Source organism: Zea mays, chromosome 2 (assembly GCF_902167145.1).
Source record: "Zea mays cultivar B73 chromosome 2, Zm-B73-REFERENCE-NAM-5.0, whole genome shotgun sequence".
Lineage (NCBI taxonomy): Eukaryota > Viridiplantae > Streptophyta > Magnoliopsida > Poales > Poaceae > Zea > Zea mays.
This window is the reverse complement of record NC_050097.1, coordinates 203,029,769-203,099,614: the sequence shown is the minus strand read 5'-3', so window position 1 is coordinate 203,099,614 and position 69,846 is coordinate 203,029,769. Positions and strand designations below refer to the sequence as shown.

The 69,846-nt window shown below is 51.9% G+C and overlaps 4 protein-coding genes across 6 annotated transcripts; 2 read left to right on the top strand and 2 right to left on the bottom strand.

Moving 5' to 3' along the window:
• Positions 1 to 31,694: 31,694 nt before the first annotated feature.
• On the bottom strand, positions 31,695 to 38,801 carry LOC103647629 (phospholipase D delta). Of its 2 annotated transcripts, none has more exons than XR_562937.4 (10): positions 37,472 to 38,801; positions 36,967 to 37,083; positions 35,270 to 35,464; positions 34,822 to 35,094; positions 34,674 to 34,742; positions 34,442 to 34,589; positions 33,890 to 34,038; positions 33,250 to 33,412; positions 32,460 to 32,657; positions 31,695 to 32,316 (listed from the first exon to the last, which is right to left on the bottom strand). XR_562937.4 is itself a non-coding variant. In XM_008672138.4 (10 exons), exons 1-10 carry the CDS (start codon positions 38,426 to 38,428, stop codon positions 32,023 to 32,025), a joined length of 2,571 nt encoding a protein of 856 aa, XP_008670360.1. In that variant the 5' UTR covers positions 38,429 to 38,795; the 3' UTR covers positions 31,695 to 32,022. The 2 variants fall into 2 exon arrangements, 1 of the variants encoding a protein (XP_008670360.1); XM_008672138.4 differs by having other exon boundaries at positions 33,242 to 33,412; positions 37,472 to 38,795.
• A 5,255-nt stretch (positions 38,802 to 44,056) lies between these two features.
• Positions 44,057 to 45,020, bottom strand: LOC100278020 (uncharacterized). The gene has a single exon (NM_001151436.1). It carries the CDS (start codon positions 44,963 to 44,965, stop codon positions 44,168 to 44,170), a length of 798 nt encoding a protein of 265 aa, NP_001144908.1. The 5' UTR covers positions 44,966 to 45,020; the 3' UTR covers positions 44,057 to 44,167.
• A 1,087-nt stretch (positions 45,021 to 46,107) lies between these two features.
• On the top strand, positions 46,108 to 48,552 carry LOC100304366 (Pentatricopeptide repeat-containing protein mitochondrial). Of its 2 annotated transcripts, XM_008670009.4 has the most exons (2): positions 46,108 to 47,897; positions 47,989 to 48,552. In XM_008670009.4, exon 1 carries the CDS (start codon positions 46,245 to 46,247, stop codon positions 47,850 to 47,852), a length of 1,608 nt encoding a protein of 535 aa, XP_008668231.1. In that variant the 5' UTR covers positions 46,108 to 46,244; the 3' UTR covers positions 47,853 to 47,897; positions 47,989 to 48,552. The 2 variants fall into 2 exon arrangements, with proteins under 2 accessions (XP_008668231.1, NP_001159276.1); NM_001165804.1 differs by lacking the exon at positions 47,989 to 48,552 and having other exon boundaries at positions 46,147 to 47,970.
• Positions 48,553 to 50,279: 1,727 nt separating this feature from the next.
• Positions 50,280 to 52,888, top strand: LOC103647628 (serine/threonine protein phosphatase 2A 57 kDa regulatory subunit B'). Its single transcript, NM_001347106.1, has 2 exons — positions 50,280 to 51,708; positions 52,397 to 52,888. The coding sequence occupies exons 1-2, from the start codon at positions 50,632 to 50,634 to the stop codon at positions 52,709 to 52,711; spliced, it is 1,392 nt and encodes a 463-aa protein (NP_001334035.1). The 5' UTR covers positions 50,280 to 50,631; the 3' UTR covers positions 52,712 to 52,888.
• The last annotated feature ends 16,958 nt before the right edge of the window (positions 52,889 to 69,846 follow it).

Here is a 69,846-nt window from a genome sequence, read left to right as displayed (position 1 = left end):
AGAGGTTTGAGCCCAAAGATGATGAAGAGCATGGGAATCTCAGCTCGTACCTCCTTCAATGAGTTCATCAGTGATTGTCTGACTCAAGAGAACAACAATAACCTCTACACCATGTCAAAGGGACGTAAGAGAGCATTGGAGTCTGGACCATCACAACCTAGAACCCCAGTGATGGCTCGCCCGAATTTCAGGCCAGTGTTACCTGGTGCAAGATTCCGTCCTCCACAGAGGAAGACCCAGCAACAGGGATTCAAGGGTCAGAAAGCTTTCAAAGTGGCTCTACCACAAGCTAAAGCTGGACAAGGGCACTCAGCCGGGAATTCTAATCAAGTAAAAGGGCCATGCTTCAACTGTGATCAGATGGGGCATTTCGCCAAGTATTGCCCTCGCCCAAAAAGGAAGACAAATGTGTATCCCGCTCGTGCTCATCATACGACAGCTAGTGAGGTCATCGAGGGAGGACCTATCATGGCGGGTACGTTTTCTGTGAACGATCACCCCGCTGTTGTCTTATTCGATTCCGGATCGTCGCATTCTTTTATGAGTGATGCATTTGCTCATCGGTATAACCAACCATCAGTAGAGTGTGGACACAAGTATCGAATAAGTTCAGCTGGGGCTGACGTGTTAACAAATCGTGCAGTCCGAGGGGCAACCCTTAGGATTGAGGGAAGAAACTTTCGAGCACATTTGGTAGTTATGCCAGGATTATCCTTGGATGTAATTCTGGGTATGAATTGGATGAAGGAGTGGGATGTTATCTTGAACACCACAACCCGAATCCTTTCACTTAGGGAACCGCGGGGTACCGGGATGTTCCAAGTAACCTTACCTCGCCGCCTTGAGTTAACCAGTGTATCTTTTGCAACCCAAGTAACTTCTTTAGAGGAAATACCAGTGGTTTGCGAGTTTCCAGATGTTTTTCCTGAAGATTTACCCGGACTTCCACCTACGAGAGATGTGGAGTTTGCCATAGAGCTGGTACCAGGCACAGCACCAATCTCCCGAAGACCATATCGGATGCCACCCAATGAACTATCCGAGCTGAAGGTTCAATTAAAGGACTTGTTGGACAAAGGCTTGATCAGACCTAGCACATCAGAATGGGGTTGTCCGGCACTGTTCGTCAAGAAAAAGGATCAATCCTTAAGATTGTGCGTGGATTATCGCCCACTCAATGCAGTGACAATCAAGAACAAGTACCCTTTGCCTCGTATTGATATTCTGTTTGACCAATTGGCCAAGGCTAAAATATTTTCCAAGATCGATCTTAGATCGGGATACCACCAAATCAGGATCAGACCTCAGGACATTCCTAAGACCGCATTTTCCACCAGATACGGGTTGTATGAGTATCTCGTTATGTCTTTTGGCTTAACGAATGCTCCTGCATACTTTATGTATTTGATGAATTCGGTCTTCATGCCTGAATTGGACCGATTCGTCGTGGTCTTCATAGATGATATTCTTGTTTACTCTAAAAACCAAAGGGAACATGAGGAACACTTGAGGATTGTACTGACCAGACTTAGGGAACACAAGTTGTATGCCAAATTCAGCAAGTGTGAGTTTTGGCTAAAAGAAGTACAATTTCTGGGGCACATTTTGTCAGAAAAGGGAATCTCCGTGGACCCAAGTAAAGTTCAGCAAGTAATGGAGTGGAAAGCACCCACCTCTGTCACAGGAGTCAGAAGTTTCTTAGGATTGGCTGGCTACTATCGTCGCTTCATACCGGATTTCTCAAAAATTGCCAAACCCATGACCCGATTATTACAGAAGGATTATAAGTTTGCTTGGACTGAAGAGTGTGAAACAGCTTTCCGTACTCTACGGACGTTGTTAACCACTGCGCCTGTCTTAGCTCAACCGGATATTGAGAAACCCTTTGATGTGTTCTGCGACGCATCAGGGATTGGACTTGGTTGTGTTCTCATGCAAGAAGGCCGAGTAATTGCTTATGCTTCGCGCCAATTAAGGAAACATGAGGCAAACTACCCAACACACGATTTGGAACTAGCTGCAGTCGTTCATGCATTGAAAATTTGGAGGCATTATCTGCTAGGAAATGTGTGTAATATCTACACCGATCACAAAAGCCTAAAGTACATCTTCACCCAACCAGAGCTGAATATGAGGCAACGCAGATGGTTAGAATTAATCAAGGACTACAATCTGCAAGTGCATTATCATCCGGGCAAGGCCAACGTTGTGGCTGACGCCTTGAGCCGGAAGTCGCATTGTCATATCCTCCAACCATTACTGGAAGACGGATTTAATCTATTGCATCCGGCAGTCTTATTCAACATTCAAGTTCGTTGCTCACTCGAAGATCAGATTATCCAGGGACAAGAATCCGATATAGGTATATCTCACATCAAGGAAAAGATGAAGAGCAATCCCAACAGCCACTTCAAACAGGATGAACAAGGTGTACTGTGGTTCGAAGACCGTCTTGTTGTACCCAAGGATCAATACCTTAGAACCAAGATTCTAGATGAAGCTCATCTTTCTAAGTTATCGATTCACCCAGGCAGCAGCAAAATGTACCGTGACTTGAAGTCAAAGTTTTGGTGGACCAAGATGAAGAAAGAGATCGCAGCATATGTTGCAAGATGTGATAATTGTTGCAGAGTCAAGGCCATCCATATGAGACCCGCAGGATTATTGCAACCTTTATCTATTCCCGAATGGAAATGGGAAGAGATAAGCATGGATTTCATTACAGGACTTCCTGTTACTCCTAAGGGCAATGATTCTATTTGGGTGATAATTGATCGACTTACCAAGTCTGCTCATTTCCTACCCGTCAAGACCACCTATCGACCACCAAAGTATGCTGATCTATACATTGCAGAGATTGTTCGTTTGCACGGAATACCCAAAACTATTGTGTCAGATCGAGGATCACAATTCACAGCTCATTTCTGGGAACAATTACAAAAAGGCTTAGGGACTAAGCTAGTGCATAGCTCAGCGTATCATCCTCAGACTTCGGGACAGACCGAAAGGCTCAACCAAATTCTTGAAGACATGTTGCCAGCTTGTGTGCTATCATCAAAAGGTTCGTGGGAATCCTGGCTGCCATTAGCCGAGTTTTCCTACAACAACAGCTATCAAGAGAGCATTAAGATGGCTCCATTCGAAGCTCTGTATGGCCGAAGATGCAGAACACCGTTGAATTGGGTAGAAGCTGGAGAACGAAGATATTATGGAAATGACCTAGTGGCTGAAGCGGAAGAAAAAGTTCGAATAATTCGACAAAATATGGAGACTGCACAACATCGTCAGAAAAGCTATGCGGATCAAAGGCGAAGACCCCTTACTTTTCAAGTTGGTGACTTTGTGTATCTAAAGGTATCACCAATGAAAGGTGTGCGAAGATTTGGGATAAAAAGAAAGCTTGCGCCGAGATATGTAGGTCCTTACCTGATAATTGAGAGAAAAGGTGAAGTTGCTTATAAACTCCAGTTACCAGAGGACATGAGAACTATTTTTCCAGTATTCCACGTCTCTCAACTGAAGAAATGTCTAAGAGTACCCGAAGAAGGAGTCACAGCTAAAGATTTGAAGGTTGGATCGGACTTAGTATATCAAGAGAAACCTGTCAAGATCTTGGACACTAAGGACCGAGTTACAAGAAGCAGTGTAATCAAGACGTATAAGGTGTTGTGGAGTCACCACGATGAGCGAGACGCAACGTGGGAGACTGATGCCTATTTGCGAGAAGTTTACCCTGACTTTTACAAAAAATGGTTAGTAACCCTAAATCTCGGGACGAGATTCCTTTAAGGGGGGAGGATTGTAACACCTCTAGTGTTAAGCATGCTTATACATCCTCATATGCATCATTAAAGCATCATCATGAGCATCATTAATCACTCATAACTTGAATTTAATTCATGAGTTGCTTATCGTTTGATGTGGTTTGTGAATGTGCTTGACACGCTAGAAGCTTACGTTATTAAATTCTATCCTACTAGGGAGTGGTGTATGTATGCTAAATTAGCTTAGAATGAACTAGACTTGCTTGATCGAGGTTTGTGAACCATTATCACATGTAGTGTTTGTCTATTAAACTTGTGGTATGTTTGCCTAAGTGATGGATCTGCTTGTTTCACTGTGCACCATAGAAAATCTTGTTAAGAAAAAGATTAGTAGATCCTAAAATGTATTAAGATCATTAGGGAGGTTATTTTATGTGGTGCTTGTTTGGATCAAATTGGTTGATCGAGTTTCTCCTTTTATATCGGCTTAGTCGAGTTAAAGAGTTATGAATTTTGCCTATTGAAAACCTGGTAGAGATTGCTAATTTGGTAAGATATCTAAATAAAAGGTGTAGATAATCTTATAAACAACTAATAGGTTGTGGACCCAAGTCAAGAAAAGAGGGTTAAGTGCTTGGGAGTGATAAAGAAATAGGCAAGGAAAATTAGAGAAAAATCTGAAATTTTTCTAAGTCCATTTGCTCACCTAGCTTCAAACTTTGCCATGTTCATTAAGAATTTGGCATCAAATCAAATGGCTCCAAATACAAAAAATTGTAGATAATTACTTAGGGCACACCATGTAAAATTTTGGCAAGCATTTGAATTGATTTGATGAGGTTTGACATCAGTTTCCACGCAAAACAGTCCCTCTGACAAACCCAAGTTAGGAGGTCATTAACTTTTAAACCGAGCACTTAAATAACCCAAGTCCTATATCAAAGTTGTAGCCGGGAACATGGAGAACAACTTTGCTACAGTGCACAAGACCCAGTTCGCACGATCTCATGGTTGTTTGCCCGTTTGAAATCGTCCATTTTGTCGCCCGCCACGTGCTCGACATGAGGACACGTGGAAACTGAGTCCTGGGCGCGCTCACGCCATTAAAGCCAGCAGCAGCCCAGCCGTGTGAGCTTTGCTCCATTCATCCGTGAGCTCGCGCCTTCCTCAGCCATAGCCCGCAGCTGCCGGCCGAGCCTAACCCCGACGCCGCGTCGAGGCTCCCTTGGCAGTAGCTCGCCGGAGATTTGCCATGACCTGCGACGCCGGACTTTCTTCTTCACTGTGACTGGCGCCTCCCTGCTCCAGTGTTCTGCGCCGCCGCTTGCCGCCTGCTGGGGTGGGTTGCCTTGGTTCTCCTCCGCGCCCTCCATTTCCATTCTTGCCGAGCTCCTCTTCCTCTATCGCTCACCACTGGTGCTCGCTTGCAGTGGTTGTGCGTGTATATGAGAGAGAAGAGAGAAGGGCCTCACGGGTGAGAAGAAAGCCCCGTCCTGGGAGTTACGTAAAAAGGTGATGGGATTTTTCCTTTTCTATTTTCGTTTTTCTCTTTTGAAAAAGCTGATAGGAAACTTTAAAAAAAATCGTAACTTGAGTTCTAGGGCTCCAAAATTAGTGAAACAAATTTTGTGATGCTTCTATGGAATAGATCTACAGTTTAAAAATAGTGCATGTTGAGTTTCTGGTACTTTTATATAGGGTTTTGATTTAAGCAAAGAAATGAGGTTTTCCTACCAAAAGTCATAGTAAATAGAATAGTGGTCAGAAAAATGTGATTCCAATTTTGTTAGGTTTCTCATAGGAACACCTCTCTGTGATAAAATTTTTATTGGTATGTTCTGTGGATAAAATGGCTGGTATGGTAGAAAAATGGAAAGTGCTGATTTCTTAGAAACTAAGAAATAAATAGGAAATGAGGTGAGTTTAGTGTGAAACTTTTGTGAGCATTTCTTATGTGTTTGGTCACCTGTAAATCCAATATGACCCACTGGTAGTCTAGAAATATTTGAGTTAAGAACTAAAAATAGAAAAGGCTATTTCTTTAGAAAAGCATAGAAAAAGACTCTTGGTGAGACTAGCTATGAAAACTTTTGTGCTATGTTCTTATACTCAGTAGATCGTGGTAAAATTTTAACCTATGCTGTTTAGTCAGTTTGACAGTGCAAAGTAGTGTAAAGTGCTTCTCTGTACTGTTATTTGTTATTTTTGTGCAATGAAAAGTATTGGTCAAAATGAGTTGAAATTTTTATGGTAGACTCTAGTATCTGATAGCTATTCGCTGTAATTTTTGTAGAAGACGATTTATTAGATGCAGTGTAAGTCCCAATAAGGAGAGTATAGGAATTCAAGTATTTGAAATGATTCTTAGCTCCAACATGAGTAATACATGATAATTGATAGTAAGTCTTGCTGTTGTGACTACTAGGTTTATCTAGTAAATAGTTCTTCTTAAGCAATAACCAAATTCCTAAGTATGTGTGGTATGTTGAATGTGTATGAATTGCATGTGTGGTGTGCTTAGGAGTAAGGTTAAGTTAAGCCCTCCACCCTGCCTCAGGTAGACAAGTAGTAATAAAAGGAGATAATAGTAGTAGACTATGTTTGGGAGTAATGGCTTGCTTAAGGGTAAATACTCTACTAGGTAGGACTACCTTGTAGAGGAGAAGGTGATGGGTTGTATGATTTCTTAAAATAGTAGTCTAGACCGACCAAGAAAAGACAGGCTACATGTTCTTGGATGACGTAGACTACCTTATGATATCGACTTGTATTGGAAAACCCTAAAAGATATTACAAGCAACATGCATCCCTAAACATCATGCATCTCTTGCACCCCGCATCACTACTCTCATACCTGCATACATGCATCATACAGGATCGCAGGAGGAAGTGCCAGTAGCAGTTGCCGAGGAACTGCAGGAAACTCCTGCCGAGGAGATTGAGCCTGAAGCTGAAGTCCAAGAGTGCCCTGACCACCGCCCCAGTACTTTTGAGAAAGGCAAGCCCCGGCATATATTTCCCATGATTTACAATAATTGGTTTATTCACTATACCTGCCTATACTTGTTGCATTAAGTGATAGGAGTTGTTTGGAAACAAATTGCTGCATTTATCCTTGATTACCATTGGTTATCCTATCCTTGATACCTGATTGAATGGAGTACGCTTAATTTGCTTAGGCCTGCTTAGACGGTAGAAGTCGGGTGATTTCCTGTCACCTGCGAGATATAGGTGGTTACCTTATGCTTGATTGGGATAAAACAATTGGAAATATTCCTATGAAGTATAAATGTTAATTTGAGACCGGGCGGAGTCTTATGGGGGAATTTTAGGCCATAGTGACCCCGCCTGTGTCGATTAAGGACCGTACCGTTGTGATCCCTCGAGTCATGTTGAACGCATGCCTAATCACTTAGCTGGCCGGATAACTCGTTCCGACCGCGAAGCCAGAGTACTATTCCAGCCGGATTCGACCTTGCGGTGCACCTACTGGAGTGGTTGAGGAGTGACGGGGACGCGGCGAGTTAACCCACGGAGAATGGTGCGCCCTATCCCTCTGGTAGTCGGGCGGTCCCCGGGTATGGTGACCTCTGTGGAATCCGCGGCGTGCAGCTGGGCTGTTGCTGGAATGTGTATGGTGGTGATCGTATCCCATGAAGTACTGTGGGTATGGTTTGTGTTAGGAATACCCCGCCAGCTGGTTAGTAATCGATTCGAATCGCCATCACTCCTGGACAGTGAGCACCTGACTCTTGCTATCTCATCGTAGTAAGAACCTCACCATAGTAACCAGTGATTGAGTAGGAATGATGATATTAAGTTATAATCAAGACATTGGGTTACTCTTGCTTGTATATAAATTAAGAGATTTACTCAACTTGATTCGTCACTAAAGCTATAACTAGACTTATAGTAAACTGGCAATTGTCATCTAGCTAATTAGGTGCTAACCTAGACTTGCTGCGGAATAGGTAAAAAGTGAATGAACTGCTAAAAGATGAATAATCTTCGCGATACCCCTTTTAAGTTGCCAATAATTACATTAATCTCTATACTCTTCCAAAATAAAGAGCCAGCTCCAGATAAAGCCTTGCATAATCCTTGGTGTCTTTTACCTTCTTATTTTCTGGTTTTGGACGGGTAAGTCTAGCTGAGTACATTCGAGTACTCAGGGTTCTATTCCCAATGTTGTTGCAGATGGCCAGGTGTTCTATGGATACTGTGAGCACTGCCTGTACCCGGCTACGGGAGATGACTAGGCCATGGGCATGGCTTCTCCGTTCTTCTCTCATGCTTTTGGTGGGTTGACAACCCTGATGTTGGCACTGTATTCCAAAAACCCCATATGTGTTATGGGTGCTACTTTGAACAATTGCTTCCGCTAAATCTCATCGTGATAACGATGCTACTCTTGTTGCTACAATTGGGCCTTCGTGCCCCTAAGTTGTAATAACTCTGTTCACTCCGATCTACTTGTTTTATGTGAAATGTTGTTCCATGTGGCGCAGTGAATGCTAATTTATTACGATCTTGGTTGCGAAGGAAAAGTGTGAGATCCTTCGCGATTTCATTAGACCCTGGGTTTATATGGGTCCAAGTGTGCTAAATCACTGCTGGGCAGTTGGTTTTCGTATTTGGTCTCTTATAAATCTAGTCGAGTCGCCGCACCGGCATCTTGAGCTTGAGGTAGGTGTAGTTGGGGATGGCCATGAACTTCGCGTAGCATGGCCTTCCCAGTACCGCGTGGTAGGTTCCTCGGAACCCGACCACCTCGAACGTCAGGGTCTCCCTTTGGAAGTTGGAGGGCGTTCCGAAGCAGACGGGAAGGTCGAGTTGTCTGAGGGGCTGGACACGCTTCCCGGGGATGATCCTGTGGAAAGGCGCAGCGCCTGTCCGGACCGAGGACAGATCGACACGCAGGAGCCCGAGGGTCTCGGCGTAGATGATGTTGAGGCTGCTGCCTCCGTCCATGAGGACCTTGGTGAGCCTGACGTCGCCGACGACGGGGTCGACAACGAGCGGGTATTTTCCCGGGCTCGGCACGTGGTCGGGGTGGTCGGCATGGTCGAAGGTGATGGGCTTGTCGGACCAGTCAAGTAGACTGGCGCCGCCACCTTCACCGAACAGACCTCCCGACGCTCTTGCTTGCGGTGCCGAGCCGAGGCGTTCGCCGCTTGCCCACCGTAGATCATGAAGCAGTCGCGGACCTCGGGGAACTCTCCTGCCTGGTGATCTTCCTTCTTGTCATCGTCGTGAGCCCTGCCACCCTCCGCGGGTGGCCTGGCCCTGTGGAAGTGACGCCGAAGCATGGCGCACTCCTCAAGGGTGTGCTTGACGGGCCCCTGGTGATAGGGGCACGGCTCCTTGAGCATCTTGTCGAAGAGGTTGGCACCTCCGGAGGTTTCCGAGGGTTCTTGTACTCGTCGGCGGCGACAAGGTCCGCGTCGGCGGCGTCGCGTTTCGCTTGCGACTTCTTCTTGCCCTTCTTCTTGGCGCCGCGCTGAGTTGACGCCTCGGGGGCATCTTCCGGTGGGCGGCCCTGGGGCTGCTTGTCCTTCCGAAAGATAGCCTCAACCGCCTCCTGGCCAGAGGCGAACTTGGTGGCGATGTCCATCAGCTCGCTCGCGCTGGTGGGGGTCTTGCGATCCAGCTTGCTCACCACGTCGCGGCAGGTGGTGCCAGCGAGGAACACGCCGATGACATCTGAATCGGTGATGTTGGGCAGCTCGGTGCGCTGCTTCGAGAATCGCCGGATGTAGTCCCGGAGAGACTCTCCCGGATGCTGTCAGCAGCTTCGGAGGTCCCAGGAATTCCCAGGGCGCACGTACGTGCCCTGGAAATTGCCGGCGAAGGCTTGGACCAGGTTGTCCCAGTTGGAGATCTGCCCCGGAGGCAGGTGCTCCAACCAGGCGCGAGCGGTGTCGGAGAGGAACAGGGGGAGGTTGCGGATGATGAGGTTGTCATCGTTCGTTCCACCCAGTTGGCAGGCCAGCTGGTAGTCCGCGAGCCACAGCTCCGGTCTCGTCTCCCCCGAGTACTTTGTGATAGTAGCCGGGGGTCGGAACCGGGTCGAGAACGGCGCCCGTTGTATGGCCCGGCTGAAGGCCTGCGGACCGGGTGGTTCGGGCGAGGGACTCCGATCCTCCCCGTTGTCGTAGCGTCCCCCACGCCTGGGGTGGTAGCCTCGGCGCACCCTCCCGTCGAGGCGGGCCCGACGGTCGCGGTGATGGTGCTCGTTGCCGAGGCGTCCCGGGGCCACAGGCGCTATGTTGCGCGTGCGCCCGGTGTAGACCGAGGCTTCCCGCATGAATCGGGAAGTCGCGGCGCGATGTTCCGAGGGGTGCCCCTGCCTTCGGGAGGCGGAGCTTTCGGCCCGCCGGACCGCGGCGCCCTCCAGGAGATTCTTGAGTTCTCCCTGGATTCGCCGCCCCTCGGTGGTTGATGGCTCTGGCATCGCACGGAGAAGCATTGCTGCTGCAGCTAGGTTCTGGCCGACCCCACTGGAAGCGGGTGGCGGCCTCATCCTGACATCATCGGCGATGCGGTGCTGGAAGCCCTGGGGTAGATGACGCATTTCTCCGGCCGGAGGTTGGCCCACCCATTCCTGCCCGACGTCCCGGCGGATCGGCTCAAGCGCTCCTGCTCCCTCGTCGAGCCTGGCCTGCACCCCGCGGATTTGCTCGAGCTATGGGTCATGGCCCCCCGCCTGAACGGGGACCACAGCTAGCTCCCGTAGGATGTCAGCGCGAGGCACCGGCCTAGGGAGATCACCATCCTCCGGCATACCGAGATGGTTGCCTTCAGAGGGACCCCCTAGATCGACGTGGAAACATTCGTGGCTTGGGCCACAGTCCTCGTCGCCGAGGCTGCGGCTACCGTCGGAACAGTCGGAAAGGCAGTAATCACATGCGGTCATGAAGTCCCGCATGGCACTGGGGTCGCCAAGTCCAGAGAAATCCCAACAGGAGTCGGGCTCGTCATCTTCCTCGGACCCCGAGGGCCCGTAGGTCGAGACGTCCGTCAGTCGGCCCCAGGGTGACCGCACACGAAACCCTAGAGGGTTTGGACTCGCCTCTACGAGAGCGCCCGCCAAAGCGAAGCCGCTTGGCTGGTCGAGGCTGAATCCGAAAGGCGTGAGATGGGAATTGGTCGGTACCTCTTTGTCGATGGGCGGTGATGAAGTCACGTCGGGGACTGACTGCACCGTCGTCTCAGGTACGAGGGTGACGTCCAGCAAGCCTTTCACGAGCGTGCTGGCGGCGTCCGTTTGCTCGGATTCGGCGTGTTGCGGGGAGACGGCGCTCGTCTTCGTCTCAAACGCGAGGTCGATGCCCGACGCGCCACCCGTTGGGGCGCTGGCGCCGTCGACTAGCTCGACAGCCGACGAGGCGCTGCCTCCTGCTTGGCCTTGGTTGCCCCACCTCCTCCTCCGTCGGCGGGGGAGAGGACGGGGTGAGCTCGAATGTTGTTCTTCCACCACGCGGGGAAGACGTCGTCGATTCTGCCGTCGGCGGGCGGGCTGTCGGCCGCCATTGTCGCTGTCGCACGGCGAGGGAAGGAGTATCATGTCGTAGCTGCCGTCGAGGGACATGAACTCAAGACTCCCGAAACGGAGCACCGTCCCGGGCCGGAGAGGTTGCTGGAGACTGCCCATCTGGAGCTTGACGGGAAGCTGTTCGTCAACACGCAGCAGGCCCCTACCTGGCGCGCCAACTGTCAGCGTTTCGAGATCGGGGGGTCCCTGGGCCGACGAGTGAAATGTCGTCGCGTGCCCCAGCCCAGATGGGTCGGCGCGAGGCCGAGCGCGAAGGGGGGAAGAGAGGTGGTCGGAGACAGGCGTGAGAGAGGTGGAAATCCCGCGGCCTTCGTGTTCGTCCCGCGCCCAGGTCGGGTGCGCTTGCAGTAGGGGGTTACAAGCGTCCACGCGGGAGAGGGAGCGAGCGGCCTCACGCGAGCGCCTGTCTCGTCCTCGTCCCCGCGCGGCCAACCCTCTCTAAGAGGGCCCTGGTCCTTCCTTTTATAGGCGTAAGGAGAGGATCCAGGTGTACAATGGGGGATGTAGCAGAGTGCTACGTGTCTAGAGGAGGAGAGCTAGCGCCCTAAGTACATGCCGTCGTGGCAGCCGGAGAGGTTTTGGCTCCCGGTTCGTGTGGTGTCGTGGCCGTCGGAGGAGCGCTGGAGCCTGGCGGAAGGACAGCTGTCGGGGCTGTCGAGTCCTTGCTAACGTCCTCTTGCTTCCGTAAGGGGCCTGAGAGCCACTGTCGTCATAGAGCGTGTGGGCGCCATCATTGCCTATCTGGCGGAGCGAGCCAGATGGGACGCCGGTCTTGTTCCCCGTAGCCTAAGTCAGCTTGGGGTGGGGTAATGATGGCGCTTCCTGTCGACGTGGTCGGTCCGCACCCTAGGTTGGGCGATGTGGAGGCTCCTCCGAGGTCGAGGTCGAGTCTGTCTTCCGTGGCCGTGGTCGAGTCCGAGCCCCTAGGTCGGGCGAGGCGGAGACCGTCAGCTGAGGCCAGGGCTGAGTCCGAGCCCTGGGGTCGGGCGAAGCGGAGTTCGTCGTCTTCTGGGGCTTAGCCCAAGTCCGAGCCCTGGGTCGGGCGGTGCGGAGTTCGCCGTCTTCCGGGGCTTAGCCCAAGTCCGAGCCCTGGGTCGGGCGGAGCGGAGTTCGCCGTCTTCAGGGGCTTAGCCCGAGTCCGAGCCCTGGGTCGGGCGGAGCGGAGTTCGCCGTCTTCAGGGGCTTAGCCCAAGTTCGAGCCCTAGGTCGAGTGGAGCGGAGTTCGCCGTCTTCAGGGGCTTAGCCCAAGTCCGAGCCCTGGGTCGGGCGGAGCGGAGTTTCCAATGGTGCCTGAGGCCGGGCCTGACTGCCTGTAAGCCTCACTCTGTCAAGTGGCACTACAGTCGGTGCGGTGCAGGCGGCGTTGTCCTTCTGTCAGGTCGGTCAGTGGAGCGGCGAAGTGACTGCGGTCACTTCGGCTCTGTCGACTGAAGGGCGCGCGTCAGGATAAAGGTGTCAGGCCACCTTTGCATTAAATGCTCCTGCGATTTGGTCGGTCGGCGCGGCGATTTGGTCAGGGTTGCTTCTTGGCGAAGACAGGGCCTCGGGCAAGCCGGAAGTATGTTCGTCATTGGAGGGGGCCTCGGACGAGGCGGAGATCCTCCGGGGTCGGCTGCCCTTGCCCGAGGCTAGGCTCGGGCGAGGCGTGATCGAGTCCCTCGAATGGACCGATCCCTGACTTAATCGCACCCATCAGGCCTTTGCAGCTTTGTGCTGATGGGGGTTACCAGCTGAGAATTAGGAGCCTTGAGGGTACCCCTAATTATGGTCCCCGACACCTCCCTTGTACCCTGTATTTGAACAACATATAATAGATCTGTTTTTCCGTATATTTTTTCTCCTCCATATTGGGGGAGTTTTTCCACGTTAAACTCTGTGTCTCCTTTTTCCCACTTGCGATCCTAACAGGTTGTCTCATGTACACTTCCTCTTCTAGAACACCATAAAGAAACGTGTTCTATGTCTAGTTGTTTTAAACATCAACCTTAGAAACAGTGTAACAGTAATACAAACCAAGAGGCACCCGCACCAGGCGTCAGTCCGAGAAGGGCGAGAGAATGCGAGTGTCTTCCCAGCCCTGGACCCGCCGAAGCGATACAACACCACCACCAACTCCGTAGCATATGTCGACTGTTGCCACGCTACGAGTCTTAGTTGTCCAATATCTCAGACCTGTACTCCTCATCGCTAAGATAACCTAAGCGTGGCAGGCGTCACCATGTCCTCCTCGACGACACGCACGCAGAAAGGCCATGAGCATGACCGACTCGCCCCGTACCCTCGTCGACGAGCGTCGGTCGGCTCGCGGCTGCGACCGTGGCCAGCAGGTTGGGAGGAAGAACAGGGCGAAGGCCGAGAAGACGAACGAGACGTCCGACGACGGCGAAAACGATGGTACGCGCTTGATGTGAAACGTCCATGACGTGGACGTGCAATAGCCACTGCGCGAGTCGATGTCGGGGCTGGTGTCGGACGAATACGGGGAGGAGGTGCCTGCTCCTACGCCCTCTGCCGAGAATGGGGTGACGCGGAGGTGGAGGCAGGAGCGGAGAGAGAAAAGAAGTAGAATGACAAACGAGGTGGTGGCCCAGACACGTCATGCCGGACTGCTGACTGTACGGGGCCAACCTGTTAGCCCGTCGCCCCATTTGATTAAATCAGCGTAAAATGTTAAAAAATGGTGTAGGAGGTGGGGTTCGAACCCATGCCTGATGAAAGAAGGCGGGAGACACTGGGTGAAGCTGTCTAACCAGTATAACATTATGCTCAAATGTTTTTAATATTGAATATAAATTGTATATATGTATATACATTTTTTGTAAAATAAAAAATATAATCGTGTCGGGCCGAGGCTACAACCCAAGCACGGCACGACGTTCTTGGCTCTTGCAAGCATTATTGTCGGCGTTTCGAGACCGGGGGGTCCCTCGGGCCGACGAGTGAGTGTCGCCGCGTGCCCCAGCCCAGATGGGTCGAGCGCGTGGGCGAGCGCGAAGGGGGGAAAGGAGTGAGGCGGCCGGAGACCGGCGTGAGAGAGGTGGGAATCCCGCGGCCTTCGTGTTCGTCCCGCGCCCAGGTCGAGTGCGCTTGCAGTAGGGGGTTACAAGCGTCCACGCGGGAGAGGGAAGCGAGCGGCCCCGAGAGAGCGCCTGTCCCGCCCTCGTCCCCGCGCGGCCAACCTTCTCTAAGAGGGCCCTGGTCCTTCCTTTTATAGGCGTAAGGAGAGGATCCAGGTGTACAACGGGGGTGTAGCAGAGTGCTACGTGTCTAGCGGGGGAGAGCTAGCGCCCTAAGTACATGCCGATGTGGCAGCCGGAGAGATTTTGGCACCCAGCTGGTGTGATGTCGTGGCCGTCGGAGGAGCGACGGAGCCTGGCGGAGGGACAGCTGTCGGAGCGGTTGAGTCCTTGCTGACGTCCCCCTGCTTCCGTAAGAGAGCTGAGAGCCGCTGTCGTCACAGAGCATGCGGGGCGCCATCATTGCCTGTCTGGCGGAGCTAGCCAGCTGGGACACCGGTCTTGTTCTCTGCGGCCCGAGTCAGCTCGGGGTAGGGTGATGATGGCGCTTCCTATTGACGTGGCTGGCCTGCGCCCTAGGTTGGGCGACGTGGAGGCTCCTCCGAAGCCGAGGTCGAGTCTGTCTTCCATGGCCGAGGCCGAGTCCGAGCCCCTGGGTCGGGTGAGGCGGAGGTCGTTCGGCAGAGGCCAGGGCGGAGTCCGAGCCCTGGGGTCGGGCGAAGCGGAGTTCGTCATCTTCTGGGACTTAGCCCGAGTCCGAGCCCTGGGTCGGGCGGAGCGGAGTTCGCCGTCTTCCGGGACTTAGCCCGAGTCCGAGCCCTGGGTCGGGCGGAGCGGAGTTCGCCGTCTTTCGGGACTTAGCCCGAGTCCGAGCCCTGGGTCAGGCGGAGCAGAGTTCGCCGTCTTCCGGGACTTAGCCCGAGTCCGAGCCGTGGGTCGGGCGGAGCGGAGTTCGCCGTCTTCCGGGACTTAGCCCGAGTCCGAGCCCTGGGTCGGGCGGAGCTTCCTATGGTGCCTTTGGCAGGGCCTGACTGCCTGTCAGTCTCACTCTGTCAAGTGGCACTGCAGTCGGAGTGGCGCAGGCGGCGCTGTCCTTCTGTCAGGCCGGTCAGTGGAGCGGTGAAGTGACGGCGGTCACTTCGGCTCTGCCGGGGGGCGCGCGTCAGGATAAAGGTGTCAGGTCACCTTCGCATTAAATGCTCCTGCGACTTGGTCGGTCGGTGCGGCGATTTAGTCAGGTTTGCTTCTTAGCGAAGGCAGGGCCTCGGGCGAGCCGGAAATATGTCCGCCGTTGGAGGGGGGCCTCGGGCGAGACGGAAATCTTTCGGGGTCGGCCGCCCTTGTCCGAGGCTAGGCTCGGGCGAGGCGTGATCGAGTCGCTCGAATGGACTGATCCCTGACTTAATCGCACCCATCAGGCCTTAGCAGCTTTATGCTGATGGGGGTTACCAGCTGAGAATTAGGAGTCTTGAGGGTACCCCTAATTATGGTCCCCGACAGTAGCCCCCGAGTCTCGAAGGGAGTGTTAGCACTCGCTTGGAGGCTTTCGTCGCACTTTTTTGCAAGGGGACCAGCCTTTCTCGGTTGCATTTTGTTCCGGTGGGTGCGCGCGAGCGCACCCGCCGGGTGTAGCCCCCGAGGCCTCGGAGGAGTGGTTTCACTCCTTCGAGGTCTTAATGCCTCACGTAATGCTTCGGCTGGTCTGGTTGTTCCCTCATGCGAACTGGCCGTAGCCCGGGTGTACGGTCGGGGCCCAAGTTCTCGGGCTGGTATGTTGACGCTGTCAACGGTTCGGCCGGAGCCGGGTTTGCGAGAGCAGCCCCCGAGCCTCTGCACAGGGCGAGAGGGCGATCAGGGACAGACTCGGCTTTTTGCATACGCCCCTGCGTCGCCTTTCCGCAAGGAGGAGGGGGGAAAGCGCCATGTTACCCTCGATGGGCGCCGAACATGGTGTCTCCGGTGAGCTGCAAGCGGGTAATCCGAGTGGACGTCCGTGCCCCGTTCGTTAGGGGTCGGCTAGGGGCCCAGAGGCACGCCCAAAAGTACCTGTGGGTGATCTTCCGGACCCGGTCCCCTGGCGACGGGGTCCGAGGGCTCGATGCCTCCCTCTAATGGGATTCCGTTACAAGATCGCTCCCGCTGGTCTCGGAAATGTCCTAGGGTACCTCGGGAGCGCAGCCCGAGCCTTGGTTATGTATCGAACGTACCCCTGGTCATCCCTCGCTCGGCGTCTGAGGCGACTGTGAACCCTTCGGGGGCCAGCCTTCGAACCCCTGATCAGTAATGGGCGCGGAGCCCGAGTAGCCTGAGGCGGCCGTGGAACCCTTCGGGGGGTCGGCCTTCGAACCTCTAACCAGTAGTGGGTGTAGGGCCCACGCGATCTGAGGCGGCTGTCGAACCCTTCGGGGGGGCCAGCCTTCGAACCTCTGATCAGTAGGGAGGCTCGGAGCCTGGTTCCTTCACGGGGAAGGATCCTTTTCGGGGTATCCCCCTTTCTCGGTCCCTGCTGCAAGAGATAGAGAAAGAGGAAAAAAGGAAAAGGATACGAAATCGAACGACGCGGCGTACCTTTTTTGTCGCAGTTATTACGGCGAAGGCGAAGCGTCGCCCACTGCTCCTGCCAGAAGCGTCGCCTGTCCCGCCGCGGAGTTAATGCGACGGGGCGAGTGGTTGGCGGGGCGGCCGCTGCGCGTGCGCGAGCCGTTCGAGGAACGGATCACGGGCGCGTTGTCTTCACGCCGTGAGAGGGGGTTCTCTTGCTGCCCCCGGATGGGACGTGAGCTTGGCTGATGACGTGACCGTTGCTCCCGCCCGCCTGCCACCGTCATTACTGCCGGCCCACTTTTGGTCGCATTGACCGCCGCGTCAGGCTGGCGCTGCTGGGTCGTGCGCCGGGTCGCCTCGAGTCGCGGTATTGGTTCCGCAATCGAGGAGGCGCGGTGGTGGCGCAAGTGGCGGTGCAGTTGCTTGCATGCAGCATCCGGCGCGCCGGTTGCGTGACGCGTGGGCCTGGGCCTCCATGCTGGCGTGTCGGGAGTCGGAGAAGCGCGTCCACTTGGCTCGGTTGCATGCCGCCTGCATGGCTGCCCGCCTCTTTCGCCCGTTGGTCTGGGCAAAAGTGGAGGGTCACTTGTAACCGCTGGGCGGTCGTGTGCACCACGCGCGGCGGTTTGGCTTCTTCTGTTCTGAGTCGGTTTGCATGACATGTGGGACCCAGCCCCCGCGCCGCAGGGGAGGGCCTTGGAGCATGTTGGAGAAGACTCAGCCCGTGACGGTTGGGGGCGCAAGTAGGGAGAGTTGCCTTTAAAAGGAGGGCGACCCCTTTCGGAAGGCGGCCATGTCTTCTCGCTCCCTTATGCACCGCGTCTTTCCATCTTCCAAGCCCCCGGATGGGGGATACCCGCCGTCTTTTCGCTTCATCGTTGGAGGAACGCAACTCCGTGGGAGTTGGTACCTTTCAGCCATCGTTCGGCTTCAAGGATTTTCATCATGCAGCCCGGCTGCACCCCTCCACCGGCGGTCACCCAAGATGGTGACCTCTAGCTTGATGGTGGGGGGGAGCGAGCCGGGCCGCGGCCTCTGCCCCTCCCTCAGCCTCAAGGATTTTCATCACCAAGGCTGAGGAGGGGAGTGTGCCGAGTTGGGGTCGGCCCCTCTGTGGGCGGCGGCCCGCTCCTTCACTTAGTGACCGGAGGGAAGGGCGGTCGTCGTCCGTGGCGCCGGCAGCTGCACCGTGCTTGGCTCTCGGGCGCGAGTGGCTTCGGAGCCGCTCGCGGCGCCGGCGTCTGCCACGGCAGCTGGAAGAGGTTCTCCCGCCGGCGAGATAGCCAAGGCCAGCCACGGACCGGCCTCCAACTCTACGGCCTTCTGCCCGTCCTTGCTTCACGAGTTTGGGCATGGGCGGGGGCCTCCTGGCAACAGCATCCGCCCTGAGGTCAGTGCTGCCGCTGTTCGGCCCCCCGGAGCAGAAGTCGTCGTCGTCGCCGCTACTGGAGCGGGTGACGGCGCGCCGTTCGTCGGTCTTCTGTTGCTCCGCAGGCCCACCCCTATCGAGTGGGGTTGTTCGTACCTGCGGAGGGGGAACCGGAGTTTCGTTTGTAATGGCACTTCGAATGCCAGGGTTTTTTGTTCATCGCGGCTGTCGAGGCCTGAACATGTATGTAATTTTGGCACAGAGCCATGTTTTTTCCTCATTTTCGAGCACTAAGACTCGCCTGTTGATTATCTGAACCGCTTCACCAAGCATGAGTCGCCCCGTGTCAAGGTGACGAGTGAGGTATCCGTATCCCGGAGGCGTAGGAGTCCCTCGGCTCGGTCGGCCTTGTTGTCTGAGGCTCCTCTAGCTTAGTTAAAGGGACCCCTTGGCCGCTCTTCGACGAGCCGAGGCCAGGGGTAGCGATATCAGTATGAACAAAGGCGGAGTTGGCTTGAAAATGAAACCTGGTTGGTCGGAGCCTAGCTGGGTTGTCCGTTAGCGGGACCGACGCCGGAGTCGATCAGCCGAGGCCTCGGGTCGGGCTGGCGCCCTTGGAAGATGGTTGGCCGAGGCCCCAGGGGTAACCGGCCGAGCCGCCTGCTCGGGCCGGATTCCCAGAGAAGTCCCCGGCAGCGATTGTCCGGGCGTGACGATGACGTCGTCCTCCAGAGTGGGGATCCTTGGACCGCGTCGCCGTCCGAGGCTAGGTCGGACCTTGCTGAAGGTGTTACTGCCCCCTTCCAGCGTCAAGACCTGAACCTGCAAGATCAGAGTGTCTTGTAGCGTGTGCCTTCTGCGGCCGCCGAGGCCAGAATACACACCCTCGCTGTGTTGTAAAGCTGCGTCTCCTTTCCTCTTGTTTCGAGTATCTGGACTTTTTTGTCGGTAACAGGGATGTCTGTGCGAGCGAGAGTTGCTTCTCGCGGAAGATGATGAGTGAGGTATCCGTATCCCGGAGGCGTGGGAGTCCCTCGGCTCGGTCGGCCTTGCCGCTTACGCGCACTTTCACCCGTCCATGAGGCCTTGTCACCGACTCAGTCGAGAAGGCTCGAAGGATCGCTTCGGCAGAAGAGCTTCCGAACGTGAAGACTTGTTCGGTCCGCGGAATCACTTTATCCGAACGCGAGTTACTTATCACAGAAGGTGATGAGTGAGGTATCCGTATCCCGGAGGCGTAGGAGTCCCTCGGCTCGGTCAGCCTTGGCTGCTTACGTGTACTCCGTCGTTTTCAGGATCCACTTTTCGAAGTAGTCAGAAAGCACGAAAGATATTCTGGCAGAAGAGATCTTTTTTCGAGGAAAATTTCAACGCAGAGGGGGTTCCCCCCTTTTAGCCCCCGAGGGAGGGTCGGGCTTTACCGGGGCGAGGCCGACCCTTCGTTGATGACTAAACTTTGCGCGGATGCGAGGTATATGAACAACTTGAAAACATCTTAAGGGTAGAAGCGACGTAGCTGTTGGATGTTCCAAGTGTTGCCGTAGACCTCGCCTTGACTGTTGGCCAGCTTGTACGTTCCGGGCTTCAGAACTTTGGCGATGACGAATGGCCCCTCACAGGGGGGCGTGAGCTTGTGCCTCCCTCGGGCGTCTTGCCGCAGCCGAAGCACCAGGTCGCCCACCTGGAGGTCTCGGGGCCGGACCCCTCGGGCGTGGTAGCGTCGCAGGGACTGCTGGTACCGCGCCGAGTGTAGCAAGGCCTTGTCCCGAGCCTCTTCCAGCTGGTCCAGCGAGTCTTCTCGGCTAGCTTGGTTGCTTTGATCGCTGTAGGCCCTCGTCCTCGGGGAGCCGTATTCCAGGTCAGTGGGCAAGACGGCCTCGGCCCCGTAGACCAGGAAGAACGGCGTGAAACCCGTGGCCCGGCTCGGCGTTGTCCTCAGGCTCCAGACCATCGAGGGGAGTTCCTTCATCCATCGCTTGCCGAACTTGTTGAGGTCGTTGTAAATCCGAGGCTTGAGCCCTTGTAGAATCATGTCGTTGGCACGCTCTACTTGCCCATTCGACATGGGATGAGCTACGGCGGCCCAGTCCACCCGGATGTGGTGATCCTCGCAGAAGTCCAAGAATTTTCTGCCGGTGAACTGGGTACCGTTGTCGGTGATGATGGAGTTCGGGACCCTGAAGCGATGGATGATGTTGGTGAAGAACGTCACCGCCTGCTCGGACCTGATGCAGTTCAGGGGTCGGACCTCGACCCACTTGGAGAATTTGTCGATGGCGACCAGCAGGTGCATGTAGCCCCCGGGCGCCTTCTGTAAGGGGCCGACGAGGTCCAGCCCCCACACAGCAAAGGGCCAGGTGATGGGTATCGTCTGCAGAGCCTGCGCGGGCAGGTGGGTTTGCTTCGCATAGAATTGACACCCTTCGCAGGTGCGGACAATTCTAGTGGCGTCAGCCACCGCCGTTGGCCAGTAGAAGCCTTGCCGGAAAGCATTCCCGACAAGGGCTCGAGGCGCTGCGTGATGGTCGCAAGCCCCCGAGTGTATCTCTTGCAGGAGTTCCTGACCTTCGGCGACGGAGATGCATCGCTGGAGGATGCCCGAGGGGCTGCGGTGGTAGAGCTCCTTCTCATCGCCCAGCAAGACGAACGACTTGGCGCGTCGCGCTACCCGCCGAGCCTCGGCTCGGTCGAGGGGTAGCTCTCCTTGGCGGAGATATTGCAGGTACGGGGTCTGCCAATTTCGATCAGGCGTGGCCCCGCTCCGCTCCTCCTCGATGCGCAGTGCCTCACCCTCGGAGGCCGAGGGTACCTCGGGTTGAACCGAGGCCGCCTCGGGCCGAGCTGAGGGTGCCTCGGGTTGTGCCGAGGGCACCTCAGGCTCGGGCGCCTCAGGCTCGGGCACGTCGTCGATCTTGACGGAGGGTTGATGCAGATCCCGGGAGAAGACGTCCAGGGAACCGTTGTTCGCCCCGAGGCTATTTTTGCCAGCTCGTCCGCAGTCTCGTTGTAGCGCCGAGCGATGTGGTTAAGCTCGAGCTCGTAGAACTTGTCTTCCAAGCGCCGAACCTCATCGCAGTAGGCCTCCATCTTCGGGTCGCAGCAGTGGGAGTTCTTCATGACTTGGTCGATGACGAGCTGCGAGTCACCGCGAGCGTCGAGGCGCCTGACCCCTAGCTCAATGGCGATCTGCAACCCGTTGACCCCTAGCCACATTGTTGGACGCCGGGAAGTGGAGGCGTAACACATAGCGTAGGTGTTTCCCGAGGGGCGAGATGAAGAGTAGGCCCGCGCCGGCCCCCGTCTTCATCAGCAACCCGTCGAAAAACATGGTCCAGAGCTCCGGTTGGATCGGAGCCGTCAGTAGCTGGGTGTCGACCCATTCGGCTACGAAGTCCGCCAAGACCTGGGACTTGATGGCCTTCCGAGGGGCGAACGAGATTGTCCCGCCCATGGTTTCCACCGCCCACTTTGCAATCCTGCCCGAGGCCTCTCGGCACTGGATGATCTCCCCCAGGGGGAAGGATGACACCACAGTTACCGGATGAGACTCGAAGTAGTGTCGGAACTTCCGCCGCGTCAGGATCACTGCATACAACAGCTTCTGAACTTGTGGGTAGCGGATCTTGGTTTCGGACAGTACCTCGCTGACGAAGTAAACTGGCCTCTGAATGGGCAATGCATGCCCCTCTTCTTGCCTTTCTTCTTGGCGCCGCGCTGAGTAGACGCCTCGGGAGCATCTTCCGGTGGGCGGCCCTGGGGCTGCTTGTCCTTTCGGAAGATAGCCTCGACCGCCTCCTGGCCAGAGGCGAACTTGGTGGCGATGTCCATCAGCTCGCTCGCCCTGGTGGGGGTCTTGCAACCCAACTTGCTCACCAAGTCGCGGCAAGTGGTGCCGGCAAGGAACGCGCCGATGACATACGAGTCGGTGATGTTGGGCAGCTCGGTGCGCTGCTTCGAGAATCGTCGGATGTAGTCCTGGAGAGACTCTCCCGGCTGCTGCCGGCAGCTTCGGAGGTCCCTGGAATTCCCGTGGTGCACGTACGTGCCCTGGAAATTGCCGGCGAAGGCTTGGACCAGGTCATCCCAGTTGGAGATCTGCCCCGGAGGCAGGTGCTCCAACCAGGCGCGAGCGGTGTCGGAGAGGAACAGGGGGAGGTTGCGGATGATGAGTTTGTCGTCGTCCGTTCCACCCAGCTGGCAGGCCAGGCGGTAGTCCGCGAGCCACAATTCCGGTCTCGTTTCCCCCGAGTACATTGTGATAGTAGTCGGGGGTCGGAACCGGGTCGGGAACGGTGCCCGCCGGATGGCCCGGCTGAAGGCCTGCGGACCGGGTGGTTCGGGCGAGAGACTCCGATCCTCCCCGCTGTCGTAGCGTCCCCCACGCCTGGGGTGATAGCCTCGGCGCACCCTCTCGTCGAGGTGGGCCCGACGGTCGCGATGATGGTGCTCGTTGCCGAGGTGGCCCGGGGCCGCAGGCGCGGTGTTGCGCGTGCGCCCGGTGCAGACCGAGGCTTCCCGCATGAATCGGGAAGTCGCGGCATGAGGTTCCGAGGGGTACCCCTGCCTTCGGGAGGCAGAGCTCTCGGCCCGTCGGACCGCGGCGCCTTCCAGGAGATTCTTGAGCTCTCCCTGGATTCGCCGACCCTCGGTGGTTGATGGCTCCGGCATCGCGCGGAGGAGCATCGCTGCTGCAGCCAGGTTCTGACCGATCCCACTGGATGCGGGTGGCGGCCTGACCCTGACGTCGTTGGCGACGCGGAGCTGGAAACCTTGGGGCAGGTGACGTATTTCTCCGGCCGGGGGTTGGCCCGCCCATGCCTGCCCGACGTCCCGGCGGATCGGCTCAAGCGCTCCTTCTCCCTCGTCGAGCCTGGCCTGCGCCCCGCGGACTTGCTCGAGCTGTGGGTCGTGACCCCCCGCCAGAACGGGGACCACAGCTAGCTCCCGCGGGATGTCAGTGCGAGGCACCGGCCTAGGGAGATCACCGTCCTCCGGCATGCCAAGATGATTGCCTTCGGAGGGACCCCCTAGATCGACGTGGAAACATTCGCGGCTTGGGCCGCAGGCCTCGTCGTCGAGGCTGCGGCTACCGTCGGAACAGTCGGAGAGGCAGTAGTCACATGCGGTCATGAAGTCCCGCATGGCACTAGGGTTGCCAAGTCCAGAGAAATCCCAACAGATGTTGGGGTCGTCGTCTTCCTCGGACCCGGAGGGCCCATAGGTCGAGACGTCCGCCAGCCGGTCCCAAGGCAATCGCGTGCGAAACCCCAGAGGGTTTGAACTCGCCTCTACGTGAGTGCCCGCCAAAGCAAGGTCGCTAGGCGGGTTGAGGCTGAATCTAAATGATGTAGGATGGGAATCGGTTAGTACCTTTTGGTCGACGAACGGCGATGAAGTCACGTCGGGGACTGACTGCACTGTCATCTCAGGTACGAGGGTGACGCCCAGCAAGCCTTCCGCGAGCGTGCTGGCGTCGTCCGCTTGCTCGGGATTGGCGTGTCGCGGGGAGACGGCGCTCGCCTTCGTCTCAAACGCGAGGTCGATGTCCGACGTGCCCCCCGTTGGGGCGCTAGGGACGTCGACTCGCTCGACAGCCGACGAGGCGTGGCCTCCCGCTTGGCCTTGGTTGCCCTGCCTCCTCCTCCGTTGGCGGGGGAGAGGACGGGGCGAGCTCGAATGTTGTTCTTCCACCACGCGGGGAAGACGTCGTCGATTCCGCCGCCGGCGGGCGGGCCGTCGGCTGCCACTGTCGTTGTCGCGCGGCGGTGGAAGGAGTATCATGTCGTAGCTGCTGTCGAAGGACATGAACTCAAGACTCCCAAAACGGAGCACCGTCCCGGGTCGGAGAGGTTGCTGGAGACTGCCCATCTGGAGCTTGACGGGAAGCTGTTCGTCAACACGCAGCAGGCCCCTACCTGGCGCGCCAACTGTCGGCGTTTCGAGACCGGGGGGTCCCTCGGGCCGACGAGTGAGTGTCGCCGCGTGCCGCAGCCCAGATGGGTCGAGCGCGTGGGCGAGCGCGAAGGGGGGAAAGGAGCGAGGCGGCCGAAGACCGGCGTGAGAGAGGTGGGAATCCCGCGGCCTTCGTGTTCGTCCCGCGCCCAGGTCGGGTGCGCTTGCAGTAGGGGGTTACAAGCGTCCACGCGGGAGAGGGAAGCGAGCGGCCCCGAGAGAGCGCCTGTCCCGCCCTCGTCCCCGCGCGGCCAACCTTCTCTAAGAGGGCCCTGGTCCTTCCTTTTATAGGCGTAAGGAGAGGATCCAGGTGTACAACGGGGGTGTAGCAGAGTGCTGCGTGTCTAGCGGGGGAGAGCTAGCGCCCTAAGTACATGCCGATGTGGCAGCCGGAGAGATTTTGGCACCCAGCTGGTGTGATGTCGTGGCCGTCGGAGGAGCGACGGAGCCTGGCGGAGGGACAGCTGTCGGAGCGGTTGAGTCCTTGCTGACGTCCCCCTGCTTCCGTAAGAGAGCTGAGAGCCGCCGTCGTCACAGAGCATGCGGGGCGCCATCATTGCCTGTCTGGCGGAGCTAGCCAGCTGGGACACCGGTCTTGTTCTCTGCGGCCCGAGTCAGCTCGGGGTAGGGTGATGATGGCGCTTCCTGTTGACGTGGCTGGCCTGTGCCCTAGGTTGCGCGACGTGGAGGCTCCTCCGAAGCCAAGGTCGAGTCTGTCTTCCATGGCCGAGGCCGAGTCCGAGCCCCTGGGTCGGGCGAGGCGGACGTCGTTCGGCAGAGGCCAGGGCGGAGTCCGAGCCCTGGGGTCGGGCGAAGCGGAGTTCGTCGTCTTCTGGGACTTAGCCCGAGTCCGAGCCCTAGGTCGGGCGGAGCGGAGTTCGCCGTCTTCCGGGACTTAGCCCGAGTCCGAGCCCTGGGTCGGGCGGAGCGGAGTTCGCCGTCTTCCGGGACTTAGCCCGAGTCCGAGCCCTGGGTCGGGCGGAGCGGAGTTCGCCGTCTTCCGGGACTTAGCCCGAGTCCGAGCCCTGGGTCGGGCGGAGCGGAGTTCGCCGTCTTCCGGGACTTAGCCCGAGTCCGAGCCCTGGGTCGGGCGGAGCTTCCTATGGTGCCTTTGGCAGGGCCTGACTGCCTGTGAGTCTCACTCTGTCAAGTGGCACTGCAGTCGGAGTGGCGTAGGCGGCGCTGTCCTTCTGTCAGGCCGATCAGTGGAGCGGTAAAGTGACGGCGGTCACTTCGGCTCTGCCGGGGGGCGCGCGTCAGGATAAAGGTGTCAGGTCACCTTCGCATTAAATGCTCCTGCGACTTGGTCGGTCGGTGCGGCGATTTAGTCAGGGTTGCTTCTTAGCGAAGGCAGGGCCTCGGGCGAGCCGGAAATATGTCCGCCGTTGGAGGGGGGCCTCGGGCGAGACGGAAATCTTCTGGGGTCGGCCGCCCTTGTCCGAGGCTAGGCTCGGGCGAGGCGTGATCGAGTCGCTCGAATGGACTGATCCCTGACTTAATCGCACCCATCACGCCTTAGCAGCTTTATGCTGATGGGGGTTACCAGCTGAGAATTAGGAGTCTTGAGGGTACCCCTAATTATGGTCTCCGACAATTATATCGTTTCTGAGACCACATTGGCGCAATGGACTCCATAGTGTTTGAGGTTGCTGAATTGAATGAAGCAACAATGATTTGTCACACGAACAGTAAAATGAAAGGTTATTTGTTGATTTTAAACGTTAGTAATTGCTATAAGTATCATAATTTATATGGAGCGCATCTAGTTTTTATTGATGCGTGACTTTAGCAATCACTCCATAATTTGATCTATTTTTTATAAGTTTGAGTTCATGTGACTTATTTTAGAAACTTGAGCTCACAAACTTTCTCTTATTTTGTCTCTGTATGGTGAAATTATGTTATTTTATAATCTCTGTTCGTTCAGTCAGTCGTTGTGAACTCTCTTCTAATCGCTCACTTCATTGTCCGTGTTGTACCAAGACATATTGCATTGAGTAAACAATAACATCAGTTAGCCAAATCAAAAAAATATTATACGAAGAGCGGAGACAATCTATAAAAAATCTTGAAATTTTTTTGGTGGATAGTTTACGTGGGTATTGTTGTAAGCCGTCGCAACGCACGAGCAACCGACTAGTATACCTTTATATACGAAGCAACAGAAAAACAAATGCAAAGTCCTCTCGTTTCACCGACGAAACAATATAATAACAAAAGAAAGAATGAGCCCCACATCATTGGGATCATCGACAAGGGGTGACCAAGGAAATAACGATCTACAAACCTATGCGTGCCACCGAACTCTTTTTTGAAACGGTTGGTGGGAGTGGGACAAACGACTACTTTTTTGAAACTTTCAACCGGCCGCTTCTCGGTTGTGAATTTAAATTATGTGTGTTTGACCGACTGCTTGAAGGATTCAAACAACGTGATGAATTGAATGTAACAACTACAAGTCCTAGTACTACTGTCACTGCTAACACACTTACTCTTTCGATCGATCAGCGCGCATACTGCATGCATATGCATGCGGCATGTGCGTTCAACAGTTTTGAAGTGCCTTCGCTGAACAGTGAATAGAGCTGGATGTATTTTGTTGCCTCTGGTTTCTCTCAGTGTATGACTTCTCTTCCTACTGCACCAGCGCGTGCACCACCACCGCTGCATGATCGCTAATGCATGTACTAGTGTTGCACACCAGTTCATAACGCCCGTCACGTCAGCTGTCGACCACCTTGAAATTTCTTAACTTCTCGCTCTTTTAAATGAAAGTTATCCTGCTTCAAATCTTTTAATAATACAGTTGCCACCCGTCACATCAGCTGATGTAACAGACTTAGGTCCCATTTCAATCTCACGGGATAAACTTTATCTTCATGCTAAACTTTAGCTATATGAATTGAAGTGCTAAAGTTTAGCTTCAATTACCACCATTAGTTCTCCTGTTTAGATTACAAATGGCTAAAAGTAGCTAAAAAAAGTTGCTAAAGTTTATCTCGCGAGATTGGAACATGCCTTAGATGAGACAAAGGTCGTATCGTCTGCGCGTGTGCAGTCCTTGTCGCTGCCTCTGCCAGGTGTCCAGTGGCCGATTCACACCTGGGGTGCAGCCCGGTCTAGTTTGAGTAGTTTCACCAGCAGCGCACGCCAGCAGGCCGCGACTAGCAGGCCAGCAACTAACAGCGCTAGCAACTACTAGCAAGCAGCAACGGTTGCTCAATAGCCTATACAGTGCACCAACTAGTAGACGCTGCCAAGGACCGATAGACAGTAGCCAGTAGACCATCACGCGCAAGCCAACAACGTCATTGCAGGCTTGTGGCCAGCAACTCCATGTAAATGTACGCTGCTTTTTTAGATTTTAATTAATTTTGTTTCATTAATTATTTGTTAGGTTAGTTAATAAAATTAATGCTTATGTTTATAATGATATAATAGATATGTTTCTCATCAAAAGATGGTTCTAACACAAGGTTTGGAACAAATTCTTTTAGTCTTGTTTTAGTAGCCCCTCCTTTAAACTATTTTTGGATCCGCCACTGCTGGTGTCCAAGAAACAAAGTGCATCTGGAGTCTTGTTAGGCCTTGTTCGGTTATTCCAAATACACATGGATTGGATGGGATTGAAAAAAATTAAGAAGAAGTTTGACTTGTTTGGGATTCAAACCCATCTAATTTCACTCAATCCACATGGATTGAGAGCTAACCGAACAAGCCTTTAGTGGTCACCGCTAGGAATTCTTTAAGGCAAGCCAGAAATCATCATCACGGCGCTCATAGTTGTTGGTGTTTTTTATTCCCTGTTGACTGAAGGATCTCCCACGTCAAGTGCAAAGTCATCTGTTTGTGCATCCAAGGAAGACAAAGGAAAAGCTACTGTTTTCTCTCGCAAGGAGTAGAACCAATTAATTTTTTATCTCTTCGCTACAGATTGCATACATATTTTTATTTTAATTGGGATTTTATTTTGGAGTATTAATGTCAACTAAAATTGATATTCCAAAGTTTGATGGCAAGATCAGTTTTGCTATTTGGTAAATTCAGATAAAGTATGTTCTTACCCAGTTATGTGTACGAAAAGCGTTGCAACCGCGACCTGCTGATATGACTCATGAGAAATGGGAAGATCTTGATGAAAAAGCTTTGTCTGCATTACAGCTCAGTTTATCTCCTGATGTTCTGCATGAAGTAATGAATGCAAAATCTGCAGCAGAATTGTGGAAGAGATTGGAGGAGCTATATATGACCAAGAGTCTTGCTAATAAGCTCCGTCTCAAAGAGCGCATTTATACTATTCATATGGCGAAAGGTACATCTATTCAATCACATCTTAATGAATTTAATTTAGTTATTGTGTACCTTGAGAGCCTTGATGTGAAGATAGATGATGAAGATAAGGCAATTTTGTTGGTAGTCTCATTGCCCCTTCTTTTAAGCATTTTAAGGAAATTATGCTTTATGGTAATCATACTTCACTGTCCTTTGAGAATGTTAAGTCAAATTTGTTGTCCAAAGAAAATTTTGATATTGATTCTCGTTCTGAACCCTAAGGTGAAGGTTTAATTGTTCGGGGATCTGGAGATCATAAATCCAACCTTTATTGCCGTTATTGCAGAAAAAATACTCATCATATTTCTCAATGCCCTAAGGTGAGAAATAAATAGGACAGAAAGAAAAAAGAATTGGATAAGTCTTCTGCTGAAGCCAGTTTTGTTGAAACTTTGGATAGTGGAGAAGCTCTATTTGTTGCCTCTGTTGAAAAGTGCTCTTCTTGGGTTCTCGATTCCGCTTGCACTTGTCATATTTGTTCGCATAGAGATTGGTTTTCTGATTATGTTCAGTCTCATGCTGATGAGGTTGTTATTGGAGATGGATCCACATGTGAGATTATTGGAATTGGCTCTATTTATATCCAAGTTCACGATGGCACTATTAAGAAACTTATCGATGTCCGTTTTGTTCCAAAATTAAAGAGAAATCTTATTTCTTTGAGCACTTTAGAAGTAATGGGATTCAATTTTGCTGCTATTAATGGTGTTCTTAAGGTTTCTCGTGGCAACCGTATTATCTTGAAGGGCAACCGTTTGAATAATCTCTATTACTTGCAATGTTCAACAGTTGATGTTGAACCTGTTTCTATTGCATTCCAGAACAGAGGCTATTTTGATGATACGAAGTCGTGCTCCAGTTCCAAGTCTAATGATTCCTTAGTGGTGTTTGGGGAAATAGTTTTATAGATTTAGCGTCAAGGGGAGATATGTTGGATAAGATCATGTGACACTATCTCTATCTCCTTTACCTTGTTGGATAAGATCATGTGACCATATCTCTATCTTCTTTACCTATATAAATAGGCCCCCCTTGTACCCTTTACTTGAACAACATATAATAGATCTGTTTTTCAGTGGTTTTTTTCTCCTCCATATTGGGGGTGTTTTTTCCACGTTAAACTCTGTGTCTCCTTTTTCCCACCTGCGATCCTAACAGGTTGTCTCATGTACACTTCCTCTTCTAGAACACCATAAAGAAACGTGTTCTACGTCTAGTTGTTTTAAACATCAACCTTAGAAACAAGTGTAACAGTAATACAAACCAAGAGGCACCCGCACCAGGCGTTAGTCCGAGAAGGGCGAGAGAATGCGAGTGTCTTTCCAGCCCTGGACCCGCCTAAGCGACACAACACCATCACCAACTCTGTAGCATCTGCCGACTGCTGCCATGCTACGGATCTTAGTTGTCCAATATCTCAGACATGTACTCCTCATCGCTAAGATAACCTAAGCGTGGCAAGCGCCACCATGTCCTCCTCGACGGCACGCACGCAGAAAGACCAGGAGCATGACCGACTCGCCCCGTATCTACGTCGACGAGCGTCGGTTAGCTCGCGGCTGTAATCGTGGCCAGCAGGTTGGGGAGGAAGAACAGGGCGAAGGCCGAGAAGACGAACGGGACGTCCGACGACGGTGAAAACGATGGTGTGCGCTTGATGTGAAACGTCCTCGTGGACGTGCAATAGCCACTGCGCGAGTCGATGTCGGGCTGGTGTCAGACGAATACGGGGAGGAGGTGCCTGCTCCTATGCCCTCTGCCGAGAATGGGGTGGCGCGGAGGTGGAGGCAGGAGCAGAGTGAGAAAAGAAGTAGAATGACGAACGAGGTGGTGGCAACTGAGGCGAGGACCATCATTATCGTGCGAAGGTATAGATGGCTAAATTGGCTGTGTCTGGCGAGCCGGACTGAGGCGTCACCCATTTAATAGTGCATGAGCCAAACCCAGCACGAGCGTCGTGCGGTGTTTGGACAGTAGCCTCGGTCCGTAGTGCTGGCCCGATCCGATACGATTATTTCTGAAAAATTTAAAAAAAGTCAGTGTTTCTAGGTCCACCTACCCTACGGTTTGCATTGGATGTACTTTAACTTGACTCGGTAATCACAAGTCAAGGTGACCATGCAGCACATAGGCTTTGCCTTTGCGTGCACAAATACAATTGGTGAGAAATGTAAAAGAAAACAGGTTAATCGGCCACAGATTAAGCTGAAAATAACTATTTATGTGGTGGTGGAATCCTGCAGGATGCATGATAGAAGAGAGAGATCTGTCAATGATTAAGGCCTCACAAAACCTGGCAAATCAAATAAATTTTTTTTACATCTCACAAAACCCAACGAAACACTCGCTTAGACGTTTTCGACCGACGGTCACTCTCACGCACGCACGCAGGGTATGCTGCAGTGCATTCCCTTCCCCTGCACTGCGACGACAGCAGCGCGTCCGAAGTCCGATCCCTACTCCATGGCGTAGCAGCACTCCTTGAAGGCCTCGAGGTTTTGCTGGAACTGGAAGACGGGCACGAAGGCGTCCACGCTGCCGTCGCCGATGTAGGACGGCACCAGGAACAGCATCCCCTCGATGCACGGTGGGGAAGTAGGACAGCATGAAGTAGCTTGGGCAGCCCGTGCCGAAGTCCAGCTAGTAGAACGGCAAGACATTGCGTATATTACAGCTTGTTAGTGCTGCCATTGCTGTATAGAAGCTTGTTAGTACTGTCGTGGCTGTCAAACAGGCGTTGCAAGTGTCTTTATTCTAGGCTAAAAAGGACGAGCTATTCTGCAATTTTGTATTGATTCCAGACCTGGATTCATCACCGGATGCACTATATCCGGGTCAAGGACAGAAATGTGCGTAATTTTAATCCTGCACAAACGAACGCGGCCTAAATGGTTATAAACGACTTCTATTTTTGGTATAGATGGAGTACATAATCTTATATACCTTTATGTACGAAGCAACAGAAAAACAAATGCAAAGTCCTCTCGTTTCACCGACCAAACAATATAATAACAAAAGAAAGAATGAGCCCCACATCATTGGGATGATCAACAAGTGGTGACCAACAAAATAACGATCTACAAACCTATGTGTGCCACCGAACGCAACGCCCCCTCAGATAAAAAGATAAAACACAGTATTTTTCCCTTTTCTCTAAGTGATTGAAAATAAATCTACTACTTATACTTATAAAAAAATGCAAATATGTATGTCAGTAAATAGTGGTTTTAAAAAAAATAAAACAGGTCCTTCTGTACTCTATTCAAAACTAACTAAATGGTAACAGAAACTATGCAGTATGTAGGTTGGTACACTTATTATATATGTAAATTTATATAGTTATATTAGTTGTGTGGTTGGATCTCCATGAGCCTACACTACACGCGCGCAGGGCACGCGCACTTCACTAGTAGTATAAGTTCTGCGACAATCCCACCAAATCTAGACAATTACAGAGTTCAACTCTGAAAAAAAAATTATGTAATGACGCTACATGGTCAGCGAATCAGGAAGTGAAGTTGAAGCTCCCAGAATCTTGCCGCCAACATCAGGAAAGCATTCTTGGTCTGGCAGTGGGCTGATCTTACCATCAGCCTCCACCTTAACTGGGTACTTGAGGAGGTGCCCTTGTAATGTACTCATTTCTTCTGCAGTATACCTTCGCCAGTTCTCTACAGCGATTTGATTCACAAACCTTACACACTCCAAACTCGAAGGATCCTTGAAGCGGTCATCGATCGTTCCAAGGTGCTCTGCCCACAGGGACGTTCTGTACCCGTATACCTGGAAGGGAAAATGATATGTAGGCATAGCTAGCTTAGAAATGGTAGTACTATGTATAAATATGGGGTTGTAGAATCACATAGGGGAGGGGGGATAAGTTATTACTAGCCATTAATAAGTAAATTTGGTACAAAGAAGTCAACCTGGCCGTCAGGATGTCCATTCTTTGTAGACCATGCATAATGAGGCTGGTATGCACCCATTGCAATTTCAGTATCTCTAGAACCAGCCAGGGATCTCTGGTTGATGTTTGCTGAACCCAGAATGACATATTCATCATCCACAATCATTCCTTTTGCATGAACATAGATCATGAACCGTCGATATTTTGTAGCTAAGCCCTACAGATTTTAAAAGAAAACGTATTGAATCAATGTGACTGCTTAGTAAATTTTTAACAAGAAAATGAATGGAGCTAGACTCCAGACAACATGACATGTCCACCGGTTCTTCAAAATAGAATGGCAAGAGCATAGTATCACATGAAAGGAAGATAATTGCATGGGAAAAGAATAGTGATTAGGGCTGTGGAATACATATGCATATATAGGCAAGGATGATCTCGGGTTGGTTTCTATAAGTATATAGTAGTATCCTTGCCTATCATAACTAACAATCAATCTAGAGAAACCCCAGCAGGTCAAGGCCCACCAGTTTGGCTAAAAAAACAGATGATGGCCCAAGGGCCTAGCCAAAGACTCTTTAGCCCAACAGCTTACTGCAAGAAGGCATTCTTTCCATGCCAATGTCTCCTTATGAACTTATATACCATTTTCTTATTTTTTTAAAAAACTAAAAGTATTAATATATACATGAGAGTTGAGTAGATGATAAAAACATGACAAGCGGTTAGATAAGTTTTAGTAGCAAATAACCTAGACAATTTTTCTTTAAAAGAATAAGGAAAAATGCAACAACAGACTACCACTGCACTTTTATCTGTAGATTTCTCTGATTCTGGGCTGCCATTAGATGGTGGTTCTTCCCGGTTTCCAAGACAAAAGAAGCTCAAGTAATCTTCAGGGCGCATGTCCTTATTGTCCATTGACTTGAGCTCATCTGCAATTATTGTATACATCATCTCCATTGTCTGGGCCTGTAACATGAAGAAAATCATGAACATAGTTACTAAATCCAAATTTCTATGGCATTTCGTGATACTCCCTTTCAAAATAAGGTTAAAACTTTATTTTAACCTTTAAGGAAGGTAGCATACATATACATTACAAATGTGACAATAAGCCTAAAGCTATTCTGGAAGTGTACAATGTTTGTGCTTTAAGAAGGAACATATTTTGATGAATCACAAGCAAAAATACACGCATACACACCTCCCCCAGTGTAATACACCCAAGTCTGAACTTATATTGACAGTGTCAAATTTAACATATTGTATCCTCAAGGTTAGAAAGCTACGAAGATACGGTCACATATATAATCCTCGAAATTCCCCTTAACCGGTACTTGCATTACAACACAGAACATGGAATGTTTGCAGAGAGAAAGAACTCAGAAGACCTCACAATTGGTTAAATTGTTCTGCCAAATTTTGACCATCAATAAAGGAATTCACCTGAAAGAAAAGAATTTCTTGAACAGATGCTGCAGTAGGGACTCCTTCAGGCCACATTGGTATCACTACATACACTGCAAAGCGTTCTTGTGCTCTAATCTTACTTGCAATTTTGAGGGCCAGTTCTATTGGTATCAGATTATCAGCACCTGCCACATATTATCATGTAGCCATTAAACATTAACAGTTAAGTCAAGCAACAGCAGTACAGCACTATAGAAGGAACAAGGAGAATGTAACCTGCCTAAAAAACTAAAAAAATGTAAGATCTACCTACATTCTGTCTGTTGTTCTCCCATTTTTTGCAATAAAAAATATCCATATATACTCCTTCAGTTTCGAATTGTAAGATTTTCTGGCTTTTTCAGGTATGTAGGTTTTGCTATGTATCTACATTAACATTATATAGAGATACAATGATACATAATAAAAGATATGCATCTATAAAAGCCAGAACGACTTAGAATTTGGAACAAAGGGAGTATATAGAGCTGCCGTATAACTAGGGATTAAGGAAAAGTAGAAGAAAAGAAAACAAAAAAGAGTTAAAACCTGAATTCACATAGGATGGCCAAGCATATGAAGAGCCAAGAAAGTACTGGTTCTCAATATAAATGAAATGCTGTGCAGATCTGATTGCTCGGACATATGCAGTGTGGATGCTCTTATCAATTACCAGATTCTTTCGGCACACAAGATTCTGCAGAAATAATTTGAATCATAGCAGTTTTCAAATAGTATATTCTCCGTCATCAGAAGTCAGAAAATAGAAATGTTGACTAACAAGCTTTGAAGCTTCTTTGCAATCACTAGGAAATCCTTTTAGGGAACCAGAGTCAATTGATCGGAATACCTGCGGAGTCAAAATACATCATCAACTCCAGGAAATTTCAAGATTATTTTGACAAAAATAGAACAGGCAGCACGACAACCTGAACATGCCAATTTTCACGATCTTCTTCTTTTGAAACCCACAGACTAGGATGATCATTTGGAACATTGGGTGAAGGGCTTATTATCCATGAGATACGTTCCAGCTTAATTAAAGCGTCGTCTTTCCAATGAGATACTCTTCTAAATCGGCCACGCCATTTTGTTGCCTTTCGCCACCTTTGCTCAAAATTTGTCAAGACATCATAGGCAGCAGGGCCATCAATCCTGCAATGTAAATCATGCCATGGTTGCCTGGGTCCCTTTGCACCTGACTACATCATATGTACATATGAATGATATGATTCTAAGAACATCAAAATCTGGATGCATGTAATGTAATACTGTACATGAAAAATTCAAACTTTCTGCAACGGAGCTTAATTCAGAGGTTCTATTGTCAGGAGGCAAAGCAAATTACTTGCAGCATGCTAGCGCAAAAGAACTCACCGAAAATGTAGGGTTATGGTAATCATTTTGGAATACTGTGTCAAGATCTTTGAAAAGCCTGTGTTTAGGTGTGTCATAGCGACCATCACAAAGATCTAGGCCCCCAATGAAAGCTGTAACTTTTCGCTTGTTTCCCCTGGCTTGTGTATCAACCAGCACACACTTTTGATGGTGTGTAAACAAAGTCCCAACAACCTGCCAGCTACAAATTCAACGTCATCAACTGCAACGAAAAATATTCAACTATTTAGCGCAAAACATAATAAAGCAAAAAAGCACAAAATAGGATTCCTGTTTCGAACTCAAGATGATAGATGCCCCTCATACTATTTGAGACAAATATGATTGCAGTCCTACTCTCCCTATTTTGTGCACTTGTGCCATAAATAGGATTCCTGTTTCGCAACACTATTATTGGGTAACTCCCACAGCCCACTCCTACTACTAAAAAAGGGCACTTGTGCCATAAGACTACCAACAGGTACATAGGTTTACGCAAAGGTGGTCTGATCTGAAGATAAGTGTTGCGAAAATGTGTATGTTGTGTTGGATTTGTGAAATATAAGAAAAAATTGTGTCCGAAAAAATGGTATATGTGATAGGCTAGGGTAGCACCATTTGAAGAAAAGTTTATCCAACATCGATTGAGATGGTTTGGATATGTCCAACGGAGACCTCCAGAGACACCAGTGTGTAGTGGGATCCAAAGGCGTGAGAGGAGAGGAAGAGGAAAACCAAAGTTGACATAGAAGATATAGTAAAAGCAGACGAATACCCAAAAAATTAACCTTGAATAATAGTGCATGGAAAACAGTTATCCATATACCTGAACCTTGACTTGTGGATTCTATTTGGTTTTTAACTCTAGTCTATCTCAGCTTGCTTGGAATAAAAGGTTTTGTTGTAATAGTAGTATCCGCCCCTGGACACAAAGGGTTGTGTGGTGGCAATTTTGGTGGTCATCCAGTGCTGACCCACCTTGATCCCAAAAACAGCTAAGTAGTGGCAACAAAAAGAAGTGCAGCTCTGGATAGCTGAAGAGTGTTGCAATGAGTGGCAAGAAGAATTTGGTGGTCATCCAGTGGCAGATCCAGCATCCCCCACACAGACAATGCAGAACCCCTGACCCCCCCCCCCCCCTCCTGGCCCCTACACACACACACCGACTGACTCTGGATCAGACACTAATCTGAATATTCACATTAGTCAGTGCTATTTTATGCAATATATGAGTTCACTAATGGGGCGTTTGGATCCCTTCATTTTCGAGTAATTGTAATTCACTCAATAAAGTAACCTATTTAGCTTGGAATTTGACATTTCACAACTTTTCAAAGTTCAGATATAAGTCTATCTCAAATTCATGGGGTGGAGCATAAGAAATAATATATTAGTAGAATTTATTTCTACTCTCTAAATTACAAGACGATTTTCGACTCACTTCTCTATAGTATAAATGTAGCACATAAATATCTCTGACATCTTACTAATAATAGTATATAAATATATTTTGCATAAAACCGAATTAGCTTAGTTGATATATGCCTAAATTACTATTATTAGAATCGAATTCAATTCCAATGATCCAAACGGGGCGTAAGGGAAAACATATCGCCAATGTAAGTTTCACAATGATATCCATTAGGTGTTAAACCCATACAAAGAAAGTGAACCATAAATTCCTGCACAAAACTTGCCTGCTGTTTGAAAATGCTCAGCTTATTGCTAGCATATCGAGGAGAGAGAACACAGATGACTGAGGAATGTTTAAAAAATTTCCGAGTTTCTTCATCATGAGTTGCCATAACTCCACCCTGCAAAAGCACAAGAAGGTTCAGCGCCTTCTTACAGATACTACACAGGAAAATATTTGCCAAAGGAAGGAACAGCATGTTTCAATAGATTCAGATAGCACAGATTAGATTTGCATTTGTCTAAGATGCATGGTTATGATTTAATGCCCATGGATTGAACAGAGTGTTTTCACATTCTGTTACGAACTTAAAACAGGCAATTCTTTGTGATTAACATTTTGAAGTTGGCCCGATGTGTTTGTTGACTCAAGTCCACTATGCCACAGTAAACTCATATATATGGACCAGCATCCACGGATTCCTTGCCATTAAGTCCACTGCTGAGTGCTGACAACTCGACATCACATAACTGGGAGAGAAAAGAAGGAAACAAAATTAGGAACCTCACCGTCTTGATGAAGAACTTGTCATGCGAAGTTTTATCATCCCACACCAGCAGGCACACTCTGACACCTTCCTGTGACTTGAACTTGAGCAGGTCTCCAAGCGTAAGGTCGCCACCATCGGGCAATGGCCGCGACGGCGATGGTTCGCGCACGAGTCGCACCTTATCATACACCGACCAGCCGACGATATATATCATGTGGTGCGCCTCCAGGATGGCGTGGCAGATGTCCTCCCAGCACGAGTTGTGCTGGAACGTCTTGCCGTCGTCGAGCTCAATCTCTGGCAGGTCCCCTTCCCTGATGTGCGCGTCCTGGTACAGCGTCACTTGGCCACCGTGGCGGAGCGGGTAGTAGGACTCCCCGATGCCCCTGTGGCCAGGGTCGCCAGGGATGCCGTGGCGGTAGGCCGGGTTGTTGGCGATGGGGTGGAATGTGAAGCGGAGGCGCAGCGCGGTGTCGGGTTTGTACGGCTTGCCGTTGGTGCCTTTGACGGGGAACCAATCCTCGGCCTCGGTGCCCGACACAACGCAGTCGGCGGGGACGGTGACGGTGCCGATGAGCTGCGCGCCGAAGGTATCGTTATCCTTGACCTGGAACTCGAGCTCGGCGGCGCGGTGCGCGAGCGGCACGGCAAAACGCTCCTCCCAGACGGGGTCCTGGGAGTTGGGGATGACGGCGGTGCGCGCCACGACGGCGCCGGAGACGGACAGCGTGACGTAGGGGCCTCTGGTGATGATCTTCCGGTGGTGGTGTTGGCGGCCGCCGCCGCCGCGCGCGGCGGCAGGCGGGTGGTTGGTCCCGCAGGAGGTGGGCGGGCGGCATACGGCGAGGCAGCGGCGGACCTGCTCGGAGAACATGTCCATGTTGGGGAGCAGGCGCGCCTCTAGGATCCAGAGGTCGAGGTCGCCATGCAGGAGGACGGGCTTCGCTGGAGACTCGCCGCCGGCCGGCGACGCCATCGCCGGCGACGGAGCCTCGCGGTCGGGGCCGGTGCCGGCCGCCGGGGCACGGGAGAGGCGGCGGCGAGCGTCTATGCAACCAACCAGAGCACTCCAATCCTAGAGCACCCTCAGCGGCGAGGATTCGGGTGGGCGGTAGCGTCGGCTCGCCTCAGCATTGGCGGTCGGAAACGGCAAAGCGAGAGGAGGCGGCGAGGCGGGGTTTCGGATGGATCATGGATCTCGAGATTTGGCAATTTAGCCCGAAATAGAGTATGCGATTTGAGTTGTGTTTATTGTATCAGAGAGAGTCAGTTTTTTACTCGCAGTTTGGCGTTATGGATGGTTTCCTCTGATCCGGAGTGACCTGCAAACAAAATCGCAAGAGAAAATGGTGGGGTGCGGGGGCGCGGCGCGGCGCGACGCAACGGTTGCGGTTTCTATTCCGGCTCACGTCGACGAACCTCATCTTCCCAATGAATTATCATTTATAAATGAAATTAATTTATTTTTCCTTTGAAAAATTAGAAATTTCTTGAAAATAATGTTTTCTTGAAAACCACATTTTTTTCAAGAGATTTTTATTTTTTTTAAAGAAAATTAGTTCATTTTACCTTGGTAAATAGGAATTCCTTGGAAAAATAAAGTTCTCAAGCTAGATCTAAGGGTTGATTTAGTGACAACAGGATTACGAGGGGATTGGAGGGGATTGAACCAAGAGAGCCATAGAACCGAAGAGGGTTAAATGGACTAAAATCTACTTATTCAATTTTGTATAAGAAGAGGATTTTAGTTTCTCCAATATCCTCCGGTATTTTAGCTCCTAAACTAGCTTTTAGTGGATGGAGATGTGGAGTTTTTTTCTCCACTGAGATGTAAACGAAAAAATCTTAACAGTAAATGATGATGGAGGAGCATTTCACATCTCCGTTCCCCGCGGAGACTCGTTAGACGATGTTTTCATATAATATTTAATAATAAAAATAAATAATTACCTTATTAAAATGATCACTAATTGTATAAATATATTTATTTTAATATATGTATAATGGTTTCTTACCTCTAATAATGTGTATAGGTGATAATTTTTGCATTATTAATAATATATGAAGTGCGTCCTAATTTTAATTTAAACAGGGACAGGATTTCCGATGGTGATTTATCTCCACGGGAAAGAGAGTAGGGAAAAATATCTCTACAGGCGTTCGTGGTAATTTTCATAAAAAAAAATTCGTCATAAGAAATAGGACATGGAGATAAAACCCGATGAAAATTTCCACATTGCCATCCTATTCGTGGCCCCTTCCTGAATGTTGCTGCGACTGCGAGCCTCCGTTTGGGTCGCCACAATCGCGGTGGCGTGATCGCGCGGGAAGCGCACAGATCACAGTGATTATAAGAGCAGAGGATCTAGAGAATATAAATTGTTCTACTTTATTAATTTATGGATTTATTTATGGATATATATAAGGAGAAATTCTGAAGAGATGCTTTTTAGAGAACGATTCAGATATAGTGAGTAGTAATTCTTTTTATCATCAGCGTCATCCATAATTGAGATTAATGTATTGAATGTTTTTTTAGAAATCCTACCTAAAAGATAAAGTGAAATATTTATAGATATATTGTTAAACTCTTTAACATCAAGCAAAAAAATATCTAACCTATGTTAAACTCGCATTTTTAGCAATACTTAAATCTGTGCTATGTTTTAAGACTACTTTAAATTTAAATTTTCTAGAACATTTAGTTTCAGCATATCTGTTTGGTAGAGCTTCACTTCAATAATTTTAAGTCATGCTCCAGCTTCTTCTGTCCAAACAGGTCTAGCTCCACGAGCTCTGTCTTTAAAAAAAATGAAAACTAGATATCAGTTTCATAAAATTTTTGAAGCTCCTTAAATGGTGCTTCAAAAACACTATTTTCATATCTTCTAATAAAGTTGCGCGAAAACTACTTACCATGTCATTGGTTACATTACATATTGATTTATGTCTCACTAATCATCAAGGGTAATTAAAAAAACTCACACAAATTAATTGTATTATAGAAGCTGAAGTCCATGTATAAGTTAAACACTTCTAGCACCCACCTTAACAATATGATGGAGCTATTATATGGTGAAGCTATAAAACTAAAAGTGTAGTTTTTGAAATGAATTTCTCCCAAACAGGATCAATATTGGTGCATGTAGAGAACGCTTGCTCACCCAAAGCCTGAGGTCATGAGGTGGGAGGGCGCTAGACATCCTGCATGTGCCTTTCATATGGCCATGAAGAAGGCAGAGGCACTCAAGGGTTCTACAACTGATCCTCGGTGAGGAATTTTGTTAATCTACAGATTGTCCTTAAATATATCAGTTGTTCACTCCCTTTCTGATAAACTGAAATAGAGTCAATAACCTTATGTAATCTGAACATCTAGTTGTCCCACTATTTAGATTTTACTTGCTATACACATGTACATATGACGTGTACAAATGTACGGATTGTTTAATATAAAAAATTATGTGCTTCTCTATTAAACAAAGAATAGACATTATCCAAGCCTTTATTTCAGTTTTTCTTTGTTGCTTCGTACCATAGTGCTCGAAATACTAAATAATCAGTTCTTTTATTCTTCGTATGTTAAAATGTGTTTAGGATGAGTACAGAACTTTATTTTTGCATAGCCTACATAGGGATAGAAATTGGTATGGGTATGTATAAATGATTGCGGTTAATTATTCATTAGACATGAGTATGATGGAATTTTACTATCAACGGGTATGGGTATAAATATAATAAGATATCGGTGGATATTTTTTTATGGATATCCAATATCTATATCTGTTACCCGATGAAATATATGGCACGTGTGTCATTCAAATTCAATATATTATGTAAATTCCTAATTTTCAATTTTTATTCGTGATATGTTGTTTGGTGCTGAAATTATTGTTTGATGTTGTTCGAATGATATTTTTTTTTATAATGTGATACAATTATTGTTTGATGTTGAATGCTAGAATTGTAGTGGGTGGACGGATAACGGTTATCCGCGACGAGTATGGGTATGGATACAGATCCATATATACGAACGTATATAGGCACAGGGATAGATTGAGTTTTGTCTCACGGATATAGATTATCAAGGTGACCCTAGCTACAAAGGTGATCCTGATCCATTATAAAGGTGACCCTGATCCATTACCAGACAGGCAGACAGTAACCCCCAATCCATTTCTTGTGGGCTGTGGCTATGTGCGCGCGGCCATGCGCCAATAGGTCCTTGTCGTGTAAACAGCGACACGGCTCTGGACTTTGCCAGTGTACAGGTGATGGCAGCGTCGCACGGCCTATCACATCTATTGCGAGAGCGAGAGGCCAGCTCTTACTAATAAAATGCTCACGCTCAGATAGAAGTAGAACTGGCCGTACAAGATGCGCCTGCTCCCTGCTGGTGTCATTTCTCCATTATTCCTCCAATCGAAACCGCTGATTTCGGTTGGGGATCAAAGATGTGTTGCAGAGCTCATATAGGAGTTCAAGAGCCGGTTTGATTTGTGCCCAAAAGAAGTACGTACAACCTGGGTACGGAGCAACCGAAGAACCTTCAGCTTTTTTTCCCCTCTCCGAGTGAAACACTGTGGTTGCCATGCATGGTGCCCCTACGCCTACGTCGAGTGGAACAATTGGCCGAACCAAACACTACCGCTTTGTCCCGGTTTTCAGGGGAAACAATTGGCCGCTTGGGACTTGGGTTGCAGGATAAGGTTTCTAGATGGGCTCAAGATTCCGGCCCATGGTTTGTTGTTTATCTTTTCTCGACACTGGCCTACCGAAATACGAAGAATGGTGCGAAGGGATCGATATTTAAGGCATCAGTGGCTTCATTCACACGAGACATCTCGTGTGTTTGTTCGATGTAGCCGTACGAAGTCGATGCAGGAAGATATACGTCGTGCAGTCTCTCGAACGGTCGTCGGAAGAAGAACAGCAACACACGTCGCCCGAGGAAGACGACGAAGAACAGGATGTAGACGAAGCAGCGTCGGGTCGAACAGATCACGCAAGCAGTCGAAATATGCTCCCTAAAAATCTGATCGTGCAAGTGTATCTCCGCGGATGGTGATTTCAGATGTCTGCTCTCTCACTCTCTCTATGTTCTCTCTATTCTTATGGGCGGTCAGAAGAAGAGAGAAAGACAACAGACAGAAACAGTCACGCATGAATACTGGAAACTAATGACCTGTTTACTGATAACGAATGTAATAATTGATCAAGGTCCGATCTATCACGAGCCACGACCTCACCCGGGCGGCGGCGGCGTGCTCACGTGTGTGCCCGTTCTTATCCCTTCTCAACTTCTATAGACTACATGTCACATATTTAAGTTGATTGATCGGTCTCTTAAACTTTCAATATGATACAAATTTATTAGTACATCATAGCATTAAGTGGACCATTAGCCTTGACTATTATTGAATAAATTAATTGGCCTAAGCCCATATTTATCCGGCAACCTCGAACATGTTCGTTTGGCTTTAATACGTACCGGGTTTTCACTGTTTCTATAATGTTCTGTCTGGATTCGCGTACGATTACTGTACTATACTGATCGAACCCGGATTCATGCTGTATTTTTCAGAGCACATGAGTTGAACCAGTAGCTAATTTTATGACTACTAGTCTCGATTGGCCTCCGCCGCAGCTAGGTTCCAGTGCTAACTTGTGCTGACCAAACTTCTCAAGACACCAAACTGAACAATTCTGGAGAAATTAAATTAAATGTGCGGAGAAAACTTCCCAGAACAGAGTGGGGCCTGGAGCATATGGTGGGCACATGCCATTGTTGAACGCATCCATCTTGACTGTTTCGGCGGCGTTAACACCGAGCAGGTACATACAAATCTCCTCGAGCTGGAGAGTGGAGACCACCCATTCTCGTGGAGGAAAGGCAAACAGATAATGGTAGAAACAAACGGACTCGGAATTTGCTAAGGCCTTGTTCGTTTGTGACGGATTGGTAGTTCGGAACTATTTCTAACCGTATTGCTTCTCTAATTTGTATAAACTTTGATTAGCTGGAACGACTTTGGATGCAATCCGACACAAACGAACAAGGACTAAGTTGTGTCGGAATCTAAGTGAAATTTCCATCTCTTTCTATAAGCTAAATCTTTAATTTGGATTTAAACTGGTTGTTGGTGTATGCAACTTATGACAACGAATCCAAGGGCTGGAGGGCAATTAAATAAAATAAATTGTTACTCTTTTCTATTCACGGCATTAAGGTTGAACTGGTTAATCCGTGCAACTTAGTATATCATTGTATATATGGGTCATAATTAATCTTCGAATAAACCGTGAGCGCAGTGCAGGATGCTGACCAGCATTCATGTATATAAAATAAAATTGAAACGCTTCATTTGAATTTCCGTTGAATTGAATCAACACGCATGTCAAACATGTCCATAATTTGTTGAGCTCCTCTCCACAAGTTCCTGGTTGGTGAACTTATCGGCATGAATGCTCATATTAATCTGAAAGATCAGACCAAAATGAAGAAGATATATATGTGTAAAACGCCAAGCTCTAGCTAGGCAGAATGGTCTTCATTTCCAAAGATGAGCACCACACACTTACAAAAACAACTAAACCCGTATGATCATCACATTATACACGCGTGAGCTGTATATACAAACTAAAGAAAACACCAGGCATCGGCAGGCACACAGAGACGAACGAACGCGCGCGCATGCAGATGCAGCTCGCTATCCTAGGGAAGCTGTAGCTGAGTGGGAGGAACTATGGGGCGACGCCTCCACAGGTTCACCTCCTTCCTCGGCTCCGAGGCTACCACCCCGCCCCCGAGCACCAGCGGCGCCGAATGCGCTACGAACCCGTCGTCGTCCTCATCGCTGTCACGGCCCGTCGTCCTCTCCTCCTCCCGCCAGTCGAAGTCCTGAAACGCGGCGCGCCCGCTGGTGAACCGCTTCATCTGGCCGAGGCCCATCGGCGGCGGCGGCGGCGCTGGATCCGCCACCGCGCTGTCGCCGTCGCTCTCTTTCCCGTCACCGACGACGATGAGCCCATCTTTGGACGACGCCGCCCTTGAGCGAGGACGCGACCTGCTGCGGCGGAAGAAGGGCATCCGCTTCACGAGGGAGCCCCTGCTGCTGCTGGTCCTGCTGCAGGGCTTCTTGTCCTCCGCTGGCGGCCTCGGCGGGAGCGGGCAGGCGCCGCCGCCCTTGCCGCACGACGGGTTGACCTTCTTCTGGCGCCTGGAGTTGCTGCGCTTGATCTGGCCGATGCAGGACACCTTGGGCGACGACGGCTCGGGCGTCACGTACCCCGGGCGCTTCCTCCTGCCGCCGCCGCCGCGAGCCTCCGGCGGGACGATGGAGACGACGATGGGGCCCGAGAAGGCGTTGCGGTGGTTGAAGGAGGACCTCCTGCCGCTGGGCGGGAAGGCGGAGGAGAAGGAGGAGACGGTGGACCTGAGGAAGGAGGCCAGCCCGCCGCCGGTGAAGCTCCTTGACCTCGCGTGTGCGTGCTTCTTCTGCTTCTTCTCCATGGAAACTAACTTCTCGTTCCCTCGCGCTGTTTCCTGTATGTATCCAGCAAGATTTATTATTGGGCTCGGTCTCTGTCGATGCCCTTTGCGTCTGGATCAGTCTCTCCTCCTCCGCTCCGCTGGTTGCTTGCTTCTCCTTGTCAATCTCGAGAGGGGCTGTATATATACGACTTTCCCCGAAGGTTTGGTGCCGGATGGGGCTCGGGGAGCTGCTTGTGCTTGCCTCGGAGTAATCACGTGTGTGGCTGGCGCCTGGCGCGGTCAAACGGAGAAGGAGTTAGCGTTGGATCGCGCAAGAGCTGACGGCGGTGGGTGGTTAATCCCGCGGCGGTGGGTGGGTTCGTGCGACCTGGTTGCCGCGACCGAAATTCCGCGGGCGGCAGGCAGGCAGGGTCAGGGCACGTCCATGTCGACCCGCGGTTGGTGCGCTGCGGCGCCAACGGGCGGTTTCTGCCTCACGCCCTGGCCCTGGGCGCCGGTGCGCGCCAAACCGCCAAGGGCGCAGCGCAGCGGTGCAGGATCCCGACGCCTTTGCTTTGCTCTGACGCTGGCGTCGTACAGTGGTCGTGGTGCTTTAAAAGTATTATATAATGATAGAAGGGCCAATTCCCTGTATGCCACTGGAAAATATACTATCCCTTGTATGCCACTGGCCCCACATGTCATAGACACCAAAAATTATACCTATATGCCACTCAGTGGCACACAAGGGATGAGTATAAAATATGATGGCATACCAGGAATTTTCTCATGATGGAAATATGATGAGAAAGGTGGCTGGGATTGACCCATCGAAGCCCATCATCCGAGACAGACGTTTCCTCTTTCACACGATTATTGCGTTCCCATGCTAGATATATAAATGCTCCACGTCAGCTGCCTCTGTCTGATCACGCCACCGCCCATCGCTGATCGCTCGCTGTGGTTTGACCCCGCAAAAGCGCCCAGCCACGGCCCATGCGGCCATGCATCCGTGACCGACACACCATCATCCGTCCCAAAGCACAAACAGCACGCCAACCCATTGCTCCCAAGATGGTAGCCCGACATCTCTTTGTGATCTTCATGGGCCTAAACTGCAACAAGGCCCTCACTACCTGTACTCCTACGGAAGCACATAAGTCCCAAACCCAAAACCCTACTACTAGGAGTTTTCCAGTTTCTCAAAAAAAAAAAAAATCACAACCTCGTCGGCGACTGCCCTTCCCTCCGCCGGTCCCTGCCTCCCTGCGAGCGGATCCTCTGCCGTTACTTGCCGGGACTGCCACGCCGCGGCACCATGTCTCTCCTCCTCAAGCCCAAGCCCCACCTCTCCGCCACCGGCCTCATCATCTTCCTGCGCCATCTCTGCGAGGGGTCACCAAGCCAGCCGGGCCAAACGGGTACGGACACCTCGCCCCCGCCCCTGACCCGCGATGACACCAAGCTCGTGGACGCCCTGCTCGCGGCGCTTCTCGACCACCGCCGCGCCAACCCGGCCGCCGAGCTCCCGGTTCCTTCTCTATCCAACACGCTCCCGTCCCTCTCGTCCGCCATCTCCGACCTGCTCCCTTCCCCGCCTCCGCCTCACCTCCCGCTCCACCTCCTCCTCCGCCTCCTCGCGCTCCGCCGCGGCGTACCGCTCCCGGAGGCCGTCGCCTTCTTCCACCACGTTTCCCCCTCCCTTCCCGCCGACTCCCTCCCTGATCTCTACGCCTCCATGATAGTCCTGCTCGCCAAGCACCGTCATTTCGGCCTCGCGCGCCACCTGCTCGATGAAATGAGAGAGCGGGCCGTCCCCATCTCACGGCAGCTCATCCTCGCCTTGACCCGCCGCTATGTCCGAGCGGAGATGCCGTCGGAGGCTGCCGACCTGTTCCGTCGCATGGAGGAGTACGGCGCCGGGGCTCCGGACCCTGCCACGCTGGCATCCCTCCTGGCTGCTCTCTCCAAGAAGCGCCTTGCCAGCGAGGCGCAGGCGCTGTTCGACAGCTGCAGGACTGTCTTCACACCGGATGTTGTGCTCTACACAGCCGTGGTCCACGCGTGGTGCCGCGCCGGGCGCCTCGATGAGGCGGAGCGCGTCTTCACAGAGATGCAGCAGTCAGGGATCATGCCGAATGTGTATACCTACACCGCTGTGATCGACGCGATGTATCGTGCGGGGCAGGTTCCCCGTGCACAGGAGCTTCTGTGCCAAATGATCGATTCTGGGTGCCCCCCAAACACGACGACGTTCAACGCTATCATGCGGTCGCATGTCAAGGCCGGCCGTTCTGAGCAGGTGCTGCAGGTGCATAACCAGATGCAGCAGCTTCGGTGTGAGCCAGACGTTATCACATACAATTTCTTGATCGAAACACATTGTGGGAAGGGGCAGGGCAATCTTGATGCAGCGCTGAAGGTGCTTGACAAAATGACGGCAAAAAAGTGTGTTCCTGACTGCCACACGTTCAATCCCATGTTCAGGCTGTTACTTGTGCTTGGCAACATAGGTGCTGCACATAAGTTGTATGAGAAAATGAGGGAGCTTCAATGCAAGCCAAATGTCGTGACATATAACTGCCTTCTAAGGTTGTTCAATAAGGAGAAGTCAATGGATATGGTTCTAAGGATGAAGAAGGACATGGATGCGGAAGGAATCGAGCCAAACATGCACACCTATGCGGCTCTGATTGAGGCATTCTGTGGGAGGGGAAACTGGAAGCGAGCACACACAACACTAAAGGAAATGATCGAGGAGAAATCTTTTAAACCTTCAAAGCAGGTGCGCGATATGGTATTGGTCCTTTTGAGAAAGGCTGGGCAGCTCAAGAAGCACGAAGAGCTTGTTGAACTGATGGTTGATCGGGGTTTTATCAGCCAGCCTCCTAATGATGCATTGTGGAGTGCACTATCTGCTTGCTGATCTTCATGTGCCAGATTGTTATGGAAGTGTAGTCACACATAAAAGGTATCCTTTCTTATGTGTTGTACCCAAACAAGGCTTCCTGAGTAAATTTCTTTGGGTTAGATGTATGATTGTCAAATTTTGAGTGCTACAGGTAATGTGAGTTATTGGGAGACTAGCTTAACTGTTCGGCAGACTAGCGAGGTTGATTAATAATGGAGGTGATCATTTCTGGCCTAAACTTGTGAAGCTGAGTGTTAGGATTAAGCAAAGGATGTTTACAAGCAAAGGATCCCCTTTATTGCATTCGCTGTTAATGCTTGAAGTATTTTTTGGAAACATAAGTAGGGCCTTAGGGTGTTCACCGTTGTGGTTGCCCATCAGTGGTAATGTGGTATAGAGGCGGGCGAGGAAAAGCTGGATCTGATAAGATAATCTATTGTAGTCAAATCTCATCTTCTTTCTATTCCTGAAACTATATTAGGTTGCCAGTTCTGGTACCAGAAAACTCCAGAAGAGATCTCGGTTTGGTTTTCGGTCCTGCCTGTTGGGCCCCAGTCCTTTTTTTTTTTGTTTCTTCCGCTGAAATTAAGGTTTGGAAATTGCATTGTACTGCACTCTTTAGGTAGATGTGTACCTGTCAAATTGTTGGACATTTACAGGACATTTTAGGTTTGGATGCTGCAATCTTATATAACATTTTTGAAGATTTACGGTAGCATTCATTTAATTAGAGGTGCTGAGATGTACCACGCAGGACCAGCAGTCCTTGCCTCACATGATTTGAACTGCTTCAAAATGAATGCTTGATTTAATAGCATGAGAACCCTTACTTGTACTCCATGTCTTATGAAACGAGTAGTCGTGCATATTGAATTCATAGACCGACTGCACTCCATATACGATCAGCCTTCGGGCTTGAAAAATCCCGTATGTTTTCTTGTTGCAAGTATCTGTTACTGAAGTACTGAACTGCCAACGAAGTGTCTTCCTGCGTAACCGACCTGACAGAATCCTTTCATTTGATTGTCTAGCTTGCAAATTTAACTAGGTACAGCTCCCAACGTTTCTTTCGGTTATTTTTCTCAGTAGGCATTTGCATCTGGGGAAGGGTGTCTGCCGATCTGCCTATGTTTCTGCTAACCTGCTTATGTTTCCTACACTTCTCGCTGTCTTGTTGAATTTTTAACGCTAATTCAACGTTTAAGGGCTCGATTTTGAACTTTTGATCTCCCAGCGTTTTATGATCTTTCAGTACGTACCTGGTGTGCAGTAATTGCGCTGGCACAGGAATAACTGAGCTTTATGTTCTCCTTTTTTGCATAGCATCATCTGTAGGGAGCCAGTAATTCCTGTGCACCACATTAGCGTCCAACTGTGTTAACAAGTAGCAACACGAATAATCATGTGATCTACACAAAAAGGACAACATCAGTAGGCACCGCGCCGGCACTTTTTGCGGCGTTTATGGTGCGACCTCTCTTGTTTTACTGTAGCTTTTAGTACTGCATGCTTAGCTCCATCTAAATATGTTCGGTTTCCCTCTAATCTAATGTTTGATGTGCTTTTCTGTTGTCCGATCCGCTGCCTATCAATCAGTGCCCCCAGAATGGTCGGTGCACTTTTGTTCGCCCGGTGCAATGCACACTGGTTGTGCGCCCTTCGATTTGATGCACCTACCTATCCGTTCCTAGCCTACGCGTTGCTAGCTTTCGAGTTGCACATGGCAGCAGGGCATCTTTTGGCTTGTAATCTTCCCGGCGGAACCGCGGAGGCATGGCTCGCAACCGGACACGGGGGGGGGGGGGGGGGGGGGGGGGGTGTTTGCACGAAACGGGTCGAGTCTCCTAGATAAACTTGACCGGAATCTTGTATCGGCTGCATGTGATGTGTGAGCCTCTCCTTTTTTCCTCCGTCCAGCTTCTTCTCAGATCCCATGGCCTGATTGGTCCTGTTCAGTGCCTCCGCAAGGTTAACCTGGAGCAGGTTGTCACGACCATCTTTTTATATGTGAGGCTTTTGTTTACTGCACGTCTGCAACCGAGGAGGTGGGCTTGCTATGCTAGGTGTCGTAATGATCGCATTGCCAACAGCATAAAAGTTCGTGCTTCCCTTTCTCATTGATTGTTAGTCCCTTCGTCTCGCTTTTCAAATCATTCACAGATAAATAATCTGTTGTCCAAAAGGGACCAAAAGATTACTCAATGGCAGTCAAAATTGGATCGCAAGAGAGTTCACTTCCACGGTTTGACTACCGTGTACCGAACAAATGCAGTGCAGTGTGTGGATTGCTTTCCGAATTCTGTGAACACTCGCCCTCACACCGATTGGCTGAGCCTGAGACATGTCTCGCCGCGCTGTACTCCAAGTCTCCAACGCCCCGACGACCCAAATCCGGACGCGTGCAGGCGCTAGGCTCCAGCCACCCGCATTGTTTTCGTCTCCCGCCTATTAAGACCCAGGACAGCAGACGCCGAGCCGCGCCAGGCACATATGCACATGCACATGCGACCCTCCGTTCTTGTGCCGTTGTGCGGTGCAAGCGCGGCGGGCGGGACCAAAAGCCATCGGCCGACGAAGCCCAAGCGTGGCGCCTGCCGTCCCCTCCAACGCGCGGGCGTTCCCAAGCGCATGCGCAGCCGCTACCACGAAGGCATCGCCCCGTTTGGCGTCTTCCGTGCGCGCGCACCTCTTAAGCCTCGCCCGCGCGCGCACCCCGGCCACTTGACTTGAGCCAGCCAGCGAGCTGTTCTCCCGTGAAGGCCCCAACACCACCACCAGCAGCCAAGGCCAAGCTATGGGCGCTGCCGCGGCAGAGGTCGTGGCACCGAGGCCGCCGTCGGCCAAGAGGAAGTCGACCACGCTCAAGTTCCTGTTCGAGCTCGAGAAGCCGGACGGTGGCCTGCTCCCCGGCACGGCCAAGCTGCCGCCGCCGTCGCCGGAGCCCGAGGCGGACAGCCTGATCGACAAGATCGCGTCGTGCAACCGCGCGTTCACGTTCGTCGACGCGGCGGAGCGCGAGGAGGAGCGGGACGCGAAGCGGGACCGGCTCGTGGAGGTGCTGGGCGCCGTGCGGTCGAGCGGGGGCAAGCGGCAGCCGCTGGACCACCGCGTGATGGTGGCGCTGGTGGAGATGGTCGGCGCCAACCTGTTCCGCGCAATGCCGCCGCCGGCGTACCCGGCGCTGCCCCCCGACGGCGCCGACGAGGAGGCGCCGGCGGTGGCTCTGGCCCCGTCGTGGCCGCACCTGCAGGTGGTCTACGACATCCTCCTCTCCGTGGTGGCCGCGTCGGACGCCAGGACGCTGCGCAACCACGTGGACCGCGCCTTCCTCTCCGCCCTCCTGGCGCTGTTCGCCTCCGAGGACCCCCGCGAGCGCGACCGGCTCAAGACCGTGTACCACCAGCTCTACTCCAAGCTCACCTGCGAGCGCGCCTTCATGCGGCGCTCCATGGCCGCCGCGTTCCTGCGGCTCGCCTACGAGGCGCCCGCCGCCGAGCGCCACTGCGGCGCCGCCGAGCTTCTGGAGATCTGCGGCAGCATCGTCAACGGCTTCGCCGTTCCGCTCAAGGAGGAGCACCGTATGTTCCTGGCGCGCGTGCTGCTGCCGCTGCACCGCACGCGCTGGGCGCACACGTACCACCGCCAGCTCGCCTACTGCGTGCTCCAGTTCGTGCGCAAGGAGCCGGGGCTCGCCGACGCGGTGGTCACGGACATCCTGCGCCACTGGCCCGTCACCAACTGCCAGAAGGAGGTGCTCCTCATTGAGGAGCTCGAGGAGATTGTCGAGCTGCTCGAGCCGGTGCAGTTCCAGAGGCTCGCCGTGCCCATCTGCTCCCGGATCGCCCGCTGTGTCAGTAGCTACAGCTCTCAGGTCCGTTTTCCAGTGCTTCTTTTTTCTTCTTCTCATGTACTCTATAAAAATATTTCTATACGTATACTTGTTTGCAACGCCGCTAATTTTTGCAACTGAGTGCGCTCAGTTTCTAGAAATGTGGTCACTGAACATACCGTTAGACAGGCCACTTTCCTAAATACTCTTGGAGATTCAGATTCAGTGATCCACCACCACTGCCCCATCGGCCCAGCACCATGGTTTGTGAAGAAAAAGCAGGCCTTTCACTGAAATAGCGGTTGGTCGATAAAGTGACTTTATAAAGTGGCGCCACTTTAAAGTTTGTCGACTTCACGTACGCCGTTCGTTCGTGTAATTCAATTTCAAAAGGACACCTTCTTTTTTTTTACACGCCATACCCCATGTCCCATCTCCTCTAATGAAATATATGATTCCAACTGAGAGTAATCAATCCAAATTAAGCACAGCTTCCGCTCAGCAAATTCAGTGATTATAAAGCTGCTTTATAAAGTTTCTCTCTTTTCGTCACGGGTTTCGTGACGTGTAATCCAGTCATTCACCGTTGTCGCTAATAATAGCACAACCCATGATGAAATTTTAATAACCTCACGGTCACGGATTCTGGTTTAGTACAACCTCGTCATGAGGTGAACCAACCAACTACTGAACTCTGCAGGGAATCGAGCTCATGGTGTTTCGTTTTCAGGTGGCGGAGAGGGCGCTGTACGTGTGGAACAACGAGCGCTTCCTGGAGCTGGCGACGGCGTCGCCGGACGTGGCGGAGAGGATCCTGCCGGCGTTCGTGGCCAGCGTGGAGAGCAACCTGGAGCGGCACTGGAGCAAGTGCGTGCAGCAGGTGACGGCCAGCGTGAAGTCCCTGCTGGAGCAGGTCGCGCCCGACCTGTACGCGCGGTGCGCCGCCGACCTCGCCACGCGGCGGTCCGAGGCCGAGGCCGCCGCCGCCGTGCGCGACGCCCGGTGGCGTAGGCTCGAGGCGGCGGCCGCCGCCGCCGCCAAATAGCCCGCGGTGGCGAGACGACGTGTCAGTGTACATCATGCGTGAGTTGTCGTGGTGTCTGGTGTCGAGCTGTGGACGCGCCGCGATTGGTGGCGTCGTCGCAGCGTGCCATTTTGGTTGCCAACGCGCGCAGCGGCTGGCTGTACGACCGAGACCGTGCTGTGGAAGCCAAGTTTGTGCTCCGTGGACCGTGGTACAGTAGTACAGCGCCGGTGCAACGTTCGCGCAGAAAAGCAAAAGCCGCCGATCCCTCCGTCTCGCTCTCGCCCTGGCAGAACAAAACCGCGGCGACCGCTAGCGGCTTGCGACATGTGACGCCCGGCAGCGGCGCGCGTGAACCACAGCGCTGTCAGGTTTTGGAAGCGACCCTGAGAGGCGGAGGCCCGTGTCGCGTCGTGTGGTACGTGGACGTGGGTCAGTGGGTGGTGGGGCGACAGTTTTTGACCCCCGGTTTTGGCCCGTTCCGGACGTCCGGCGCGGCGCGGCCGGGTCGCGCTCTGGCTGGATGGATGGATGTCTCTCGGCTCGCTCCTCCACGCCGATGCGAATCCAGCGGAGAGGCAAGCTGTCAGGCCAGTCGCTTGTCCTCTCTGCTCCCTCTGAAATGCTCAGGGCGATGGATTTTACACTGAAAAGGTTGACTGCCACTGCATCCATGTGGTCTGAGATGGGGCAGGTACTCGGTACTGTACGGCTACGGCGCCTACTTTATACTGCTGGTGAAAAAGAAAATGGTAAAAGGTGAAAACCCAGAACAATGTAGACAGTGGTAGCTTGACTGCATCAAATCGTACTCCTAAATCTCCTCTCTTTAAAGTTTCTGGTGATTATTATTGTTACAACGCAATATTACACGGCACAAAACACATCAGATCTCTCTTGGAGACACGAAAAACCTGAGAGATAGAAAACGCGGCGACAGAAGGTGGTACCAAACTTTTCCCAGCGCAAATCGGGGTGCAAGGCCTGGACCAGTCACCAGTGTCTGTAACCTGGTAGCCCGTATCCTAGCAAGCCCCAGCGGCCCAAACTTGGAAAGCACCGGGGGTTGGTACACGTGCATCGGTGCGGTGGTTCCTTCTGCTTTTTTTAAACATCCTCTTATTCTAACACTACCTATTTTTTTAGTATTTTTTCAGCAACACTATCTAAAATAGAACTCTCAGTATTTTTGTGCGTCTTAAATCAAAACTAGAAAGCTGTATATCTCACTAAGAGCAACAAATTTTATATAAAAATATATTCATCTGGTGTCATTAAAAAGATACGATTTTTTTAACAATGAGACTTGTCCCGCTCGTTCGGACGCTGTAACGCTACACTGCTACGGCACCATAAGAGCTTGTTCGATCATAGCTCATAGGTGGATTAAATGGCACTAGAGGGGTTAAATCTCTAACTAATCAAAATTGAATAGAAAGAAATTTAATGTTTACAATCCTCTTCAATTAGAGATGACAATGAGTGCATGAAACCTTAGACCTATCCCCAAGATATGAGTGTCGACCTAAAAGTCATATTAACTAATGAGCCATTGTAGGTACACTTAATGAGATGAAAAGTTCGTTAAGATCTAGTTTGTCAACTCCATTTTTTCCAAGAAAAAAAAAATCAATTGAAAAATGGGTTGCAGCCCTAACAGAAAAAAGTGGGGGACGGGCTCCCGCTTGACTCAACATGAGTCCGCCCATGAATCTCATATATACATAGATGAAATCGGTTCGTGATAGTTGTCATATATAAATTTACTGTCTAGACCCCTTCCAACGGTCATCGACGTGCTCCCCCACCTTCGATTTAGGTCCCCTTTAGTAGGGCTCTTCATATGTTATCTTCAGCTCTGGCTCTATCTCATCAAGAAAAAATAACTCTTTCCTTATTTTCATGAAGAGCTCTAGAAAGAGTACCTATATTGGTTGGAAATACAACTTCTCCTGTAGCTTCTCATATGGTGTGGGTTTGACGAAGAGGAAAACATGGAAGAGAAGTCGTTCGAAGCTCTTTTTCTAACTCCTAGATCCTTTTGTTTTTTAGGAGATACTCCACTTTCAGAAAGAGCTCATCAAAGAGCTTCCCCTTTGATAGTTTTTTTCTAGGAGTTGTTTGAAGAGACCTTGGAGGAGTCCCTACCAAAGGGGCCTTAGCGTACGAGAGCTCCTGGACATGCTTAACGGCTCCCTTTGGGGACTACATTGCATGGGGGAGAAGGGATCCTCCTCGCATGAGGGAGCTCTAATCCGATCGCTTTTGATAATCAATTTACTTAACTACAAAATTAGTTTTTTTAAGTTTTATTATCTGATAACAATGTGTATTACGATACTATAAATATTGTATAGTTTTCAAAATTCCAAAAACTATTATAGAAAAGTCAAATAACTCAGTTATAATGTATAATGGAAGCTAAATAGCATGAATGGTTGTAGATAAGGTAAAGTAGGGAGAATAAACTTTTTACAGGGATATATTTAATTATAAATAGAAAGTACAAATAGAGTGATCTAGAAATATGTGTCCTTAGAGCATCTCCAACAACGTGACCTATAAAAATGCCTTATAATTTAAAAATAAGTAAATTTTATAGAATTTAGGGCACCAACAAAACACCCCGCTCCAACAGTAAAGCCCCAAATCTAGATTATAGGGCAGCCCACTACGGTGTAGTATATTTGAGGCACTTGAGAGGGTGCCCTATAATTTTTTGACAAAATTTGTTGAATTGAGGCACTGTTGGAGTGGTTTTTCCTGTGTAAAGCCCTATATTTTGATTTGAGGCATTAGTTTGAGGCATTGTTGGAGATGCTCTTAGAGGGTGGAGCTCCGCCAATTGCATTATGTTTCACTTAAGCGGCCACACCTCATGCGAAGGTCATCCTTTATCATACATCATGAGGTTGGGCGATGATGTTGCTGCCTTGACTAGCTGACTAGATGGATCGAGCTATATGATTGACACGATAAATTTGACACGACACGATACGATAGTAAAATTGTCTAAATCGGCATGAGGCCCGTTATGGGCCATGCTTTGACATATAGACAAGCCTATTGGACGGTACATGCACGACCTGTTTATTGTCGTCCCATTTAGCTCAATTCTAGAGACGGACAGCACATCAGATCGACTACGGTTTGACACGACCCGTATATGACCAATCAAACTCACCCTAATATAACTCATCGTATAGATACATATAAACGACTTGGCCCCCACACTTTAGAGCTATTTTAGTGTTGTTAAAAAATAGAAAAAAGCAATGAAAAAAAGAAAAAATAAAGTTATTTTCGACCTATGTACAAGACGAGCACTGGAGTCCGGTACGATGACACACCATTGTCAATTGAAAACTAGTTAGTCCATATTTAGACTCAGACTTCAGCTCATATGTGGATACGACACGACTATAGAGGGCAACGGCTACATACCCGTTAGGTATTGCCTTTCCATATTCGCACCCGCAAAATAAAAATCTACCCAACATAATACATGTACCCTATTGTGGATAGAAAAGTTTATCCAAACCCGTACCTGAATGTGTATTTTTATCGATCAGTAACCCATACCTGGTTGTTGACTGCTTACTGTGCGGAGCCTGAGCGGCTCTGCCTTGACCTATGAGACTATGGGCGTGTTTGGATCACCGTCGTTGGCACCACAGCGCGTCACACTTCGCGAGCCGCAATTGTGGCGGCTGAATCGGCCGCCACACCTTAGGCGGAGTGTGACGCTGGACGTCAGCATCTAAACAGGCCCTGTGTGCAGCGGATCTCCCTAGCCATCCCCCTCCCCTCCTGTGGAGGCTACAGCTGCCGTCCAAATGCTGCGGCGGCTGTCTAGTGTGTGATTTAAAAAAAAACGTTGCGGATAGCCTGACACGTGCGTCTTGGCCTCTTGGGAGATATGGAATGGGGCTTGGACGCTTGGGTAGTTGGCTGCTTCACCGCTTGGAGATGGGCCGATGGGGTCCAAGGGAGTTGGGTTATGCCATTCACAAATTAAGCCCCTAAAGAGTCATTTACCCTAAATATGGAGAATTAAACGGTTATCTACTGCCCTCCAACAGAATCATCTAAACGGTCCTCTAACTTTAGAGGACGCCGTTGATTCTCTATATATAGATTTTCTCTAAACGATCTTCTATTCATTTGAATACTTTAAATAACTGATTTAGCAAAACTAAAATATATACAATACATTTGAGAGTGAGACAAATACATATGTACAAAAAATAAAAAAAATAAAAAATATCTCTAATATAAGTATTTGAGTATAGAGGACGTTGTTGGAGAGGAAGGATATATAGAGGATTGAATCTTTTAGAAGAGACTGTAACTAGCTCCAACAAGGAGCTCTAAAGGGTCATGTACCCTAAATTTAGAGGACGAAGACGTCCTCTACTCCCTCCAGCAACGTCCTCTAAACGGCCCTCTAAATTTAGAGAACGCTGCTGGATCCTCTATATATAGAGTTTCTCTAAACGGTTCTCTATCTATTTGAATACTTTAAACAACCGGTTTAATAAAACTAAAATATGTACAATACATTTGAGAGTATGACAAATACGTATGTAAAAAAATTAAAAAAATAAAAATGTCTTTAATATAAGTATTTACATATAGAGGACGTTGTTGGAGAGAAAGTAGATATAGGAGATGGAATCTTTTAGAGAAGACTGTAAATGACGGATATAGAGGATATATATAGAGGACGTTGCTGGAGACAGTCTAAAAATGACATATATAGAGGACGGATATAGAGAACGTTGTTGGAGACAATCTTAGGCTATTGGGAGCAGCAGGATATGTATTTATATGGAGCGAGTACAAATTACCCACGACCAACAGGTATGTAGGTATGGTAATACGCAGCCTAACTCGGTATTCGCAATTATTCTATTTCCTGATGCTAGCAATGTATAGCGGTCAAATAGGATTATTTTCTTCACGAGACCTTTTACTTTTTTTATCATGTGGGAGTTAGAATTAATTCTTGTTTACTTACTTTTATCCATGTGGGGGGAGAGAAGGAGGCGTCTGTATTCAGCTACCAAGTTTATTTTGTATACTACAGGCGGTTTCATTTTTTTCCTAATTGGAGTTCTGGGTATGGGATTATATGGTTCCAATGAACCCAGATTAGATTTAGAAAGATTGATTAATCAATCATACCCTATAACATTGGAAATACTACTGTATTTTGGCCTATTTATTGCTTATGTTGTCAAATTACCGATTATACCTTTACATACCCGATGGGTAGAGGTTTTCGTCCAATTAGGTGAGAGAATGTTTACATACCCACCACTATATCGGGGTAAAATCTGTTAGGTTTACGGGTTTAGGTACCTGTTGACATCTCTATACACGACACGACACATTATGTTATTTCTGTGTCGATACGAATAAATTGACTTGGCACATTACAGGTTTAAGTCGTGTGGGCCCGGCACGGCCATTGGCCACGTGGCTGCGGACGGAATACAGACGACATGGTCCAAGAATAAGGACGAATCAGCAGCTCCATCGGCATCACACTTATGTTTAATGGACTGGGCCTAAACGTCAGCTGCACTAAACCTCGAGTGTACATGGGCCCTAATAATAGGAACGCAAGTCTTTACTACTCTATTAAGAAGGGAGTGTCAGCGTCCACAGCTAAGGTGCCCCTGCCTCCCCCGCGCGTGCCCCCGCCTCCCCCCAGTCTGCCCACGCCGCGAGCCCCCGCCTCCCCCTAGTCCGCCCACGCCGCGAGGCCCCGCGCCGCCGTGATTCCCTCCCCACGCTCGCGCCGCGTCCGCCGTGACCGTACCCCTCTCCCCCCTCCGCGACCGCGACCGCCGTCGCCCCCACGCATGACCGTGCCCCCCCCCCCCCGCGCGTCTTCCTCCCCGCATGCCGCACGCGCCAGCCATCGCCCCCGCATGCCGCACGCGCCCGCCATCGCCCGCGAGCCCCCGCCCTCGAGCTCGCCCGCGCACCAATCTCGCCGCCGGGTATCCCGCCCGCCACCAAACCGCGCCCCCTGCCCTCACCCTCGATGGCGTTGCCCTTTGTGATGGCGGGATCCGCGGACGCGCCGCCACCAATCCCGCCCCGCCAGATTAGGGTTCGCGCAGTGATCCTGCCCCCGCCAACGGCGTCACAGAGCCCGCCTACACCAAACTGTGCCCCCTGCCCTCGCCCTCGCAAAGGGCAGCGACCGGTGGAGGTGGCGTGCGCGGTGGCCGTCCGAGGTGAGCGAGTCGTTGCAACGCACGAGAGGAATCGCGGGGGCCGGAGGAGCAACGACCGGTGGAGGTGTCCATCCGAGGTGAGTGCTCCGCTTCCCCACGACCGGGCTCGCTTGCTCGTTGGGAATCGGGTTTCAGATCCGCGGATGGGGGCTCTAGATGCGGTCGCTGTTCGATCCGGGTTGCGCGGATTTCCCGCTGAATTAGTTGGCACCCGGATCAGACACGTGTTTCATCTGTTGTGTGGTTGCAGCCGTGGAGAATTGTTGCGATTGGATCTCATTGTTGCGATTGGTACATGTGTGATGTCCCTAACTGAGGGGAGTGAGGATCTGCGTAAGTAACTGGTTTCGAATTTATCGACAGTGGGCTCGCTGGCGTCGGCCCGTCCAGGAGGAGCACGACGGCGATGGAGTCCTCCTTGGGGAAGTCGAGGAGGTCGTCGATGTGGTGAGCCGTTGTTCTTGGCCCCCGCCCAGCCACGCAACCCTCTCCCCTGCGAGATCAGCCCCTAACCCGTTTCAACAGATCTGTCCCTCAGTCACGCACCTCACTGCCAACTCGGTGTCCTCTCCCCTCCGTGTCCGGCATGGCGCAGCTCACCTCCATATAGTGCCTCCGCCCACGTGATGTCATCCTCTCTAGAAAGCTCCACTCAGTCCACGCCCCAGGGCGCCCTCCTCCCTCGAGGGATTCCTGGGCTTCGCAGCTGCTGCGGGCGCTCAAGTGTCTCGCGCAGTCCCTTGGCAGTGGCGTCGTACACTTTCTCGTGTAGTCCCTCAGCGGCGGGGGCGGCTGCGTGCAGTCCCTTGGTGGCGATGGCATGCCTGGGAGTGTCGTTTCAGATGAGGTATAACATGGCACAACCGACCAAGCTGGGCACTGCAGTGCATCCATCGATCTGATCCAGTCTTGCCGCGCCCACCTAAATCCTATCTGATTTGCACACCCGCCTCTCTACTCTACAAGACCTGGAGGACGAGCCCAGCGTGACAAGAAGTTCGATGGCGCGGAGCGCCAAGCGCAGCCGCACCACCGAGGTGATCAACCTGTCAAAGTTTGTGTTCAGGTGGTCTCTGTTCTTGTTAATTAGTAGTAGTTACTTCAAATCAAGGTTCTGAACATTGTTTTGCTCTCTGTTCAAAACAACCTTCTGAATACATTACACATTCAAATGTCTACATTCTAGGACATTTTCTACCGGATAAAATACAGTTAGATTTTCCAGTAACATTAACTAGGACTGTGATTTTTTTTTGAACTGATCCAATCTTGTCGTGCCCATTTTTTGAACCTCAATCTCCATGGGGTTTTAATACATTTCCGTAGAACCAACGGTTAGAATTGAGAATGTTAGTAACATGTTTTTAAGTTTCATTAAGTAGGACCTTACTCTCCTATCGGTATTCTGTCAAAGAGAAGTACACTTATTGGATTTTAAGATACAAAGAGAAGTATGTGTTAGTCTATGCTAATTTATTTTGCTTATCATAATCTTATTTTCTACTTAATGAATTCACACATCCTAATAGTTTAATTATTAGCTAAAACTAATTTGGGATCTAACTTCATTTGTTTTCTTGGCAATTTTTCAAACTGGGTGGACATGATGATAAGAAGGTGATGATTCCTACTATAATAACTTTGCGAGACATGTTTACTCATGCTGAGTTGAGAGTAAGTAGTTGAACTATGCTTGATGTTGCCTTTAATATGCACTCTTTTGATCCCAGAGACTGGGCATACTTGTACTTGTTTGCACATTAGATTATTTCAGATTGCTCTCACGAGGCTCATGTTTCATAGAAACTTTTTTCATTGTGTATGCTAATTTATATGAACATCACTTTCATTCTCATACTAGAATAGTTTCTGAAATCAATGTTATAAAATCAATCTAGTCTGTGTTTCCTGTGTGTGTCCATTGAAAATAACACAATACCTGTGATTCTTACACAACTGTCTCATGATTCTTTTGACAGATTACTACAGGCAAGCGATTGCCAGATCTGGATTTGTGGAGCCAACACCTATCTGTTAAAATTTCTAGATTTCACAAATCACAAGAGAGTTCTAGAGAGTTCGAGCTGAGCAGAGATCCCGGTACTGCTGGCCAGTGGCCACACAGGTAATATATTCAATCCCTTCCCATTGAAACTACACTATTTTTTACTGCATTAGTTAAGAAAGCATACATGTACAATAGATATGCAATATGCAGCAATAGATATAACAAAAGATCTAACAAGTATGGAAACAAACTAAATAAGCATGCCTCAATATAGTAATCGCACAGTTGAGCACCACTTGCTCATAGACATAACACAATGCATATATATGATATAAAATCGATAAAAACATGTAATGGGGCCATCCAATCAGGAGACTTTCAAAAACACTAGGATAGTCAAGTGAGTTGGAGAAAACATTAAATATATATAACAAGTTTCCCAAGCCACATTGGTTGCCTTGCATTAGATGTTATTTTCCAATTTGAAGTCGGTGCATTTTTGTTGACAATTCTTTCTCTTTTAATTTCATTTTTCTATATTATTGTGAATTACTAAACCTTGGTGATAGGCCAGAGCAACTTATTGTGACAGAGATTGCAGTGCCACCTGTTTCTATATGGCCTTCTGTTGTTGTTGGTAATAATAGAACAGGGTTTGCTTTCTGTTTCTTAAGAGCTATTGTGCTTATCCTCATTTTTGTTTGGTGATTCAGAATAGCAGAATAACCTTGTGATCATGAATTGCAGTGCCACCTGAGCTCGCCCACGCTATGCATGGAAGGAGCGGTCGCAAAGCTCGCCCCAAATCTGCTTTGCCCCCGCCCCGGCTCTCAATCCTGCCATCCTCCAATCCGCCGATACCAGCACCCTTCAACCGGCCAATCAGCCCAAATCGACACCGCTCCATGGATACTGAGAAAGGTTTCCATCGACGACATGACCTATTTGATAACATGTCAAGCTGGACACCACACCAAACCCCATCCTTCTCTACTCTCGCCTAGGAAGACTACAGTCAGGTACGATGATGCAGTGTATGTAGTTGACAAGCCAGTGTATGTATTTGAAACTTCTACTGTGTGCTACTGGTATCCTAGGTTTTTTATCAGTTGCATTTTTAACCGATGTAAGATTAAGCAACTGATAATTAGAGGTGTCGGGGACCATAATTAGGGGTACCCTCAAGGCGCCTAATTCTCAGCTGGTAACCCCCATCAGCATAAAGCTGCAAAGGCCTGATGGGTGCGATTAAGTCAGGGATCAGTCCATACGAGTGACTCGATCACGCTTCGCCCGAGCCTAGCCTCGGCCAAGGACAGCCGACCTCGAGGGACTTCCGTCTCGCCCGAGGCCCCCCTTTTAACGGCGGACACATCTCCGGCTCGCCCGAGGCCTTGGCTTCGCTAAGAAGCAACCCTAACTAAATCGCCGCACCGACTGACCGAGTTGCAGGAGCATTTAACGCAAAGGTGGCCTGACACCTTTATCCTGACGCGCGCCCCCGGCAGAGCCGAAGTGACCGTCGTCACTCCGCCTCTCCACTGACCGGTCTGACAGAAGGACAGCGCCGCCTGCGCCACTCCGACTGCAGTGCCACTCGACAGAGTGAGTCTGACAGGCAGTCAGGCCTTGACAAAGGCGCCATAGGAAACTCCGCTCCGCCCGACCCAGGGCTCGGACTCGGGCTAAGACCCGGGAGACGGCGAACTCCGCTCCGCCCGACCCCAGGGCTCGGACTCGGGGTAAGACCCGGAAGACGGCGAAGTCCGCTCCGCCCGACCCAGGGCTCGGACTCGGGCTAAGACCCGGAAGACGGCGAACTCCGCTCCGCCCGACCCCAGGGCTCGGACTCGGGCTAAGACCCGAAAGACGACGAACTCCGCTCCGCCCGACCCAGGGCTCGGACTCGGGCTAAGACCCGGAAGACGGCGAACTCCGCTCCGCCCGACCCCAGGGCTCGGACTCGGGCTCAGCCCCAGAAGACGACGAAACTCCGCTTCGCCCGACCCCAGGGCTCGGACTCCGCCCTGGCCTCTGCCGAACGATCTCCGCCTCGCCCGACCCGGGGGCTCGGGCTCGGGCTCGGGCTCGGCCTCGGCCACGGAAGACATACTCGACCTCGGCTTCGGAGGAGCCCCCACGTCGCCCGACCTAGGGCACAGGCCCGCCACGTCAACAAGAAGCGCCATCATCACCCTACCCCGAGCCGACTCGGATCACGGAGAACAAGACCGACGTCCCATCTGGCTAGCTCCGCCAGATGGGCAATGATGGCGCCCCACAAGCTCTGTGACGACGGCGGCTCTCAGCTCTCTTACGGAAGCAGGGCGACGTCAGCAAGGACTCGACCGCTCCGACAGCTGTCCCTCCGCCAGGCTCCGTTGCTCCTCCGACAGCCACGACATCACGCCAGCAGGGTGCCAAGATCTCTCCGGCTGCCACATTGGCATGTACTTAGGGCGCTAGCTCTCCCTCCGCTAGACACGTAGCACTCTGCTACACCCCCCATTGTACACCTGGATCCTCTCCTTACGACTATAAAAGGAAGGATTAGGGCCTTCTTAGAAAAGGTTGGCCGCGCGGGGACGAGGACGGGACAGGCGCTCTCTTGGGGCCGCTCGCTTCCCTCACCCGCGTGGACGCTTGTAACCCCCTACTGCAAGCGCACCCGACCTGGGCGCGGGACGAACACGAAGGCCGCGGGATCTCCACCTCTCTAACACCCGTCTCCGGCCACCTCGCTTCTCCCCCCTTCGCGCTCGCCCACGCGCTCGACCCATCTGGGCTGGGGCACGCGGCACACTCACTCGTCGGCTCGGGGACCCCCCGGTCTCGAAACGCCGACAGTTGGCGCGCCAGGTAGGGGCCTGCTGCGTGCTGACGAACAGCTTCCCGTCAAGCTCCAGATGGGCAGTCTCCAGCAACCTCTCCGGCCCGGGACGGTTCTCCGTTTCGGGAGTCTTGAGTTCATGTCCTTCGACGGCAGCTACGACATGATACTCCTTCCGCCGCCGCGCGACAACGACAATGGCGGCCGACATCCCGCCCGCCGGCGGCGGAACCGGCGACGTCTTCCCCGCGCGGAGGAAGAACAACATTCGAGCTCGCCCCGTCCTCTCCCCCGCCAACGGAGGAGGAGGCGGGGCAACCAAGGCCAAGCGGGAGGCCGCGCTTCGTCGGCTGTCAAGCGAATCGACGTCCCCAGCGCCCCGACGGAAGGCACGCCGGGCGTCGACCTCGCGTTCGAGACGAAGGCGAGCGCCGCCCCCCCGCGACGCGCCAATCCCGAGCAAGTGGACGACGCTGGCGCACTCGCGGAGAGCTTGCAGGACGTCGCCCTCGTACCTGAGATGACGGTGCAACCAGTCCCCGATGCGACTACGTCACTCCGCGTCGACCAAAAGGTACTGACTAATTCCCATCCTACGTCTTTTCGACTCGGCCTCAACCCGCCAAACGACCTCACCTTGGCGGGCGCTCTCATTGAGGCGAGTGCAACCCCACTGGGGTTTCGTATGCGGTCGCCTTGGGACCGGTTGACGGACGTCACGACCTACGGGCCCTCTAGGTCCGAGGAAGATGACGATCCCAGCATCTGTTGGGATTTCTCTGGATTTGGCAACCCCAGTGCCATGCGGGACTTCATGACCGTATGTGACTACTGCCTCTCCGACTGTTCCGACGGAAGCCGCAGCCTTGACGACGAGGACTGCGGCCCAAGCCGCGAATGTTTCCACGTCGAGCTAGGGGATCCCTCCGAAGGCAACCATCTTGGCATGCCGGAGGACGGTGATTTCCCTAGGCCAGTGCCTCGCGCCGACATCCCGCGGGAGCTAGCTGTGGTCCCCGTTCTGGCGGAGGGGTCACGACCCACAGCTCAAGCAAGTCCGTGGGGCGCAGGCCAGGCTCGACGAGGGAACAGGAGCGCTTGAGACGATCCGCCGGGACGTCGGGCAGGTATGGGCGGGCCAACCCCCGGCCGGAGAAATACGTCACCTGCCCCAGGGTCTCCAGCACCGTGTCGCCAACGATGTCAGGGTCAGGCCGCCGCCCGCATCCAGCGGGGTTGGTCAGAACCTGGCAGCCGCAGCGATGCTCCTCCGCGCGATGCCGGAGCCATCAACCACCGAGGGTCGGCGATTCCAGGGAGAGCTCAAGAATCTCCTGGAAGGCGTTGCGGCCCGACGGGCTGAGAGCACTGCCTCCCGAAGGCAGGGATATCCCTCGGAACCTCACGCCGCGACTTCCCGATTCATGCGGGAAGCCTCGGTCTACACCGGGCGCACGCGCAACACCACGCCTGCGGCCCCGGGCCACCTCGGCAACGAGCACCACCGTCGCGACCATCGGGCCCACCTCGACGAAAGGGTGCACCGAGGCTACCACCCCAGGCGTGGGGGACGCTACGACAGCGGGGAGGATCGGAGTCCCTCGCCCAAACCACCCGGTCCGCAGGCCTTCAGTCGGGCCATCCGACGGGCGCCGTTCCCGACCCGGTTCCGACCCCCGACTACTATCACGAAGTACTCGGGGGAAACGAGACCGGAACTGTGGCTCGCGGACTACCGCCTGGCCTGCCAACTGGGAGGAACGGACGACGACAACCTCATCATCCGTAATCTTCCCCTGTTCCTCTCCGACACTGCTCGTGCCTGGTTGGAGCACCTGCCTCCGGGGCAGATCTCCAACTGGGACGACTTGGTCCAAGCCTTCGCCGGCAATTTCCAGGGCACGTACATGCGCCCCGGGAATTCCTGGGACCTCCGGAGCTGCCGGCAACAGCCGGGAGAGTCTCTCCGGGACTACATCCGGCGATTCTCGAAGCAGCGCACCGAGCTGCCCAACATCACCGACTCGGATGTCATCGGCGCGTTCCTCGCCGGCACCACCTGCCGCGACCTGGTGAGTAAGTTGGGTCGCAAGACCCCCACCAGGGCGAGCGAGCTGATGGACATCGCCACCAAGTTCGCCTCTGGCCAGGAGGCGGTCGAGGCTATCTTCCGAAAGAACAAGCAGCCCCAGGGCCGCCCATCGGAAGAGGCTCCCGAGGCGTCTACTCCGCGCGGCGCCAAAAAGAAAGGCAAGAAGAAGTCGCAATCGAAACGCGACGCCGCTGACGCGGACCTTGTCGCCGCCGCCGAGTACAAGAACCCTCGGAAGCCCCTCGGAGGTGCTAACCTCTTCGACAAGATGCTCAAGGAGCCGTGCCCCTACCATCAGGGGCCCGTCAAGCACACCCTCGAGGAGTGCGTCATGCTTCGGCGCCACTTCCACAGGGCCGGGCCACCCGCAGAGGGTGGCAGGGCCCGCGACGACGGCAAGAACGAAGATCACCAAGCAGGAGAGTTCCCCGAGGTCCGCGACTGCTTCATGATCTACGGTGGGCATGCGGCAAATGCCTCGGCTCGGCATCGCAAGCAAGAGCGCCGGGAGGTCTGCTCGGTGAAGGTGGCGGCGCCAGTCTACCTAGACTGGTCCGACAAGCCCATCACCTTCGACCAGGCTGATCACCCCGACCACGTGCCGAGCCCGGGGAAATACCCGCTCGTCGTCGACCCCATCATCGGCGACGTCAGGCTCACCAAGGTCCTGATGGATGGGGGCAGCTGCCTCAACATCATCTACGCCGAGACCCTCAAGCTCCTGCGCGTCGATCTGTCCTCCGTCCGGGCAGGCGCTGCGCCGTTCCACGGGATCATCCCTGGGAAGCGCGTCCAGCCCCTCGGACGACTCAACCTTCCCGTCTGCTTCGGAACGCCCTCCAACTTCCGAAGGGAGACCCTGACGTTCGAGGTGGTCGGGTTCCGTGGAACCTACCACGCGGTACTGGGGAGGCCATGCTACGCGAAGTTCATGATCGTCCCCAACTACACCTACCTGAAGCTCAAGATGCCGGGCCCCAACGGGGTCATCACCGTCGGCCCCACGTACAAACACGCGTTCGAATGCGACGTGGAGTGCGTGGAGTACGCCGAGGCCCTCGCCGAGTCCGAGGCCCTCATCGCCGACCTGGAGAACCTCTCCAAAGAGGTGCCAGACGTGAAGCGTCATGTCGGCAACTTCGAGCCAGCGGAGACGGTCAAGGCCGTCCCTCTCGACCCCAGTGGCGACACCTCCAAGCAGATCCGGATTGGTTCCGGGCTCGACCCCAAATAGGAAGCAGTGCTCGTCGACTTTCTCCGCGCAAACGCCGACGTCTTTGCGTGGAGTCCCTCGGACATGCCCGGCATACCGAGGGATGTCGCCGAGCACTCGCTGGATATTCGGGCCGGAGCCCGACCCGTCAGGCAGCCTCTGCGCCGATTCGACGAGGAGAAGCGCAGAGTGATAGGCGAGGAGATCCACAAGCTAATGGCAGCAGGGTTCATCAAAGAGGTATTCCATCCCGAATGGCTTGCCAACCCTGTGCTTGTGAGGAAGAAAGGGGGGAAATGGCGGATGTGTGTAGACTACACTGGTCTCAACAAAGCATGTCCGAAGGTTCCCTACCCTCTGCCTCGCATTGATCAAATCGTGGATTCCACTGCTGGGTGCGAAACCCTGTCCTTCCTCGATGCCTACTCAGGGTATCACCAGATCCGGATGAAAGAGTCCGACCAACTCGCGACTTCTTTCATCACGCCGTTCGGCATGTACTGCTATGTCACAATGCCGTTCGGTTTGAGGAATGCGGGCGCGACGTACCAGCGGTGCATGAACCATGTGTTCGGCGAACACATCGGTCGCACAGTCGAGGCCTACATCAATGACATCGTAGTCAAGACAAGGAAGGCTTCCGACCTCCTCTCCGACCTTGAAGTGACATTCCGATGTCTCAAGGCGAAAGGAGTCAAGCTCAATCCTGAGAAGTGTGTCTTCGGGGTGCCCCGGGGCATGCTCCTGGGGTTCATCGTCTCCGAGCGAGGCATCGAAGCCAACCCGGAGAAGATCGCAGCCATCACCAGCATGGGACCCATCAAGGACTTAAAAGGCGTATAGAGGGTCATGGGATGCCTCACGGCCCTGAGCCGCTTCATCTCACGCCTCGGCGAAAGAGGTCTGCCTCTGTACCGCCTCTTAAGGAAGACCGAGTGTTTCGCTTGGACCCCTGAGGCCGAGGAAGCCCTCGAGAACCTGAAGGCGCTCCTTACGAAGGCGCCTGTCTTGGTGCCCCCAGCTCATGGAGAAGCCCTCTTGGTCTACGTCGCCGCCACCACTCAGGTGGTTAGCGCCGCGATTGTGGTCGAGAGGCAAGAGGAAGGGCATGCACTGCCCGTTTAGAGGCCAGTCTACTTCGTCAGCGAGGTACTGTCCGAGACCAAGATCTGCTACCCACAAGTTCAGAAGCTGCTGTAAGCTGTGATCCTGACGAGGCGGAAGTTACGACACTACTTCGAGTCTCATCCGGTAACTGCGGTGTCATCCTTCCCCCTGGGGGAGATCATCCAGTGCCGAGAGGCCTCAGGCAGGATCGCAAAGTGGGCGGTGGAAATCATGGGCGAAACAATCTCGTTCGCCCCTCGGAAGGCCATCAAGTCCTAGGTGTTGGCGGACTTCGTGGCCGAATGGGTCGACACCCAGCTGCCGATGGCTCCGATCCAACCGGAGCTCTGGACCATGTTTTTCGACGGGTCGCTAATGAAGACAAGAGCCGGCGCGGGCCTGCTCTTCATCTCGCCCCTCGGAAAGCACCTGCGCTACGTGCTACGCCTCCATTTCCCGGCGTCTAACAATGTGGCCGAGTACGAAGCTTTGGTCAACGGGTTGCGGATCGCCATCGAGCTAGGGGTCAGACGCCTCGACGCCCGCGGTGATTCGCAGCTCGTCATCGACCAAGTCATGAAGAACTCCCACTGCCGCGACCCGAAGATGGAGGCCTACTGCGATGAGGTTCGGCGCCTGGAAGACAAGTTCTTCGGGCTCGAGCTCAACCACATCGCTCGGCGCTACAACGAGACTGCGGACGAGCTGGCTAAAATAGCCTCGGGGCGGACGACGGTCCCCCCGGATGTCTTCTCCCGGGATCTGCATCAACCCTCCGTCAAGATCGACGACGCGCCCGAGCCCGAGGCACCCTCGGCTCGGCCCGAGGCGACCTCGGTTCAGCCCGAGGTACCCTCGGCCCCCGAAGCCGAGGCACTGAACGTCGAGGAGGAGCAGAGCGGGGCCACGCCTGATCGAAATTGGCAGGCCCCGTACCTGCGATATCTCCGCCAGGGAGAGCTACCCCTCGACCAAGCCGAGGCTCGGCGGATAGCTCGACGCGCCAAGTCGTTCGTCTTGCTGGGCGATGAGGAGGAGCTCTACCACCGGAGCCCCTCGGGCATCCTCCAGCGATGCATCTCCATCGCCGAAGGCCAGAAACTCCTGCAAGAAATACACTCGGGGGTTTGCGGCCATCATGCAGCGCCTCGAGCCGTTGTCGGGAATGCCTTCCGGCAAGGCTTCTACTGGCCAACGGCGGTGGCTGACGCCACTAGAATTGTCTGCACCTGCGAAGGGTGCCAATTCTATGCGAAGCAGGCCCACCTGCCCGATCAGGCTCTACAGACGATACCCATCACCTGGCCCTTCGCTGTATGGGGCCTGGACCTCGTCGGACCCTTGCAGAAGGCGCCCGGGGGCTACACGCACCTGCTGGTCGCCATCGACAAATTCTCCAAGTGGATCGAGGTCCGACCCCTGAACAGCATCAGGTCCGAGCAGGCGGTGGCGTTGTTCACCAACATCATCCATCGCTTCGGGGTCCCAAACTCCATCATCACCGACAACGGTACCCAGTTCACCGGCAAAAAATTCTTGGATTTTTGCGAGGATCACCACATCCGGGTGGATTGGGCCGCCGTGGCTCATCCCATATCGAATGGGCAAGTAGAGCGTGCCAACGGCATGATTCTACAAGGGCTCAAGCCTCGGAT

What these genes read in the sequence shown, in the direction of transcription:
- LOC103647629 (XM_008672138.4), bottom strand. Translation starts at nt 38,428, where the DNA reads ATGGCGTCGCCGGCCGGCGGCGAGTCTCCAGCGAAGCCCGTCCTCCTG. An exon ending in GCAAAGAAGCTTCAAAGCTT is followed by an intron (nt 34,590 to 34,673) that starts GTTAGTCAACAT and finishes TTATTTCTGCAG; the next exon opens with AATCTTGTGTGCCGAAAGAA. An exon ending in AAGAAATTCTTTTCTTTCAG is followed by an intron (nt 33,413 to 33,889) that starts GTGAATTCCTTT and finishes TTCATGTTACAG; the next exon opens with GCCCAGACAATGGAGATGAT.
- LOC100278020 (NM_001151436.1), bottom strand. Translation starts at nt 44,965, where the DNA reads ATGGAGAAGAAGCAGAAGAAGCACGCACACGCGAGGTCAAGGAGCTTC.
- LOC100304366 (XM_008670009.4), top strand. Translation starts at nt 46,245, where the DNA reads ATGTCTCTCCTCCTCAAGCCCAAGCCCCACCTCTCCGCCACCGGCCTC.
- LOC103647628 (NM_001347106.1), top strand. Translation starts at nt 50,632, where the DNA reads ATGGGCGCTGCCGCGGCAGAGGTCGTGGCACCGAGGCCGCCGTCGGCC. An exon ending in TCAGTAGCTACAGCTCTCAG is followed by an intron (nt 51,709 to 52,396) that starts GTCCGTTTTCCA and finishes TTTCGTTTTCAG; the next exon opens with GTGGCGGAGAGGGCGCTGTA.